Consider the following 71,598-nt stretch of genomic DNA (forward strand, 5'->3'; position numbering starts at 1 on the left):
AAAGGAAATTTAACCCACTGCCAGGATTAACCACATTTGTCCTGAGTATTTTCTTTGTAAACATTTTCTTAGAAATATTTATTTATTTGTATGAATGTGGTTTGTTTGCTTTGTTTTTGCTGTTGTTTTTGAGACAGGGTCTCTCTGGAACTCTGTAGACCACGCTGACCTTGAACTCACAATCCCAAGTGCTGGGTTTAAAGGCTTGCCCCACCACCCAGCCTGGTGAATCTGTTTTGGTGTTTGGGCCAAGGTGCATGTGTACAGGACAAAGGACAACCCACTCAGTCCTCTTCTTCAACCAGGTGAGTCCCAGGGATTGGACTCCGGTCATCAGGCTTGGCAGCAAGCACCTTTATCCACTGAGCCTTCTCAACAGCCCCCGAGTGTTTTCTTACAGACATACAATTTAGAATATCTTAGTGATTTGTGAATGACTTGCTTTTTGAAGATTTATGTATTTATTTTGGAAGTGCAAGAGTTGGAACCCAGGACCTGGCACATGCTGGGCAGACCCATTACCACTGAGCTACACCCCAGCTCCTGAACCTTCCTCTCCACACACCATCTACAATCGCTGCCCTCTCCCCAGAGACAGCCATTGTTAGGAGTGTATTTTTCTCTCATCCTTTCTTTTTTAAAATAGTATTTGTGTGTTTGAATATAATCATAAAAAACCAGTTTCGTTTGATACGTTGCAAAAATTATATTATGTTGAGGCTTTATCCTGCATTCTTTTAGTCTTATTTAATACATTTTAATTTTTACTTACATCTTTGCATACAGCTAGCTTATTGCTTCCAGCTTCCCCTAGTGACCCATAACCCACACAGACTCTATCTTACTTACACATCCCCTAAAATGCTGGCCCTCGAACTGTACCAAAGGTTTGCTTTTAGATGCAATCTAAAATGGACAAACTCCCTGAATGCACGCATTTTACTGGGTTAAAAGGAAAAATAGAATGGCAGGCGTGTTGAGAATATTTTCACTTTTATTAGGTGAAGACAAATTGGGTTAGTCTATTCCCCTGCGTTCGTCCCGCACCCACCCCACCCCGCCCGCACCCCCTAACCTCACCCATACCTGCCCAGATCTGGCTCTGACCCTTCCCTTCCTCAGATGAAAAAACTAAGATGTGGGGGTTGAGTCAAGAGTGCTTTGGGACAGAACCCAGACTATACTCAAGGTCGTGCCCCCCACCCCCACCCCAACACCACCGCCGCCACACAGGTGGAGGAGCGTGAGGAGCACAATGAGGTTGGCGTCTGCTTTCCCTGGAAAATCGAGTCCGTGGAGAAAGGAAGGGGAGGGCAGGGCTGTAATGCTTCAACATGGTGATGACAACACGAGTGGAAATTTTTTGCAAATCTTCCCAGAAAATGGCTTCGCCCCTTTCTCTGGAGCCGCTCCCAGGCCACCTGCAGCGCGCACAGCTGCACACTGGCGTTGCCCTTGGCTGGTCGCGGGCGGGGCGAGGGTAGGGGCGCGGTGGCGTCTCCGCCGCCGACTTCTGGGCGCTGCAGCTGGGTGCTGGGAGCCGGAGCACCAGGCGCAGCCCGCAGGGACCGTCCCGAATGCGGGCGCAGGCGCGAGCGCGGCTGCGGCACCCAGCACCCAGCACGAGGCACCCAGCACCCAGCACCCAGCACCCAGCACCCAGCACCCAGCACCCAGCACGAGGCACCGGCCCTGAGGTGACCCGGTCAGGCCTGCGGAGTCCCGCCGAAGCCCTGTGGCTCCCGGGCGGGGGGCTGCGCTGTCCACCCCGGGGCTGGTGACCCACCAGCTCTCCGCCCCTGCACAGCCGCAGAGGCCAGTGCCCGTCTTTGACAGAACAAAGGCGCGGCCCCGCCCAGCCGCCTTTCTCAGCTGGGAATCCTTCTTTCCGCAGGTTTTAGGTTTGACCCCCGCAGCTGCCACCTTTTGAGACCTTGCCTAGGGGCGTGGGGTGGGGCGAGCTGGGTAAGCAGTGCCTGTCACTCCCTCCGCCGAACAGTTCTAAGGCTTTAGAGGTTCACAAGGATGAGTCCTGTGCCAAGGTCACACGGAAACAGTGGTAAAACTGGGGAAATTCTCCCAGATTCCGACTTTAAAATGTTGGTTTGGTTTGGGATTTTGCAGGCAGGATCTCTTGTAGCCCAGGTTGGATTCAAATTCACAAGGTAACTGGGGCTGGCTTTGAACTCCTTGATTCTCCTGCCTCGGCTTCCAAGTGCTGGGATTGCACTTGAGATTTTAAAACTGACATTTTTTTTTTTTTTAAGATTTAAAGCCCACTTTTGCTAATTTTAAACGGATCCTTTTCAAAAAGACGACTGAGGGCAGATACTGTCCAAACAGCCACGCTGTTTCACTCTGAGTGGGAGGAGGGTGGGGCCTGGTAAGAGAGCAAACAGGTGTCTCCCAGCTGGGCATTTGTATGAAGAGCTCCTAACCTTGTCCCTTGTGTCTGATGGTGAAACGGTCATTTGTAAAAGAGACCACAACAGCTACTGAGATGTATGTAAGAGGCCAATCCCTGGGACTCGGTTCCACCTACAGGAATCTATTGTTCAGATGTGTTGTGGAATGAATGGCTATGAGTAGTGACACCGTGGCGCTGGCCCAATACTTAAAGATGGAGAAAAACCTAAAATATATCAATAAAGTTGATTAATTTAATCAGGACACATCCATCTAAAGGAATTCTATGCAATGTTCTTCAGAAAAATCAGGCAGTTTTCATAAACAGACCAACCAATAACTTATGTGAAAATATGTCTCTGATATGCTACCAGGTCCACATGAAAAAGGAGGATGTGTTTGTAGTTTTCCCACACACAAAGCCGGGTGTGGCAATACATGCCTGGGAATCACAGTACTGGTAGTCTGATGCAGGAGGATTGCAAGTCCCAGGCCAGCCTGGGCTACACAATGTGACTCTCACAAACAAAAACAGACTAAGTACATATCAATTGCCCACAGGGAGAAACTGATGCTGAGGGGCCAGCCTGAGGAAGAGGCTCTTTTTATTCCCTAATCCTTGGTTCCTTTAGAATTCTGTGCCGTGTGCATGCATTAGCAATGCAAAATTCAACTTACAAAATAGATTTACTAAAATCTCCTGTTTTGGAACCAGTACTTCTCCTTTGGGAAATGTCGATTAAGAAAATCATTGGGTATGCCATGACTGGCTGGCATCCATGGAATGCCCGCCTGTATCTAGAAAGAAATAGTGGCGGAGGAATGGATGGGGGGAGAGGGGATGGGAAGAAGGGAGGGGAACTTTGATTAGGATGTAAAAACAAGAAAATAAATAAAGAAAATCATTGGAATTAGGACATAGATTTTTTAAAAAATCACTGTGATTATGTGATAAAAAAAGTGTGGGCAACGAAAGACTGACAATGAAGAAATAGTATTTAAAAACTACAGTGTGTGCATATAATAGCCATCATAATATCATAAAAAGATTATTCGTACAAATACTTTAGTGATGTAGGAAAATGCTCACAAGGTTTAGAAAAGCTGGTTCAGAAATGATACACTCTGGTTGGGCCACTGAACCAATAACAGCCTAAGAAATAGGGCTGACAGGTGGCCCAGTGGTAAAAAGTGCTTGCCCCAGAAGGCTGGTGACCAAGTTTGATCCCTGGAACCCACAAAAGGTGGAAGGAAAAAATCTACACTACTCAGTTGTGTGTGGGTGCGCACGCGCACCCCACCCCATGCACGGGATGATAAATAAAAATAATTGGAAGAAAAACATGTCCCAAATTTTGTAAACATTCATGGCTTCTGGATAAAAAGATTGAGTAACTTTCCCCTCCCTGCATAGTTTTGATTTTTTTCCCCCAATGGACTGCTTTGTCTGGGATAATCAAAAAACAAAACCCCCCAAAAAAGCTTAAAAATAAATCCCCATGGTATTTAGGAAAATTAGATACACAGACTTGTTACCCCAGCAATTCCATATCTAGAAATAACTTACCCCCACCCGTGCCCCGCATAAGCAGCTGTATGAGCATCCAAAGCATTATTATTCCTATTAACAAAAGGCTATAAATAGCACGTGACTCTTAATGACGATGTAAACAAATCACCAAGCATCTGTAATACACTGTGGGTCTGCAGCGGCTACTGAGTAACAGGACTGTGAGAAAAATTAGTGAGGAAAGCTGGGGAACAAAGCAATGTGATGGCTTCATTTATGCTTAAAAAAGAAAAACGGAGACTCCGGGAGAGCACGAAATTGTTGAGCCAGGGGTTCAACAGAGGCCACTTTAGCTCTGGTGTTTGCATCTTTTATAAAAAGGGGTTGGTTCTTGGCTCGGGACAGAAAGGCACTTGCTGCCAAGCTTGATGGCCTGAGTTCTATCCCTGGTAATCCACATGGTAGAAAGAGAGAACCAATTCCTACAAGTTGTCCTTTGACTTCTGCACACATGACACACACACACACACACACACACACACACACACACACACACACGCACGCATATAATTTTTTTTTTTCACTGAAAAGGTGCTCTGGTGCTGGGCAGTGGTGGCACACACCTTCAGTCACAGCACTTGGGAGGCAGAGGCAGGCGGATCTCTCTAAGTTCGAGGCCAGCCTGGTCTACAGAGCAAGTGCCAGGACAGTTTCCAAAGCCAAACAGAGAAGTCCTGTCTCGAAAAACCAATAAATAAATAAATAAATAAATAAATAAATAAATAAATGTGCTCTGGTACTTGTGTAACTTATAAATAATAGTAGCATGGGGGTGGGCGTGAACACACGGAGAAAGCACTGGAAGACTGCACAAGAGAATTAGTGATGTTTTCCACCAGGATAAGAAGAGTGGGGTTTGAAGTGATGGTTCATTTTCTTGTTGCCTTTGTGTTCCTTGGTGCAGGCTTTTTTCTTACATAACATCCTCCTGGCCTCCTGTGTCTGAGCCACCTGCATGATTCAAAGCCACTGCCCGCTGCCCAGGAAGCCCAGCTCATCTGTGCTTTTCTCTGTCCTTCCTTGCTCCTCCACATCCTGTCTCTGCTGTCTTACATAAGGGCCCTGCTCACATGCACAGCACAGGAGCTCAAAGCCCCAGATAACACCAGCCAGCCTCGCATCTCCTTTCACGGAATAAGATGAAAGCTAGATGCTGGCAGCTGTGCTGAGAAAGTGGACAACGACCTAGATCCCAGGCCCCTCCCATCTTCTGTTTCCTGAGATAACCTGTTGGGGAGGTGGGGAGCTCTGGCCTGCAAGGTCCCAGGCTGAAGGATGCCAGCCAGGCAGCAAATTAATGATATCAGTGTAGCATCAAATGAGAGGACAATAAACCCTGTCACTTGCCATTTGCCCCTGGGCTCGGCTTCAGTGAGCTCCCTACCCAGACAATTGCTATTCACAGACTCTCTGGTCAGCCAGGTTTTCTAGATAGAAAGTGACAGAAAGCTGGGCCAAATTGGCCTCTGGTGGCTAACACACTGGGATTCACAACTAAGGACATGGTCTCTTTGGGGCAGTGTCTCAGAAACCCTCTCAGGGTCCCAAGCCTCAGTGCTAGAAGGTCTGTTTGTCCAAAAGCTGAACAGAAGGCAACCGGTATCCTGGGGTGGGTGTTGGCCTAGAGGCAGAAGATTGGGGTTTACCCTAACTGATTTTGTGAGTTGGCAGCTGTGGCAGTCCTGGGAGCCTGAGAGTTGGGGACAGACAGTGGCCTCTGCATCTAGGAAGAAAGGAGAGTATGTACCCCCTCCCCCACCCTGGTTTTCTTCAGATCCTAGATGTAGAAGCTGCAGTTTCTTCTTCCCTAGCAGCTGCTGCCTGTCTGTCTCCATGGCAACCAGGCCAAAAGACTAATTTGCCAGGGTCCCAGCTCTGGAGCTTACCTTGGAGCTGGGCTTTCAACTTGTCTTTCTAGAAGTCAGGCCATTGCCACTCCCTGGAGCCTCTGTCACCATCCTCCTTGCCACTGTGTGGAGACAGCAGGCTCAGTGCCAGCCAGAAAGACACTCCCTGCATCTCTTCTCAGGAAAGACAAAGAACGTGGTACCCAAGGCCTTCTAATCACTGATAGTTTGTGTTTCTTTGACCACCAGCCTCCCCGGTGATGCTCTGGGCTACCGATTAGGGATCTGTAAGCACATGTGGCTTAGGGAACAGGTCACCCGCCAGGAGGTCACACAGTGGTCCCTTCCCATTCATTCCCTCAGGCTCCTCATGCTCTTACTGCCCTAGGGTTGGACCCAGAAGTCCTGCTGTGGCCTGTCTGATCCTAGGAAGGCAAGACTGAAATAAAAACAGGTCCTGGCTACCTGCCCCATATGTCATCGAAGGCCAGGCAAGTGTCAGAGAGTTTCAGATCTCTAACTTGGAGGTGCTACAATGTGTCAGCTTCTTCAGGGGACATTTTCAATCCCACAGCTAGGTTTCCTGAGGAATGACTTTGGACTCCTTGCCTTCCTGCCTTAGCCTTCCAAGTGCTGGGATAATGATCACACGCCATCATGCCTTTCTTCTACACTTTATAATTCCCTGGACACCTCAAGGAAAATGGAACCCTCCTGTCAACAGCCAGGGAGCCTGGGTTACACAGCAAAATCCTGTCTCAAAACAGGGTTCATATCTATGTGTCATAATTATTATTTAGATCTGTTTCCCCTTCCTCTGGGTTCCTGAGGGCCTGTGGGTGTCCTTGGTCCCTGGGAGAAGAACAGTGTCTGGGACAGGGACAGGAGTCTCTCGGTGCTTTTCCAGTGAGGCAGGAAGGAATGGATGGGAGAGGAAGGAGCCGCCACAGCTCCAGCTCCCATTTTGAGAGAATATGTTCAGAATCCTGCCTTGAGGTTGTGTGGTACTTTCGGTGGTTCCAAAATGCTTCTGACATTGCAAGTTTTATTTGCTTCTCAACACACCCTAGAGGCACACAAAGAGAAGAACCCTGTACCCTGTAGTTGACAAGCCCCCAGTGTGCCAAGAGGGACAATGCTCAAAGTCGGAGAGGACCTGGGTTGCTAGAAAGTCCTGACCTCCTGACCCGGGTTCATTTGACCCCCTCCACCAGCTTAAACTATCTCCTCTAACCCTGTAAACCTCTGGCTTGGAACGCAGGAAATGGAAGACTCCTGTGGCTTTGAGAGGCGGTGAGGGGGTTGTCATTTCTTCTTAGCAAAAACCCAGTCCCGGACTCCAGGGAAGGAACCATCTAGTGCCATGGATACAAGGACCCAGCCGCAGAGCTGTGATTTCCACTTTCCTCTCACTGATCTTTTTCTTGGGGGACTAGGGGAAGAAGTGAGCGAGGGTCTTGTCATGTAGTCCAGGCTGGCCTCGAACTCACCCTCCTGCCATGACCTCCCAGGTGCCAGGGTCACACACATGTCACCACACCAGGCTGCCCATTCGATTATGTTGTTTACTGTCTCTGAGCCTCAGTTTCCTGAGCAGTGATGGGTGCCCATTTCATGGAGCTATCACCAAAATGGTGGGGACCTAAGGTCAGAAAGGAAGGGTGGCTGGCCTGTGAAGTGTCTTATGCTTGCCTAGGGATGGTAAGGTTCACACTGTGGGGAGGAAAAGGTCCAGGGTTTACCCCCGATTGCCAGCTGAGGGAGGGCAGGGCAGAGTTCACATCGGCCTAAAGCAGCAAGGAGGGTTATCCTATGCGCACGGAAAAGGCGCCTTGGGTCCAGCTCACGGATCCAGCAACTTCTGGCCAACAGCCCCTTCTCCGCATATTCTCTGGCTACTGTTCTACATAGCCTCCCTTCGTGAGGTTGGTGAGCCGTGTGATTCAAAGCATGGACCCCGGCAGTCTTAATTGTGCTAGTAGGCAGTGAAGGGTTGGCATGGCAGGGCCATGTCTCAAGTCTCCAGAAAAGCCACCTTCATCTCTTCAGTTGGTGCTGAGTCTTGTCCCTGGCTACCACGACATTTTGTACACCCCCTTGGAATCGGCCTGTCATTGCTCTGTTATTATTTCCTTTTGTGTTCCCATTATCTGAAGCCGTGGGTTCCGTCTCTAGTCTCACCCAATTCACTTCCCCAGCAAGCAGGAAGATGTATCCCAAGCTATGGATTCCACAGTCCCTTCCAGGCAGCACCACGGCCATGGACAGTGTGGGCCACGCCCCCTTCCCTGCCTTAGCCACAGCTTCCAGTGTGAGGGCCCTGTTCAGCTCTCTAGCGGCTGGCGTGGGATTGGCAGGTTGTGGACATTTACTAAGTAGTATGACTACTGTTTAGTACATCATGTGCTCTCCCAGACTAGCCTTGAACTCACTGTAGAGCTGACAATGACCTTGAACATCTGACCCTTCTGCCTCTACCCCGAGAGAGCTGGGGTTACAGGAGTGCACTGCCATGCTGTTTACACAGTGGTGAGGATGAAACCCAGGTCTTTGTGCATGCCAGGCCTCGCTCGACAACTTCTCGGAGTAGCAATGCCAGGGATTAAGCCCAGGCACTGAGCAAGAGTTCTACCACAGAGCCACACCAGAGTCCTGGAAATAGGAAATAGTAGTCTTTCCATTTTACAAAGGAGGAGACCAGCTCAGAAAGACAAAGTAACACAGCCAGGGTGGCAAGGCCACTAGACAACAGGTTCAGGGCTGGCCAAAGGCTGAGTAGCTTTGGAGGCTGCCTGCTGTTTCCTGTAACTGGCCATCTGCCTCCAGGGCTGGTACACAGCTCAGGCTGAGGCAGAGGGAGTCTGCCTGCAGTTCCATCCTGACTCTCTCGGGCTCTTACCCTTCTGGCCTTCCCAGCTCACTATGCTGCTCCCTGAGGTGCTTCAACTGCAGAGTAGGGCTTTTGTTCCTTTTCTCTAACGTCTCTCTTTGGCGCCAGTGTCTGCAGTGACAGGTTTCGGGGACCTCTGCTCACAAGTGCTAACTAAAAAGGGAAAACTCATAATGATTAAAATAATGAGGCAGTTGAAAGACAGCTCCAGCCCCAGCTGTCCTCAGGGGAGCCTGGCATCCTAATCCCTCAGTGTGTGTGTATGTGTGGAGGGGTGTCTCATTTACTTACGAAGTGATGACATCGTTGATGCTGACCCTACTGGGGGAAGAGAAGAGGTTTGTGGGAGGACATATGGCTAGGACAGGAGATTGCAGATGAAAAAGCAAGAATTGCAGACTGATACTAAAGCATGACATCATTCCTTTTCAGGAACCAAGAGTTATCTCTCTGCCCCGCCAGGGGATTGAACTCAGGGCCTTGTACTAACCAGCTAGCCCAAGAGTCTCTCTGTGTGTGCATGTATGTGGAAGCCAGAAGACATCCTTGGGCACCTTATTTGTGGGACGGTCTCTCACTGGTCTGGAACTTGCCAAGTAGGCTAAGCTGACTGGCCAGTGAGCCTTGGGGATCCATCTAGCAGCACTTCCCCAATACTAGGGTCATCAGCACACACCGCCACAGCTGGTATCAGAGCATCAAACTCAGGTACTCATGGTTGCTAGGAAACCACCTTACCCACTGAGACATTTTCCTACCCCCAAGAATCTCTCCCCATCCCATCCCGTTTTGTTTTTTGGGGGAGGGAGGGAGCAGAGTCTCACTATGTAGCCTTGTTGGCTTTGAACTCTCTTTGTAGACCAGGCTGGCTTTGAACTCACAGAGATCTACCTGCCTCTGTCTGCTGTGCCAAGATTAAAGGCGTGAGCCACCACACCCAACCTAGGAGTCTCTATTTAATATACAAGTGTGAAACTGCCTTTGGAGAACTGTCTTCACCAATTACTCATTTTCTTCTTTGAAAGAGAGGCAGCCTGAAGTCTGGGAGTGGGGATGGAATTTTCTGGTGGAATTCTGAAGGCCCCCATCCCTCACCCAGGAAGGAAAGAAGGGAGTGAGGAGAAGAGAAATGCTAGTGGCAGCCTGAAAGGCAGCTTCGCTGGCTGGCTCTGTGGGTGGGAGAATCTTCCCTTGGAAGAAAGACAGGTCATGGGGAGATGAGGAGGGGTCCTTTAGCGCCTGTTCCTTTAGGTCCAGGCATGAACTGCTAAAGCAGATGCTATCATCTAAGGATTCATGGGCTGAGCCAAGATAAAAATGGTATTTAGCAGAAGAGAGAAAAATGAATTCAATTCCCAGTCCAGTTATGAGTTAGATGTGGCCGTGGGCAGAATAGCAATGAGCTCTTTATTTTGAGCAAGCGGTAGAGAGATGAAAATAGATCAAGTGTTGAAGCAATCCAGGTTTTTTTTTTTTTTTCTTCAATCAGTGTATTTAAGACCACTCCTTCATTAGGCAGGGAGGACAGAGAAATACGGTCTTCGAATATGGGAACAACGGAATGGCTTGGAGATAAAGGGGCTTGCTACCAAGGTTGCCAGCCTGAGTTTGATCCCTGCCTCCCACAGGATGGGAAGAGAGAATTGACTCCCCAAGTTGTCCTCTGACCTACAAATGCATGCCATGGCACATGTATGCCTATACATATAAATCAAATCAATCAATCAATCAATCAATCAATCAACTTTAGAAACTTAAGACAAACCAAAAAACTAATCTCCTCTGGATAGAGAAGAGCTTTCCCAATCATTGCTAACGAAGACTTAGTTCTTTCTTTCTTTTTTCCAAGACATTGTTTCTCTGTGTAGCCCTGGCTGCCCTGGAACTCACAGAGATCCACTTGCCTCTGCCTCTCCAATGCTGGGATTAAAGATATGTACCACCACTGCCAGACAAGACTTAGTTTGCATCTTGGGGCTGGCTTCTAGAAGGGCAGGCGGGTGCACTTCAGCTTCTCTCCTGAGCTTTTGGATCAAAGCAAGACTCCCCCAAACAAGGGCATCTGAGAGGGGTTCCCATGTGAGTGTCTGGTACCAGATACATTACAAACATCATTGCATCTAGACTGTCATACTCTTTATTCTGTAACATTAATGTTCAAGGTAAGGGTATTGGCTAGTTTTTATTGTCACTCTGACACAAACTGGAGTCACCAGGGAAGAGGGAACCTCAAGAGGGAGTCACTCTTTCAGCAAGGCCTGGTACTGCACACCTGTAATCCCAACACTAGAAAGGTGGAGGTAGGAAGATTAGGAGTTCAAATCCAGTCTCAGCAACTCAGCAGGTTTCAGTCTAGCCTTGGATATATGAGATGCTGTCTCAAAAACAAAACTAGGGCTGGGGATGTAGCTGAATCAGGAGGATGATTGCCTAGTGTACATGAGTTTGAGCTCTGCTACGCATCAACTGTGTGGTGGCACATACTGGTAATCCCAGCCCCTCCCCAGGAGGTGGAGGCAGGAGGGCCAGAAGTTCAAGGTCATTCTTGGCTATATAGAGAGTTAAAGATCACTTTGGGCTAGAGACCATATCTCAAAACAATAACAACAACAACAACAACAACAGAAAAACAAAAGAAACCCTAAAACAAGGATTGTCAAGATGGGTCAGCTGGCAAAGGTGCTTTCTGCCAAGTCTGATGATCTGAGTTCAATCCCCAGGACCCACTTAGTGGAAGGAGAGAACTGACCCCTGGAAGTTATCCTCTAACTTAACAAAACAAAACAAATGAAAAGTCAGTCATGTAGTATACGAATATAATCCCAGCATTTGGGAGACAGAGGCAGGAGGATCATCACAAATTTGAGGCTAGCCTGGTCTATATAGTAAGTTCCAAGCCAGTCAAGGGTATAAAAGCAAGGCTGTGTTTTGAAATAAGACAAAACCAAACCAAACCAAACCAAAACAAAACAAATAGTACAGAGGAAGGAATTGAACAAAGGCCTGCCTAACACCCAAACCCAGGCTTTCAGTGCCACAGAGACTTTGGTTCAATTGTTGCTTCATAGCCAGGCCTCCCTGACTGGCCTACCAGGAAGTGCTTTGTCCCTGGCAATCAGTGTGCCTGCCCCTTTCGTTTCTATTGTATCATTAGGTCTGGTGTATTCTTCCTCACCTCATTGCATAGCCCAGATTGGTCTCAAACTCACACAATCCTCTGGCATCAATCTTCCAAGTTTTGGTGTGGTTTTGAGTAAGAATGACCTTTGCCAGGCAGTGGTGGCTAATGCCTTTAATCCCAGCACTCAGGAGACAGGGGCAGGAGGATCTTCGAGGTCAGCCTGGTCAACAAAGCCAGTGCCAGGATAGCCAGAGCTACACAGAGAAACCCTGTCTCAAAACAGCAACAACAAAAAATGGCTCTCATATGTTTGAATATTTAGTCATCAGACAGGGGCACTACTTAGAAGCAAGAGGAGGTGAGGCCTTGGAGGAGGAGACCTGTCACTAGGGGCAGGCCTTGAGGCTTCAGCAGCCCAAGGCAGGCTAGCGTCTCTCTCTTCCTGCTGCCTGTGGATCCGGATGTAGAGTTCTCAGCTACTTCTCCAGCACCGTGTCTGCCTGTGTGCTGCCATGTTCTCTGCCATGACGACAATGGACTAAACCTCTGAAGCTGTAAGCCAGGCCCAATGAAATGCTTTCCTTTGTAAGACTTGCAGTATTTATGGTGTCTCTTCACAGCAACAGAACTCTGACTAAGACGATTGGGATCACTGATATGTGCCACTTTGATACGAATAAGCTAGGAACCTTTAGAGACCCTACAGATTCTAGGCTCTGCAAGATAAAAGGAAGAGGACCAGGTGCAGGGCACCCGGGGAAGAAAAGGATGTCAACAGAAGGTGACATCCAGACCACAGCAGATGAGGTGGGGCAGGAGGCCAAGTTAGTCTCAGCGTGCACGGAGCTAAGTGAACAAGAAAGGAGAGCCGGTCGCTGGAGTCTGGGCCTGGCGGCGAGGGCTCAGAGTCTGGGCAGAGCCACTCCACAGTGTCACATGGCATGGGTTGCCTGCGTGTTGCGGATGCTTCCTCCTGCCCCTTCATCTAGAGAGATAAAAGGATAAAGAAGCCTTCCCCACAGCACAAACACTGACAAGAGATTTACAAGTCACTTTAGTGAGGTGTTTCTTCAGCTAAGTGAGGCCGCCTAGCCTTAATGGGGGATTAGACGGGATCACGCTTGGCTAAGCATGGCGTGGTGGGGTGGAGTGGGAGGGTGGCGCGCACTGCCCACTATCCAATAAAAACTCTGGTAAACACGCCGGGTGTTGGTGGCGCACGCCTTTAACCCCAGCACTCGGGAGGCAGAGGCAGGAGGATCTCTGTGAGTTCGAGGCCAGCCTGGTCTCCAGAGCGAGTGCCAGGACAGGCTCCAAAGCTACACAGAGAAACCCTGTCTTGAAAAACCAAAAATAAATAAATAAATAAAAGAAAAAGAAAATGTCTCCAAAACTCTGGTAAACAGTATAAATTCTCTGGGAAATACTGCCAAAGCAAGCAGTTCAGAGTGGTAAGTCTTTTGGAGACTACTGAACCAGGAGACAGACTAAAAATCTTGATGGCTAAACATTCACAAGCCTGAAGGAATGAAGTGTTTATGGAACATGAGTTAGCACACCGCAGAATCCCAGGAATACTAACAGGCAAATATAGGCTGCCTCCATTCAAGCCCTGCAGAGTGAGTGGTACCCTGACCCCCAAACCTCTGTATCTGTCCCTAGCGTTGATGGCTTGGAACTACCATGGACATATTCAGCAGAGTCTTTGCCTGATGTCTTTCACTCTTCTTTGTGTGTGTATGTATGTATGTATGTATGTATGTATGTATGTATGTACGTTTGTATGTGTGCTGATACACGTGTACATATGTGGCCAGAGATCAATTTTAGGTGTTCCTCAGATGCCATCCATCTTGTCTTTTGAGATGGGGGTCTTTGCACTAGCTTGGAGCTTGCACAGGGATCCTGTCTCCATCAAACAAACATTTGCCACTGCCAGCTTTTTTATGGGGGAGGTAGGGGTGGAACTCAGGTCCCCGAGCTTGCATAGCAAGCACTTTACTCCTCAGCCCCTAATGTCTTTTTCTCTTTCTGCTGCATTGAGCATCAAACCCATGGCCTTGGTCATTCATCTAGGCAGGTGCTCCAGCTTGTGCTACACCCCCAGTCCCTTTGGCCTGATAGCTTTAACTTAAAGCTAATGCTACTTAAGCCCCCTTATCCATATCACCAATCAATCATCCCATGGCTCCACCAGTGAAGGGCAAAGATGGAGAGGATGCTCTGACTGGGGGCACAGATTCCCTGTGGTCTCCCCACTAATAACCCATTTATTTTTTCATTGAAAATTAATAAACCAATATTCTGGTTTTGCAGGACACTCTGGGAGTGTGGCTAAACTCACTTCTCATTCATATATATATATATATATATATATATATATATATATATATGTCCAAGCCTTCTTGGGAAAAGCAGTAAATTCCAATATACTGAGATTGACTGAGAGCTCATTTCTTATTGATTTTCTTTGCAATCTCTCTTCTGGGAATTTTCTGGAAGAGAATAATTAGAAGTTGTAGCATCTATATATACATATGAAGTTACCTAGTATAGTGGGGTTTTGGGGGTAGGGGCTACAGTTCTGGAGATTTAACCTGGAGGCCTTGAACATACTACACAGGATACTTCATCTCTGAACACATCCCTAGCCATCCCGCTAAGTGGCCCAGGTTGGCCTTGAACTTGGAATCCTTCTGTCTCAGGTTTCCAAGTGGCTGAGATGGCTCAGGCATGCGCCATTAAGCCCAACTTCTGTACAGTATTTTATTTTAATATAATTTTTATTTGTGTGTGTGTGTGTGTGTGTGTGTGTGTGTGTGTGCGCGCGCGCGCGTGCGCACCTGCTTGTCTGTATATGCACCATATATGTGAAAGTGTAGGCACAGTCCAGAAGAGGGCATCAGGACTCCTGGAGCTGGAGTCACAGGCAGTTGTGAGTGGCCCATTGTGGGTGCTGGGAACAGAACCCAGGTCCCCTGTAAGAGCAGCAAATGCTCTTAACCCTTGAACCATTGATCCAAATCCAGCTTTCTTTTTTTTTCTTTGGTACCCCAGACTTGCCAGGGATTCACCACGTACCCCCTGGCCCTGCCTCCTAAGAGCTGGGATTAAAGGTGTGTGCCACCACACTGGGCTTCAGGTAGCCTTAAATTTGGCCTCTCCAGCCTCTCCAGTAGTGGACCTCAGTGGCTGTTTCTGCCTCAGCCTGTTTTATTATGTTACTGCAGCCTGAGCTGAACAGGCAGCATCTGTTTCTCACAAATGAAGAGGTGGGGTGGGAGGGTGTGAAACACAAGAGGGGAGCAAATGGGGCCAAGAGAAATTACACCCCAAACAAGTTAAAATAGGGACTTTAGGCAGAGACCCAAATTGGAGAAGGGAGGGCTCCCTGGGGTTTTTCTACAGGGACCTGGGGGGCTCTGATCTTTCTCTGGCTTAGAGAGGGGTCTTCCAAGCTCTGCAGCTCCAGGCTGTGACCTGAGTAGAGCAGGAAGGTGAAACAACTCCTGGCCTCAGCTGTTTTTCACACAGGGAGTCTGGAGCAGGGGTGGAAGCAACTAGCCAGCTCTACCCTCACCTTCCAAAATCTGCAACCCAGGGAGGAAAGGAATGTGGTGTGTGGGAGAGAGATGGGCAGAGCATTTGTTCAGGCAGTAGATGAGGGCAGAGTCAGTCTGGAATCTGCCCGGCTCAAGACTGTGCCCTATCAGATAAGAGTGTGACCTGGAAGTTGCCTCACAGTCCCAATCGAGCTGTGCCTCACAGAAGGGCAGCTCTGGAAAGCCAAGGGATGCAGGGGGCATTTTGATTCCAGAGGCATTTTGCTATCAAAGCATTGAACAGAATAGAAAATCAGGTTGTTTCTGCAAGACCTACCAAGCCCTTTCTTTCTTTCTTTCTTTCTTTCTTTCTTTCTTTCTTTCTTTCTTTCTTTTCTTTTTACGATTTTATTTATTATACATACAACATTCTGCTTCCATGTACATCTGCACACCAGAAGAGGGCACTAGATCTCATAACGGATGGTTGTGAGCCACCATGCGGTTGCTGGGAATTGAACTCAGGACCTCTGGAAGAGCAGTCAGTGCTCTTAACCTCTGAGCCATCTCTCCAGCCCCCTTGCTTGCTTTCTAATGCTCACCTCAGCCCCCCCAGCACAACTACCGTTCTGCCACCACTGATCGTGGCTCTGCTCCCACTGTCACCAAGCCTCTGCCCACCCCGCCCACCTCCTCCCACTGTAGATCATTCTTGGTTTCCAGAGCTGAGAGCTGGTGCAGGCTGAGGTTCAGAGTGGAAGTGGGGGTGTCTGCTTTGCAGGCATCATGATAGAAGTTAGAAACAACAGTGGGGGAGGGGTTGGAGAGAGGGCTTGCTGCTCTTGCAGAGGACCTGGGTTCAATTCCTAGCACCCATGTTGTACAGTTCACAACCACCTGTACCTCCAAATGCAGGAGAATCTGATACCCTTTTTCTGGCCTCTGAGGGCTCCTGCATGCACACGTACATGCACACACACAGACTCATAAGGAAAAACAACAGAAATAAAATCTTTAAAAAATGTATAACTATCTGGTCTTAAGAATAAAGTCCTCAGCCGGGCGTTGGTGGCACACGCCTTTAATCCCAGCACTCGGGAGGCAGAGGCAGGTGGATCTCTGTGAGTTTGAGACCAGCCTGGTCAGAGCCACGGTCAGAGCGAGTGCCAGGATAGGCTTCAAAGCCACAGGGAAACCCTGTCTCGAATCAGAGGTGTGCCAGTATGTCCATGACTGAATGGCTGCTGTAGTAAAAGGGCAAGGAAGGCGTTAAAGGCACTGGAAGATTTTCTATGAGAAAGAGAGATTTAGGAAAGTTCCCAGATGAAGAGGCCAGAGGTCTCAGAAGGGAAACCCCAGGAACAGAACACCTGACAATCCTTGTGAAGACAAGTGTGGTCTTTCTGGAACCCTTTCCTTTGGTAGGCACCGTGACCTTCTGCCTTCCTTTCTGGTCTGGCATACAAACACAGCACAAGGTAGATTCCCAGGCAAGTGAAGACCCAGGCCTAGTCAGGCTCAGGCCTCACCTCCTGTTCACAGGAGTCTAAGAGGAAGACACTCAGCCCAAGCAGCACCAGTTTACGTCTTGGCAGTGGAGGGGAGTCCATTAATTTGCTTCCAGGATTGTGGTTTAGAAGGATACTGGGAGCTTGGCGCTCCTGGCAACCATCTTGCCTCTACATGGAAAATCAATAACCCGAATTCTCATTTCAATAAACACCCTTGTTGCTTAGACTAGCTCAAATCCCAAAGGGAACCCCGTTGCTTCCTGACAGATCATGCCCATCTATCCACATTCACAGTCACGCCTTCCTCCCTGGAACGGGAACCCCTGCCGTTTCCCATCCTTTACAGCCGCCCTTCCACACTAACTAACCACACCTTATTTGTTGTTATGGTTTAAATGTAAAGTGTTTCCCTGCCATTCTTACATGTTTAAGCCCTTGTTTCCTAGCCAATGATTCCCACGCACTTGGTTCCAGCCTCCAGTGTTTGGAGGAGTGTGGTCGCTTCGGAATGTAGGGCCTAACTGGCAGAAGCAGATCCCTGGGGGCGGGGCCTTTGAGGGGGATACCTGTTACCAGTTCAGGCCCAAGCTCTCTCTACTTCCAGATCCACCCCAGGGGTGAACAAGCCGTCCTGGGAACCCCTGCCTCTCCAGGCACTGTGGTGATGTTTTGTTTATGATCTAACACATAAAGCTTGCCTGAAGATCAGAGTGCAAAGCTAATCACACTAGTTAGTCATGGAGGCCAGGCAGTGGTGGTGCACACCTCAAGTCCCAGCACTAGAAAGGAATGTAAGGCTGGTGGAGTGCAGGGTATTCAGTCTAGAGTCAAGCTGAGGACAGGGCGACCCCAGCCTTGGGAGAGGTGAGAACACTCTGGTGACTGGCTGCTTTGCTTTTCTGATCTTCAGCTTGGAGCCCATTATCTGTCTCTGGGTTTTTATTATTCGTGCTACAAGGCGCCATGCCCTCCTGCCATGATGGGCTCACTGTAGCCAAGGATCACCTTGGCCTCTGATCTCCGCTCAGTATTAGGTCTTAAGAAAGTTTTCTAAGAATGCACAACTAGCAAGTAGGTGCCTAGGGCTGGTCGCTTCTCTGACCCCAGCACTCTGGGAAACAGGCCTTGTTTATTGAGCACCGCGTTCCTGCCCTCCATCAGCTGTCTCATTTGTGCGGGGTGTGACTCTTTCCACAAAGTGAGCATCTCTTAACCACTGCACTTGCCCAGCACCACCCTGCTGTAGTCAGGATATCTAGGCTCTAGTCCACACCCGCTCTGCTGAACCTTCATGGCTAAGCCTCTGATTCTTCTTCTTTTCCCTCTTTTTCCATTCTTTCATGTGTACGTGGGTGGTGTGCATGTGTGCATATGCATGGTTTTGCACGTGTCGGGGTGCACATATGTGCAAACACAGTGGAAACTTGAGATTGATGTCAGGGCTTATCTTTGATAGCTCTTCATTGAGGCAGGATGTCTCAATCAAACCCAGAGCTCACCGATACAGTCGTGCAAGCCAGCTAGCTCCCGGGATCCCATATCTCTCTGCCTTTCAAGACTGGAACTGCAGCCAACTACCACACCTCCCCAGCACTTATGTGGCTCTCTGGGCCTCTAAACTCCGGTCCTCATGCTTCCACAGCAAGTGCTTTAACCTCTGAGACACTTCCCCAGGCTGGATTCCTTATTACTATTCCCTATTAATTATTTTATTTTTGTCATTTATTTATTTATTTATTTATTTATTTATTTTTGGTTTTCCGAGACAGGGTTTCTTTGTGTAACTTTGGAGCCTATCCTGGAACTCGCTCTGTAGACCGCTGACCTCAAACTCACAGAGATCCACCTGTCTCTGCCTCCCGAGTACCGGGACTGAAGGTGTGCATCACCACCACCACCGGCTTTTTTTTTTTCTCTTAAGAACAGGGTCAGGATTAGAGAGAGAACACTCTATTCCCTTTAAGTTCTACTGTCCTGATTCAGTGAAGCCAGATAGCATTCGAGGAAGGAGAGAGAACACAGGTCCCCATGTGACTACCCAGCATCAGCCCACAGAGAGCCAGAGGCGCCGCCAGATGAGGCTGGCTCTCGGCAGCATTAGTCACTGTCTGCTTCACTTCCCAGGAGACCCGAGGGGTGAGGAGGATTGTAGGATGATGAAAGGGTGAGCGGCGATGTCAGAGGACAAAGTGGGAGATCAGAACTGGTCAGCCAGGAGAAAAGATGGCAAGAAGGGCCAGGTCTCTAGTGAGTGGGGGGCCAGGTGAGAACAGGAATCCAAGGCCCAGACTGTCTGGGATCTGGCTCTAGTCCTGGCTGTCAAAGCAAAGGAACCTAAAGCAGTGTGTGTGGCCTTTGACAAGTGATTTCAATTCTCTAATCTTCAATTTCCACATCTAAAAAAATTAAGAGGTGTGCATGTATGTGTGTGTGTGGGGGGGGGCGGGAATCCAACCTGTATATACAAAGAAACATATATGGTGCCTGCAGTGGTAGCAGACACTAATAATCACAGCACGGAGGACGTGCAGGCAAGAGGATCAGGAGTTGCCAGCCTCCCTCCACAGCATAGTAGGTCTGAGGATAACCTGGGCTATGTGAGATCCTGTCTCCAAAAACACAAGGAAAAAAATAGGGAGGGACAGCCTGGGCTGGTGAATTGGCTCAATCAGTGCTGCCTTTCCAGTATCGGGACCTGAGTTTGACCCCCCAAACCAGATCATAAACAGATAAGGCCAGGTGTGGTGGCAGGCTTGTAACCCCAGTGCTGAGGAAGTGGAGACAGGCAGACCCTGGGACTCACAACCATGCACTTTAGCCTACTTGACCAATTCTAGGCCAGTGAGAGGCTCCAGCTAAAACCAGAGCCTGACTGGACACTGTCCTCTGGTTTACACACACACACACACACCCTAAATAAAACTAAATAACCAGGCATGGTGGTGGTCCTCCTTAGCCCCAGCACTTTGCTCAGAAGCAATAGCATCCACTCTGTGAGTGTGTGAGCCCCAGGCCAGCCAGACCATGCATGTCAGTTACTTTTCTGTTCCTGCCACAAAACACCACGGCCGACTTAAGGCAAAGGGGGTTCATGTTGGCCGAAGGGCCAGAGGGTATGAGTCCATCATGGCAAGCAGAGGTGTGGCAGCAAGTGGCGGGTGTAGCTCTGGGGAAGTAGGGACTGGCAGAGCCCTGGCTCATTGGCCAGTCAGACGAGCCTACTGGTCCAGCCTTGGGCTGGTGAGGAAGCCTGTTTTGAAAAGAACTTTGGGGTGGGGGAGAAGAGGGATGGAGAGGGGGAGGGTAGATGATTAGCTGGGGCCTGTGGAAACCACCTGATGCGCTCTCTCGTGCTCCGCCTCCCCCAATCCGGACCCAGGTTCTGATTGAATGGACAGGGGCGCAGGCTGGGCATTGGCAGTGAAGACACTGGCTGTGTGATGAAGGCACTGGTTGTGTGATGAAGACAATGGCTGTGTGATGAAGGCACTGGCTGTGTGATGAAGACACTGGCTGTGTGATGAAGGCACTGGTTGTGTGATGAAGACAATGGCTGTGTGATGAAGGCACTGGCTGTGTGATGAAGACACTGGCTGTGTGATGAAGGCACTGGTTGTGTGATGAAGACAATGGCTGTGTGATGAAGGCACTGGCTGTGTGATGAAGACACTGGCTGTGTGATGAAGGCACTGGTTGTGTGATGAAGACAATGGCTGTGTGATGAAGGCACTGGCTGTGTGATGAAGACACTGGCTGTGTGATGAAGGCACTGGTTGTGTGATGAAGACAATGGCTGTGTGATGAAGGCACTGGCTGTGTGATGAAGACACTGGCTGTGTGATGAAGGCACTGGTTGTGTGATGAAGACAATGGCTGTGTGATGAAGGCACTGGCTGTGTGATGAAGACACTGGCTGTGTGATGAAGGCACTGGCTGTGTGATGAAGACACTGGCTGTGTGATGAAGGCACTGGCTGTGTGATGAAGGCACTGGCTGTGTGATGAAGGCTGACTGCAATGCAGCAGACCCTCCCTGGCTCCTAGGAAGCCTCCCGAAGGCTCTTCATCTGCTGCAATGTCCTGCCTCGGGTTGCACCTTTCTGTGGACATTCTTGTGCTCTTACATGGTAATTTTCTGCATGAACTACATTTGTCTCATCTACGAGAACACTGTTCATCGCCAATACTATGATTCATCTTCAGTACTTCAATACTGTTCTTGGCGGGTCCAGGACCCAGCCAGGGAATGGCGCTGCCCGCTGTGGGAGAGTCTTCCCATCCCAATCAATGCGATAAGATAATTCCCTCCTGGTGCACCCAGAGACTAACCTAACCTAGATAATTTCCCACAGGCTTGCAGACAGGCTTATCTCCTGTGATTCCAGAGCTGGCTAGGTTGGTAGAGAGCCCTAATCACCACATTAGTCAAGGGTCGTCTTGAACTGGCCCTCCCGCCTCCCCCTCCGGTGTGCTGGGATTACAGATTCACACCAGCAGGTGCACACCAGCAGGCGTGGCTCTTCAGCTCAGGTCCCTGATGCTCCTGAAGCCTCTCACTCTCCTCTGCTAAGCAGAAACTGGTCACCTGTGCCACTTTTGAGCATAGGTCCCCTGTGACAGCACTCACCACAGCCGATCTACCTGTCGACTGCCCTCCTTGGCCTTTACATTCAGTGAGTACAGGGCCAGCCAACATGCAGGCATCAGTGTGAGCACTCATAGACATTCTAGGCTAGGCTTCTTCCTTCCACAAAGGCTCCACGGCACAGTTGCTGGAAATTATAGGTGTCATAGTGAATGGGGGGGGATGTCTGAGAACAAGACCTGAGTGTCTCTAAAATATCTGTGTAGACTGTAAGCCAGAAGATCTGGAGCTGCTTATTTTCAAACTCTTTACCAACGGAGTCATGAACTCAACCTGAGAATTTAACCTGAGTGTGCCACCTACCTGCCAAATATCATAGATTAAATTAGCTATTTTCATCCAATTTTAAAATGGCATGGTTCTGAGTTTTTAGCTAGGACTTACTCTTATTCCCTAATATAGGCCCACCTGACTCACTTCAAGGGGATTTTGACCTTGGCTGAGTGTCTGCATGACATCCCATCCGTCTGTACTCCACCTTGGGTCCTGGGGAACCAGCATCTCCAGATTTCTAAATGGATCCTAGGCATCTCCATGCACAGTCCCCAAGGAAGTCTGATGTACCTCTAGAACATACTAGCTGTGGGACCACTCATTTCCAAGAGGGCATAGGTAATGTTTCTCTCAGTCAGCGGCTGTGTGAGTTATGGAGTCACTCCTTTTTAATCAGGCGAATGGAAGGATGGATGACAGATGGATGATGAAGCCCTGTGTTTTTTATTGTTTTTCAAAGTGCATGTTTCACTGCTCAGACCTAGGGGTGTTTTCAACAGAAACGATTCTTTGTATGAGCAGACCAAGTAGTGCTTTTAGCTGGAGAAGAGAGCTGATAGAGGGCCAAGAATGCTTTTTCTTTCTTCATCTATCTATTTATGTGTGTGGGGAAAGTGTGTTTGCATGTGTGCATGTATACACATATGAGTGTGTGTGTGTGTGTGTGTGTGTGTGTGTGTGTGTAAGTCAGAGAGTTACACAGTGTCTTTTCTCTATTGATTTCCACCTTAGCTTTTGAGACAGTGATTTTCCTTGAACCCATAAGCTCACATGCTGGCTAGCCTGGTTGGCCAGTGAGCCTGGAGCACCATGACAGATATGCACCATCACAGACATGCACCATCACAGACATGCACCACCACAGACATGCACCACCAGACATGCACCACCACAGACATGCACCATCACAGACATGCACCATCACAGACATGCACCACCACAGACATGCACCATCGCAGACATGCACCATCGCAGACATGCACCACTACAGACATGCACCACCACAGACATGCACCATCGCAGACATGCACCACTACAGACATGCACCACCACAGACATGCACCACCACAGACATGCAATACCACAGACATGGACCACCACAGACATGGACCATCACAGACATGCACCGCCACAGACATGCACCACTATAGACATGCACCACCAGGCATGCACCACCACAGACATGCAATACCACAGACATGGACCACCACAGACATGGACCACCACAGACATGCACCGCCACAGACATGCACCACTATAGACATGCACCACCAGGCATTCACCACCACAGATATGCACCGCCACAGACATGAACCATCACAGACATGCTCTGCCACAGACATGCACCACCAGAATGCACCGTCACAGACATGCACCACCACAGACACGCACTACCACAGACATGCACCACCAGAATTCACCGTCACAGACATGCACTGCCACAGATATGCACCACCACAGACATGCACCACCACAGACATGCACCACCACAGATATGCACCGCCACAGACATGAACCACCACAGACATACACCATCACAGACATACACCACCACAAACATGCACTGCCACAGACATGCACCATCACAGACATACACCATCACAGACATACACCATCACAGACATGCACCATCACAGACATGCACCATCACAGACATACACCATCACAGACATACACCATCACAGACATGCACTGCCACAGATATGCACCACTACAGACATGCACCGTCACAGACATGCACCGCCACAGATATGCACCACTATAGACATGCACCAGTACAGACATGCACCACCACAGACATGCACCATCACAGACATGCACTGCCACAGACATGCACTGCCACAGACATGCACCATCACAGACATGCACTGCCACAGACATGCACTGCCACAGACATGCACCATCACAGACATGCACCAGTACAGACATGCACGACCACAGACATGCACCATCACAGACATGCACCGCCACAGATATGCACCACTACAGACATGCACCAGTACAGACATGCACCACCACAGACATGCACCATCACAGACATGCACCATCACAGACATGCACCACTACAGAATGCACCATCACAGACATGCACCGCCACAGACATGCACCACTACAGACATACACCACCACAGACATGCACCACCACAGACGTGCACCACTACAGACATGCACCATTACAGAATGCACCATCACAGACATGCACCATCGCAGACATGCACCATCGCAGACATGCACCACCACAGACATGCACCACCACAGACGTGCACCACCCCCTTTGGCTTTTATGCAGGTTCTGGGGATCCAAACTCAGGACCTCATGCTTCCACAGTGCTACTTCACTGACCCAGCCTAAGAACCTCGTTCTTTTTGTGAGATGGTGATGATTAGGAACTAAAGCACTAGCTTTGGAGCCCACATTCTAGGTTCAAAACCTGGTCCCATCACCCAGATGCTAGTGACTTGGTTGGCCCAGTAAATCTCCAAGCCTCGATTCAAACAATGGAGCCTCATCTTCTCCATCCAAGCAATGGGAATAACACGGACTGCCTTATGGTAATGAGGTTAGGATTAAGTTACGCAGTGTGCAGAAAGCACTTAGCACAGCACCTGGCACAGAAGTGAAGTGCTTACTAAGTAGTAATTCATCCCAGCAAAGGTAAACTATGGCAAACCTTATCATTAACAGCAACGTCTGTCTGCCTAGTGCTTTGTAGACATTCTATTCTACAGTTAGTTATTCAATCGCAGAAAAAACACCCTGAGGTGGGCTAAACCCGAATGAGTGACCCCACTTTACTGAAAAAGAAACAAAAGCTCAGGTGGGTCCATTGGCTCGAGTTCAAAGTGCAAAAGAAAAATGTGTCTGGATTCAGTCTTGGGCGTGATTCTATGAAGATGGGTAATTACACATGCACACTGGGCAAGCTGAGTGTCTCGGGGCCATCTGGCTTCACAGCTCGAGGGGGCTGTGTTTCTACGCGGCTTTTTTTAGATGAGAGCAAGATGGGAGAGAGAAGCTGGCAAACCGCTTTCCCTCGTTTTCAAGATTGGTGTGATTCGTGCTCAGCTCTGCCCTCCTTCTCATTCCCAAAAGCTCTGTGGCTTCCTGGCAGTCTGTGAAACTGCCCTTGGCTGGTTGGTCGCTGGCTCTGCCCTGCCTGGCCCTGCAGCTGGGATTTGGGAGAACCAAAGACAAGGAAGTCAGGGCAGCTGCTGGAGATACCAGAGAGCTGGCCAGCACCAGCTGGTCACAAGTCTCAGCAGAGAACAAGAAGCTGATGGGGGCAGAGGGCAGGGTTCCTGCTTCCCACGTCAGTCAACAAGATGCTCTTTCCCGTCCAACAGATGGGCCCTGGGATCATGTAATAAAGTATAACATCCAATACAGCACAGACCACAGCTCTCCCGGGAACAGGAGGCTGAGAGATCAAATGTTAACTGAATGCAATCAAGACATTTCATTGAGGAGGGAGGCTGGCTGGAAGTGGTAGACCAGACTGGAGCATTAGCGGTGAGGCACACAGAAAGGGGGCTGGGCCATCCATAAAGTTAGCAAAGCGCCCCGAGGGAGGGCTAGAGAATGGGAAGACTAAGAATGGGCAGGGGCTGAGGCAGAGCGGACAGGGGGAAAATAAGATTCAATTTTATGGGAAAGGGAGCATCCTGTAATGTGTCAGCAAAGACAGACAGGTCTGAAGGGGCCTCAGACGCCAGCCAACTCAACCACGCTTGCCCTACATCCCGGCTCCCAGAGAGCAAGCTTAGGTGAACAGAGAAGCACACACCCAAGGTCACACAGTGAGAGAGGGTGACTGGGGACTGGAGGGGAACCCAGGGATCCGGGGAGGGGCTCATGAGAGCCCATGCTTCCATATAAATCTAGGGAGACATTTTCTTTAGTAGTGTAGTAGGTTGTCCATTCTCTTTAACATGGCTCATCCTCGCCAGGTGTTGGTGGCACATGCCTTTAATCCCAGCACTCAGGAGGCAGAGGCAGGTGGATCTCTGTGAGTTTGAGGCCAACCTGGTCTCCAGAGCGAGTGCCAGGATAGGCTCCAAAGCTACACAGAGAAATCCTGTCTCAACCTCCCCCCAAAAAAAGGCTCATCCTCTTCTTTTTTTAAAATATTTATTATGTATGTATACAGTGTTCTGTCTGTATGTTTGCTTGCACCAGAAAAGGGCATCAGATCTCATTACAGATGGTTGTGAGCCATTACGTGGTTGCTGGGAATTGAACTCAGGACCTCTGAAGAGCAGTCAGTGCTCTTAACCTCTGAACCATCTCTGTAGCCCTGCTCATCCTCTTCTAAGGGATCCTCAGTGAAGTCACTGGGACAGGACACACACACACACACACACACACACACACACACACACACACAGAGAGAGAGAGAGAGAGAGAGAGAGAGAGAGAGAGAGAGAGAGAGAGAGAGGGAGAGAGTGACTAGTTGGGAAAAGAAAAGCGATCAAAGAGAGGGAGGGGTAGTGGTGGGCAATTGAAGAAAATGTTTTATATGTGTATGAAAATGTCCTAATGAGGAGGCTGGAGCAATGGCTCAGTGGTTAAGAATGTGGAGTGATCTTGCAGAGACCCAGGTTTAGTTCCCAGCATCCATATGGTGGCTTGCAATAATCTGTAACCCAGTTCTAGGGAATCAGATGCCCTCTTCTGACCCCTGTGGAATCTTGCATGGGTGTGGGACACATACATTCACATAGGCACACACACACATAAAAATAAGACAAAATTACAGAGAAACCCTGGTTCAAACAAACAAAACAACAAAAGGAAATATCACAATGGGACCTATTGCCATGAGTAATCAGCGCATGCTGACAAAAACCTAACCAGGGCCCCGGAGGACTTGTTTGTCCTCCCCATTAGGCAGGCCACCTTGTTAGGCTGGGATTTTGGCACAGAGACAGTGTTTCAGACAAATCCAGCAGCAGATGCAGGGGACTGAGAGACTAGGCTGGGGCCCTGTAAACAAACAAGGGTTAGCTGATGGAGTGTGGACTCAGACCACATGGAAAGGACTAGCCTAGCCGGCATGAGGCCCACCACAGCAAAGAAACCAGGGGCTTTGTAGGGACTATGGAGTAGCAGCAAAGGAGAGCAGACATAGGTGACTCAATCGTCATTTTCAAGCAGAGCCGTTCTACCAAGGACACAGAACACTTGACCCACTCACCCCAGCCTCAAAGTCTGCAGACAGAAATTAACCTGTTGGATGCCAGGTCCTCCCCTGGACCAGCCTCTGCAATCCTGTTCTTCTGTGTGACATTTGAAGGTTTATTTATTTACTTTAGGTGTGTTTGCATGAGTTTTTGTGCACCTCATGCATGCAGGGATCCTCAGCGGCCAGAAGAGAGAGGGCTTCAGATCTCCCGGAACTGAGACTATACATAGTTGTGAGTTGTCACATTAATGCTGGAACTGAACCCCTGTCTTCTGTAAAAGCAGGAGATTCTCCTAACCACAGAGCCATCTTGCCTGCCCACCATCTGATGCTTTAGGACCTTTGCCCGTGTTTAGATGACTAGGTGCGAAATTAAAACCCCCAGTGAGAATCCATCAGTGTGGACTGCTGGGTGGTCGGGGCCAGCAGGGTCGCAACCATGCTGTGAATTTTGATTTCTGATGTGAGCATCAAGGAGATCAGAGTGAAGACAGTGAGAGTCTCTTCACTTAGCTTCACTCTGGCAGAGAAAGCAACGACAGTGGCTGAGATAGGAAAGGCTTCTCGTGAGGGGACACTAGAATCTTGGACCGTTTTTTCGGCAGTGCTGTGGACAGAACGCAGGACCTTCTGCACTCTGACCGGCACTCCACCAGAATGAGAGTTTAAACCAAGGCTGCCCTGGCTATTTAGTGAAAGGAGAAATGACACCCAACTTTCCGGTTGTGAAAGGACAAATGGAAGGATGGGCAATGGTTAGTGTTTTCTGAGTCCCCAAGTGGCCACCAGGTACTCACTGTGTGAAGCTTTGTTTAATGATTTCAACAACCTTATGAGATAAACAATATTAGAATTAGGATTCTTGTTTTACAAGTGAAAAATAAAAAGTCATACACTAAATTAGTATAAAGTGATAGATAATAAATGAAAATTTAAAATACTAAAATACATCTTTTTTCCCCCTAGACAAGAGACAAGATTGACTGCAATGCCATTTATCAGACATTCCAGTGACTCTTGTTTTGCTTTTTCTTTTTTTTTTTGCTTTTGAAACAGGGTTTTTCTACAACAGTCCTGGTTGTCCTGGCTCCACTTTGTAGGAGCAGCCTGACTTTGAACTCATGGAGATCTGCCTGCTTCTGCCTCCCGACTGCTGGGATTAAAGATATCTAACACCACCACCCAGCTTCCAAGGTCATTTATCCAGCATCTTTTGATTCCTTGATGTTAACCAAAAACTGGACTAAATGGCCAAAGGCCTGTGGAGTCAGAGGAAGGACTGTAGTCACGACACTAGGGGTGACACACTTTACTGTCAGGAGGGTCCCTAAAGAAAGTCTTCCTTCAGCAACCACTTCCTTTTCTTGAAGCTTAACAAACACAGGTGATTATCCGCTGCACACCGGAAGTCAGATTCAACATGAACAAGTTGACTCATTAAGGGATCTGAAGAGTGGCAGCTTGACCACAATGGAGACAACACAAACTCTAAATGGGAGGAAAGAAATTAGAATTGGTGCTTGGAGCCACAGAGCAGGCGCTAATGGCTGTCCTCTCCTACACAGGCCTCAGTGCCTACCTCTCTGACAAGGGACATGGGAACAAGTACTTTGGTTCATTCTGGATGACACAGGGTATTAAAAGTGCCAGGCGGCAAGCTTTGGCTTATCAAATTAAGACTGGGAGTAGCATCGCTTGTACATAGTTGCCATGCTCTCTCCAGTGTCAGCATGGTGACCTGCAACCACATGCGGACAGAGGCAGTCCTACCTTTAGCACTGTGAGGATAAGCATAGCAGAGGCCTGGGATGCAGCCCAGTGGGCGAGCACTTGCATAGTGTGTGCAAAGCCTCAGCTTCTGGGAAAAGGGGAGGACTGTAGCAGGTAGAGCTCCATGAGTCAGAGGCCAGCCCAGTCTACACAGCAAGTTCCAGGCCAGCCAATACTACATAGTGAGAAGGTCTCTAAAATAAAATAAAAATGAAATGAGGACAGTCCTCTTTAATAAATGAGGGGCTGGAGAGGTGGCTCAGTGGTTAAGAACCCTGACTATTGTTCCAGAGGCCCTGGTTCAATTCCCAGCACCCACATGGCATTCCACAACTGTCTGTAACACCAAGATCTGACACTCTTACACAGAAATACATGCAGGCAAACACCAATACAAATAAAAATAAATTTTTTAAAAAAGTGAGCACTGTTAAGCAAAATGTTGGTGACTGAGTCCACCCAGGAATGCCAGATCTTGGTTTTAGAGTAGGGGGATGGCTCAGTTGGTAAAGTGCTTGCCCACAGGCACGAGGACCTGAGTTTGATCCCTAGCAGACAACTGTGGCAACCACGTTAGAACCCAAGTGCTGAGTAGGATGAGACAGGAGGACCCCTGGGGACTCGACAGGAAGCCAGTCTATCCAAACCAGTGAGCTGTAGGCTCCTCGAGAGACACCTCAGAAACGAAGGTGGAGAGCAGCAGAGGACAGCTGATGTCAGCTTGTGGCCTCCACACCACACACATACACACACACACCACACCACACATACACACACACACACACACACACACACACACACACACACCACACACATACCACACATACACACACCACACACACACCACACATGGACACCACACACACATACACACACACCACACATACACATCACACCATAACACACACACACACCACACACATACACACACACACACACACCACATACACACACACACACACACACACCACACCACACACACACACACACACACACACACACACACCACACACACACAGATCACACATACACACCACACCACACACACACACACACACACACACCACACACACACACATCCCCCCCAACACACACTCCAGAAGTGTGTGGGTTTCTATGCAGACAGCCATTTCAAAGACGCCATGGCTTCTGTGACTTACTGGATAATTCTGCTATAGGGAGGACTCCCCTGGTCTAGTACTGCTAGATTCATGGACCATTGGCAGAACAAGCTGAATAAATGGACCACTGGCAGAAGGAGCTGAAAGGAGAGGTCCTAGGTTACCTTCACAGCTTTGAACCTGTATTAGTTTTGGGTCTTATGTAAAAGACATGAGTGAAGTCACACGTGCTATGGCTCCCATAAGCGACCCCAAGGTGGCATCTTCTTAGGGTGGCCTAGGCATAGTCCTGTGGGTACTGGGGGCCTCTGGTCCCCATGTGGGAGGCTGCTGAGTCCCATTTGAGACCAATATGTGCGCGCTCTCCTGGAAAGAAATTCCAAAGACAAAAGCCAGCCAGTGACACCAGGATAGGCTTTTTAATCATTCAGTGAACAGTTACAGAGTTGACTTCAAGTGGGCCAGCAATCACATCTCAACAAATCTTGAAGGATGGAGATCATATGGATCATTATAACCAAGAAACACTTAATATACAGACAATTAGAAAGTGCGTGTGTGGGAAGACAGGCCCTCACTTTATAGACGCAGGACTTGAGGCTGGGAAGACAATATTATTTGACCCGATTTCTGTAGTGGTAGAGCCAGGGCTCCAAGCCCAGCTGGGTGGCTGCAGAGCCAGGCTCTGAGAGCCTCCTGACTCTCGCTCGGGCCTGCCTTGGTGGCCTGGCCTTAGACTGCTATGCAGAGATGCATTTTCCCTCTGAACTTGCCCTGCAGCGCTGCCCCCTTGGACTCAGGTGAAATGTCCTGTATGGTGGAGATGCAGTTCTAGGTGGGCCTTCCCAGAGAGCTTGGGACTCTTGGGAGACTTCCTTTCTCCCCAGAGATTTTGCATGTGGGCCCACATGACTAGTGAATAAAGGAAAACCAAGAGAAGCCACTTCCAGAGTGCTCCCCAACTTGCTCTCACGAAGATTAAACAGACTGGGAATTACAACATGTCATTTGCAAACACAGGCATCAGTATTCAATGAGCAGGATAGAGACAGAGTGGATCTGTTTCTTGACTTAAATTTAGGGCGATGGCCTCAAAAAATACACAAACAAAAACACCAGATGACTAAAGCATCCATATTTGGAGCAAGTTGGGGGTTCATGGCATAGAAAAGGCAAGACCATGCTGACCTCAGATCGCTCTGGGAACATTCCGGAGTCGAGCTGGCCAACCCAGTGCCAGCTGTGGCCTGTGCAAATGGTGGCTCGGCTTCAGTAATGTTGCACACCCTGTCCCACCTTCTCAGGGCATTTCCTGACAAACCCTCAAAGGCGCTTATCTTTTGAGGGACTCCTTTGTGCCTCTGTCCTTCTCTGTGTTCTGAGGACAATACTGCTGCTCACATGGGCTCCTAAGTATAACAATACGAAGTACCCATTACTGTTTCTCATACAGTGGGAAACCAGAGAGCTACCTAGTGTTTTTACCTCACCAGGTGACAGGTAGAGAATACCAGGCAGGGCTGGAGGCCCTAAGGTTCCCCCTCTGGACTTTGGCATCATGGCTTGCATTCAAGAGGCAACACTAGCCCACGATGAGGGAGTGGGCTCACCCAGTCAAGTCTTCACAATCAGGCTCCATTGGTCTCAGTCTGGGGCCTGGAGCTTAACCAATCCCACCCTTCGGCTTATTCTCTTAGCTCAGAAAGTAGCTTGCCAAGGGCTAGGGATGTGGCTCAATTAGTACAGTGGCCTGACCTTTACAGGCAAACCACTGTAAGGTCAGTCCAGAGTAGCTACCATGGATCCATGGGTTTCCCTTGACATTAGCACCTGGACACCAAAAATACTGGGTGTGGAGTGTGGGGCAGTGGGGGGTGTGGGGCAGTGGGGTGTGGGGGGTGTGGGCAGTGGGGGAGTGGGGGATGTGGGGCAGTGAGGGTGTGGGGCAGTGGGGGTGTGGGGTGGGGGAGTGGGGGGTGGGCAGTGGGGGTGTGGGGCAGTGGGGGTGTGGGTGGGGCAGTGGGGTGTGGGGCAGTGGGGTGTGGGGGCAGTTGGGGTGTGGGGCAGTGGGGGTGTGGGCAGTGGGGGTGTGGGGCAGTGGGGTGTGGGAGTGGGGGTGGGGGCAGTGGGGTGTGGGGCAGTGGGGGTGGGCGGCAGTAGGGGATGTGGGGCAGTGGGTGTGGGCAGTGGGGGTGGGGCAGTGGGGGTGTGGGGCAGGGGGGGTGTGGGCAGTGGGGGTGTGGGGCAGTGGGGTGTGGGGCAGTGGGGGTTGGGGCAGTGGGGGTGGGGCAGTGGGGTGTGGGGCAGTGGGGGGGGGTGGGTGGGGCTGTGGGGTGGGGTGTGGGGGCACAGCAATAATGGCACCTATTGCTACAGAGTCCACAGGATAACTTCATGGCTGGAACAGTAGAAATGGCCCAAGCCAAGAGAGAGTGGGCGCTCTGCCAAGCAGGTAGAGCTAACAGCACTGTCATCAGGAACAGGTCCTTAGCACCTCAGTACCTCATGGTCATTAACTCAAGTCAGGTTTGATCCCCATCACTGAAAAAGACCAGGCATAGTGACCCTCAGAAGGAGGGTCATCCTCACACAGTAAGTTCAAAGACAGTCTGGGATATGATCCTTGACTTAAAAAAAAAAATTAAATTCAGCTTCTCAATCAGCCAGTGAGATGCCTTCTGAGGTGGGTTTAAGATCAGTGATTCCAAGAGCAAAGGGCCCAGGCACCCAATCAGCACTCTGATTACATCCTCCCAATCTGTGTAAAGGGATCCTGCCACTAGGTTACAGTACCCATGGGCAATTCCTAAGTGGAAGCTCAGCTCGAGTGACCTACAAGTGACCATCTGTGCCTAAAGACTGGACAGATAGTGTGGGGCCCCTGGGATGAGCGCTGGTCCGACGCCTTCGACAAAGCTGCTCCATTGATCATAGTCCTCCTTCAGGTCTGAATGGGCACAAACAGGAGGGAGTGTTAGGCAAACCCCTGCTGAGTCTGGTCACAGTAGCTTCCATGGGGTCCCGGGGCATCCTACAGAGAGGAACACCTGGGATACCAAAAGGACTGGGTATGGCGGCCTCCCAGGCAGGTGAGGTGGGAGCTCCAGGCAGGCCCTGAGAGACCGTGGAAGTGCTGTAGCTTCCACTGAGCTAAGTGGAGACAGGCATTCAGCAAGAGACAGATCGAGGAAGAGGATCTGGAGATGCTGGGAGGAAGAGGAGGCGCTGGGTGGAAGAGGGGGAGTTGTTAGTGTTCAGGCATCCATACTGGCCTGTCCTTGGGGTTCTGACAGGAAACGCCCTCAGCTGTAGCCACTAAGAGCACCTCCTGTGGGCCCTGCCGACCTACCATCCTCCTCCGTCTTTCCCCCCTCTCTCCCTCTCTTTCCCTCTCCCCCCTCATACCCCCCTCTCCCTTACTCTCCCCTCCTCCGCCCCCTGTCTGTCTGCCCCCGCCCTGCCCTTCTTTCCTCTCTCCTGCTGCCCCTGTCTGTCCTCTGGAGCTGGTCTCAGTCTCCTCTCTCCAGTTCCCCTTTTCCTTAGGGAAAAACAAAAAACAAAAAACAAAAAAACCTCTGCCTGAACCCTGTCTTTCTCTCGAGCGCTGCTTTTCTTAAATTACAACAGGAGTGAGGCCTTCCAGGAGGGCAGGTGGGGACAGAGAGGAGAAAGAGGAGATTTCACTGGGAAGGCAGCATCACCCCTGTGCTCTGGAGGCGTTAGGCAGGAGCTGTGAGGTGATGCTGAGCCACCTCTGGCCCATTTAGTTCCCCCAGTGACAAGGCACCTAAATGCTTCCTTTCTTTGTAAAGCCAGTTGGTAAAGATACATCGTCTTCACTCAGATTCTGCTTTCTCTCTTCTCAGCTGGGTTACCACGAAAGCCCCCACTACCCCTGGGTTACCACAAGAGCCTCCATGCTACCCACACTGTTGGTTCTCAACTCTCTGACTCACCCATCCTCTACATGTAGCTAGACCGCAAGCCTGTCCAACCATGCCATTCTCCTGCCTACAACCTATAGCAGGCTCCTCACAGACTGAGGTGTCAGGTTCCCAACCCCCTTCAGTAAATCCATGGGCCGCTGCTCCTGACTTCTGCCCACTTCTCCCCTTGCCTCTTCAACAGCTCCCTGTCCTGAGCTTGGGATATATGGGAACTACCCACACTACCAGGGAAGACCCCTGTCCCTTCCCTCACTATGGCCTTTCTTCATCAGTCAAGATCTAAGCGGGAATCGCCTTCTGTAGGCAGCCCCTTCCCTGGCTGCTCTCCCTTCACTCCAGTCAGGTCTAACCCCGGGGTCCTCCTAGGCAGCCACTGTGTGACTGAAGTAAAAGACACTGTTGTGTATCGTGACACTGCGGCTCACCAATGAAGGGGCACAGGCTGTGGGGCTACAGTCAGACCGAGCACTGGCATTGTCATCAGAACCAGATAACCTTGAACAATTACAGACTACTGACCTTTTCTAAGCTTTAATATATTCATCTGGAAAAAAATGAAGCTACTAAATAAAAAAAAAAAAAACTACTGGGAAGGGCCATCTCCAGAATCAGACACGATAGATAATGACTCTAGAGCATTGAGCGTGACAAGCACTGGTGACATAAGCAGACTAAATGTCCAGCAAGCTTCCTCCAGCCGTGACTCCTGACACCTCCCCCTCTGCTGGTCTCTCCCTTTAACTGTCTGTCACACCACTGCGGGCTCCCTTGTCACCTTCAACTTTTTCTTTTGAGACAGAGTCCTAGCTGGCCTAGAACTCTCTACGTAGACCAGGCTGGCCTCAAATTCACTGAGACCTACCTGCCTCTGCCCCCCGATGCTGGGATTAAAGGTGTGCGCCACCACTCATAGCCTGCCCTGTCATCTTTAATCTTGGGCTCCTATAAGGACATGTGCCTAGGGGAAACAGGAGGTGCAGCTGAGGACCAGGGAGCAGGAACCACTCAAGTCTTGGGAGGTGGGACCACTCCTTTTCGTCAGGAGAAACGATGCGTCTCTGTGAGGCCCTGCAAGTTTCTAAACTCATAATTTGCAAGGTGAAATGAGCAAATGTAAACAGACATGCAAATCTGGCTCATAGCAGCAATGTGTTCTTAGTAGGACGGGCATATTACAAACATTAGCACAACCCGAACCAGATGGGTTGCACACATTGTGGGAAACATAAATGCACGCAGGCTATGCAGGGGAAGACCCAGGTCCCGAGCACAGAGGGGAGGGCCCTGCTGGGCCAGGTGCTGCCCAGACCACGTCTAGCGTAGTGTGTTCCAGTCAGGGCACCTCTCTTTAAAAGAGGCCCTGACAAACTGCACCCAAAGAAAGGTGATAATAGAGTGTGTGGGGGATTGAACAAGGAACCACTGCAGGTCCCACGGCCATGAACAGAGGATATCAGAGGTGACCATAGATATCTAAAGAGCTGCCGTGTGCTACCTGAGGCTTCTCTGGCCAGCGTGTGTGTGTGTGTGTGTGTGTGTGTGTGTGTGTGTGTGTGTGTGTGTGAGTGTGTGTGTGTGTGTGTGTGTGTACGTGTGTTGAGGGGTAAGATATCAGATCTTGCTGTGAGGCTGGTTCAGGCAAGCCTGGCTGCCTCCTGATGAAAGTGAGGGGTCAGCTTCCTGAGGCTCGGGGTGCTTCTCTTCCACATGGACTTCAGTGAAAGGGACATGTGATCATGAAAGCTCTAGGCTGGACAGTGACCCACAATGCATTTTGGTAGGTACAACCAAGAACCTCTCTTGGGAATCTAGTGTTAAGAAATAATCATAGTAAATACACAAGCAAATAAAATGAGGTCACTGCCCCCAAAGTTACCCGCCCCCCAATACAGCTGTGAGTACAAAAGCTGTGAACCCACAGGAGAGAGGACTGGCCACCGCTGGCACAGGCTAAACCAAGTTCTGAGGAAGCAGAGATTGAACAGACAGACACTCCAGGGTATGAAAAAAAAAAGCATAGAAAGAATGAAAGAAGCAGAGGAAGACAAGGAAACAGGAAGACACACACTGAGCCTGTGGAGCAGAGAAAAACAAAACAAAACAAACACATCCATACTGCAATGGTCCTTTGACTCTGTCACCCACTGGGTCCAGGTACACCTCATAAACAAACTTCCGGGTTTCTTTCTTTGTTTTTTGTTTTTGTTTGCTTATTTGTTTTGCAAGACAGGGTTTCTCTGTGTAATGGCCCTGACTGTCCTAGAACTAGCTGTGTCAACCAGGCTGACCTGGAACTCACAGAGATCTACTTGCTTTTGTCTCCTGAATGCTGAGATTAAAGGTGTGTGCCACCACCACCCAGCTCACTTTTTTTCCCCTTGAGGTAAACGAAAATTCTAGTCTTTGTGGTCCAAAAAAGTTTAGTTAGACCATTAACTTTCTTTTTGCAATATCTGTATTGTGTGCGTGCACACGTGTGTACACACCATGAAGAGTGTGTGTGGGGGGGTCAGAAGACAACTCTGTGGAGTTGGTTTTCTCCTTCCACCTTTGTGTGGGTTCCAGGGATTGAGCTCAGGTCTTCAGGCTGGTGCCACAAGCACCATCTACCCTCAGAGCTATCTCACCAACACTGAGACGATCACCTCAAACATCCAAATTCCCAGTGGAAAAGCACGCTTGCTTGTCCGTCAGAGAAGCTCTGGGTAGTGATAACACCAGGGACCTCAAAAGGCTTTGCCATTTAGCTGGTCTGTGACTTATGATATTGGTCATAATCCTTCCATGTTTGGTTTCTTTAAAAAAAAAAACTTACATAAAGTTTGCCCAATTATTATCATGAAGAGTCCACAATGCACAAAGGTGATGGGGTAAAGAGAGGCAAAGGTACTGTCACAGTGAGGAAACCATGGCTCAGAAAGGTTAGGTGACCAGGCCAAGCCAGGGTCTAGCTGGGCAAGCCTTCATTAAGTGACTTTCCTGTGCTGTCAGGCTTCCATATGCCATGACTCTCCTGGGTCCTCGTCATGTCAGGACAGAACACAGTGCTATAGGAGACCCAAGGGACCCCATGTGTGCTCCGTAAGCCCCAGCTGTCTCCTTACCAAGGTGCTTCTGCAGGAAGGCCAAAATGGCCCGCACCATAACCTCCTGACCTTCGTAAGGGTCCAAGGTCCCACGAGTGTTACTGGAAAAGAATTTAGCAATCAGGTTGCCGGTCACAAAGGCAAAATCAGTTTGACTCCGATGAACAGCTCCCCTAGAGAGAAAGAGAAACAGCCGGTTGGAGGGTGGAGGTCAGGTACACATGTGTGCCTACTGTGGACAAGGTGCTGCCCGTGAGGCTTGTGTAACTCTCCCAGCAACCTTGTCGGGACTTTCCCTGGTGATAGAGTCTGAGAAGGAAGAAGTGACACTGAGCAGAGCTAGGATTTGAACGGAGGTGTCACCATGCCTGTAGTGTCCTACAGGAAGGAGAGTGAACCTGTTAGGGGAGCTGGGAGAGGCAGGTGAGGTTCCCAGCACTGCCATTCCTAGTACACCACAGCTTTTACCCAGGGACCCCAAGGCCATGACACATTTAGCCTCACTGCCAGAACTGTGCCATGGAGTCAACAGGGAGAGGAAACACCTGCTTTTAGTTAAATAATCAGAGCAGGGAGAGCACAGAAAAATGGGCTCTGGATTAAGCGCTTTGGTTGTAGAAGACTCAGACCATTCGTTCATTCACTCATTCATTGGGGTAGGGGAGACTGACCCAGGGCCTTCTCACCTGCTCCACCACTACAGCACTCCCGAGCCCTGTAAACATATTTAATTCACAGCTGATGTCCTCCACGGACACCTACTGACTTAAATTACTCGTAATGCAGATGAATGTGATATGGAAAATCTAAATGCTGAAATACCTATCTAATATGTAGAAAAACATATTTTTAAAAATTAAATGTATTCATTTATTAGTGCATGTGTGAGTCTGTGTGCATCTGTGTGTCTGTCTGAGTATATATGTCTATATGTGTGTGTATCTGTGAATCTCTGTGTGTGTGTAGTCTCTCTGTAAGTGTGTGTGTGTGTGTGTGTGTGTGTGTGTGTGTGTGTGTGTGCATGGTGCGTGGTTGGAATTTTTAGGACAACTTGCAAGAATCAGTTCTCTCCTCCCTCTATGTGGATCCCAGCAACAGAACTCCACATTCAGGCTTCATGACAGGTTGTCTTTATCTGCTGGGTCATTTTACCAACCCAAAACTATTTTTTTAAATGTATTATTTAAGGCACATGAAAAAAAGTGTGTAGAATGAAAACTACAATGAATTCTTGAGTACCCAGCATTAGATTTAAAAAATAATGCCAGGCATTGGTGGCGCACGCCATTAATCCCAGCATTGGGAGGCAGAGGCAAGTGGATCTCTGTGAGTTCCAGGCCAGCCTGGTCTCCAGATCGAGTGCCAGGATAGGCTCCAAAGCTACACAGAGAAACCCTGTCTCCAAAAACCAAAAATAAATAAATAAATAAATAATATGCTAGGGTTGGAGAGATAACTCAGTGCTTAAAAACACTTGTTCTTGCAGAGGACCCAGGTTTGAATCTCAGCACCAACACAGCAGGTCACAAGTCTGTAACTCCAAGTCTAAGAGTGCAATACCTTCTTCTGGTTTCCAGGGGTACAAGATATATACATGCAGGAAATCACTCATACACATAAAATAATAAAAGTAATAAATCTAAAAATATTGGGGTGGGTTGAGACAGGGTCTCACTATATAGCTCTGGCTATCCTAGAACTCACTCTGTAGACCAGGCTGGTCTTGAACTCATAGAGATCCACCTGCCTCTGCCTCCGGAGTACTGGCATTAAAGGTATGGGCTACCACATCCAGCCATAAATTTTTTTTTTAAAGATATTATATTGCCTATCGTTAAATCCCTTTTGTGTGCCCTGTCCCTTCCCTACAGATCACAAGTGACCGAGTCTGACTGGCCTGGGGAAACATTCTTGCAGCCCTGTCCCTCAACACTAAGAAATCAAAAAGAAAGAGGAGGGACTAACTGGGCCAGGATGGGCAGGAGAGGACCCTCAGAAGCCACCACTGAGGCCACCGCTCCGGGACTTGGCATGGCATATGTTCAGTTGCCTAGGTGATTCCGCAGGTACATAACACATGGCCAGCTGTGTTTCCTGAAGTAGACACTGGAGCATGGGTGCTGCTTGGCTTGCCTGGGGCAGGAGCAGGTCAGGCAGGTCTCAGGCCTGCCTGAGTTCCACATGGCTCCCACATGGCTTAAGCTGTGAAAGCCTGTTGCTCTGGAGAAAATAGGCCCTGCAGAAAGTGCAGCCACCACTGTGCAGTGAGCAGGTGAACAGAATGTGGGTTATTTGGCCAACATATAAGTGGGCCCAGGTTGGCCTTGAACTTTCCATCCCCCTGCCTGGTCTTCCTATGTGCTGGGATTATAAGCAGGCATCAACAGGCCCAGCCCACTTGGATGACTTTTAGAAGAAGGCCTATGTTAGGCTAACCTCTATGAACTGGATATCCACAGAAATTCTACAAATCCCCCCAAATTGTCAAAGCCCACACTTGCCAAGTCTTCAAAAAACGGTAAAATTCTCATAGGAGGCTAGAGATGACTGGAATTCACCCAGACCCAACACACCCATTTTCCAGAAACTACTAAGTAAATCCTATCCTGCAGCTACATAAACTGTGGAAGAAATCTCTGTGGGTGGGGCTAAGTGAAGAAGAGAGACAATATAAAACCCTATAAGAATTATGAGATAGGGATTGTGGCAATATTCAGATGTTAAATGAATATATAGAAAGTTCTAGATAACCTAGAAGAAATGAAGGGAGTCCCAGCTGATGAAAAAGACCAACAGGATACTGGGGTCGTGCCTTTGGGGCATACTTACAGGACAGTCACAATCCTGGACTGTTCGTGCTGGGCACATATCTTTTTCATCAAGTTGATGGTCTCCACAGTCTGGAATTTCTCAGCATTGACAAAGAACACAGGGCCCCTGGCCTTGGGGTAGAAGTCATGCTCCAGAGGGAACATCCAAGCATCCAGGGCCACAGCACACCTAGGATGAGGCAGACATTTGGAGCTGTCACTAAGAAACTCAGTAAGAATACACAGGGTGGCGGGGATGGAAAGGGACCTTTCTCTCCAATGGGCTGACGACTCAGAAAGCCAGGAACCCGCACCCTCCTATGACCATCTTACAGAGGAGTCCCTCTTACCTGTCCCCAAAGAGCCTTCTAGAATTTGTACTGCCTCAGACCTTCTCTGGATCTACCCTCAGGTGACTTTGCACTCTACTTCTGCAGAATGTCACTTCACTCATTCAGTCTCTCATATCATTCAGTATTTACTGAGTGGTTACTGCGGCCTTAGCCCTCTGGATGCAGAGATCAATGAGAAAGGCCACATATCCCAGGAGCTCCCAGGACAGCAGGGGAGAGCGAGACACTTTGAAGGTATCAGAACCGCAGCTCAGAGCTCTGATGTGTGGGATGCTACATGAGACCAGAGCCTGCGTGGCAGAGAACCCTACAAACTTTCTTGGTACTGTGATACTGACACTCCATCTTCTGCATTTCAGCAGGGGACAGTCACCTTCCACTGTCATGACAGGTGCAACCGCAAAGCCTTCACTTGCCCTTTCCTTGCTCTTATTCGCCCCTAAGGCTCAACAACTCAGTTGCATCTGACTCCATCCATGCTAACCATCCTCGACCTCCATCCTCATGAAAATCCATCCTCTCTCAGTTTTTCTCTGACTCGGACTGCATCCCCCTAGCCCTTCAACCTGGTCTGTTCCATCACACAGTAGCCAGGAGGCTTTTTAAAATCTAAGATCGGCTATTTTCTGCTTAAAATCATTTAATGTTTTTTTTTTTCACTTTATTCTATTTTTAAGATAGGGTCTTGCTTAGGTTTGCCTTGAACTGTGATCCTCCTGCCTCAGCTTCTGGAATGCAGAGATATGGGCATGTACATCACATCCTTGGCTTGTTTATTTTCTTCATAGCACTTAAGAGCTTGTGGTGGTGCATGCCTTTAATCCCAGAACTTGGGAGGCAAAGGCAGGCAGATCTCTGTGAGTTCGAGACCAGCCTGGTCTACAAGAGCTAGTTCCAGGACAGCCTCCAAAGCCACAGAGAAATCTTGTCTTGAAACCACCCCCCCAAAAAAAGAGCTAAGAATTTGATAATCACTTTCCTCACCCAACAACACAATCTCTTGAACAAAATCAGACCTTGTTCAGCTCATCACTGAATCCCCAGCCCATCAAACATTGCCCAGAACATGACCCTTGTGTAACACATCCCTGCTGAATGAATGAATGGTGTGTGAAGTCCGATGACAGCAGCATCCCCAGTACTCACCGAAACTGGACCTCCTGGGCCAAAGCAAGAACGGCTGTAGCGCCTCCAAACGAGTGTCCCATCACAGCCACCCGGCTCATGTCGATGCCGTCCTGAGGAAAGTAGGGAACTTAGCTGAGGAGATAGAGAAGCAACTGCAGGAGAATCAAGTGAGGCTGTGATGCCAACGGAAACTGCACCATCTGAGCCTCTGGCTGGAGTAAGATGGCACACCGCTGTGATCTAGCGTAATCCTAAAACATAACGATGGCAAGTTCAGGCCCAGCCTGGGCTAAACAGTGAGACATTGTCACCAAAAAAACTCAAAAAACCAAGCTGGCCGTTGGTGATGGTGCACGCCTTTAATCCCAGCACTCGGGAGGCAGAGGCAGGTGGATCTCTGTGAGTTCGAGGCCAACCTGGTCTCCAGAGCCAGTGCTAGGATAGGCTCCAAAGCTACACAGAGAAACCCTGTCTGGAAAAACAAAACAAAACAAAAAACCCTCAAAAAAAAACAAAAAGGTATCTCTGGGGTGTAGCTCAGTGGCAGAGAACATGTCTGGCACAAAAAAGGCTACCAGTTTGATACCCAGCATGGCAAAGAGAAGAAAAAGAGGACTTTTCTGTCACCTGGAGAGTTGATCTTCAGTGTGAACAACCTTCACAGGACTGTGCTTTTCATCTGGACTTTGTTTTTGCTTTGTGAGACAGGGTCTCACTATGTACTCCTCACCAGTCTGAACTCACTGTGTAGACCAGGCTGGCCTCGAACTCAGAGATCCCTCTTCCTCTGCCTGCAAATGCTGGGATTAAAGGTAGGCACCACCACACTGGCTCATCTTGACTTCTGTAACCCCCTGCTAACACTGCTATCTGCTGAGAGTAGACATTCAAATGTCTGTGAGCACCAGAACAGATGGAAGTTTCTAGGCTTCCACCAGCTCATCCAAAAGCAGACTGAGAAGCAGCAGTGGTTCCCAACCTGTGGGTCATGACCACTTCGGCAAAACTCAATTTCCGAAAATATTTACATTATGATTCATAACAGTAGCAGAACTACAGTTATGAAGTTGCAATGAAATCATTTTATGGTCGGGGGTCACCACAACACAAGGAGCTGTATAAAAGGGCCTCAGAATTAGGAAGGTTGAGAACAGTTCCTGCCTCACAAGCTGGTCCTCACACAGAGGGGAGCACAGGGAACTCCTGCTGCACTCCCCACCCCTGTTTCGCTCTGGAGTAAGGGCTGCTTGTGCAGAAAAGCAAGGCAGGTTCTACTTCCTCTGTGTCTGTCCTGATTTTTATACACAGCCCAGGAAGGATTTGTGAGCTCTGACTGCTCCATAAGTATCTATTTCTGGTTGTTCCCAGAAGCCCTCGGGGCATGGTTCTATAAAAAACCACCACCGATGTCTACTAAGGGGCTGGGGAAATCTCCCAGGCTTTGTGTACCACACTCTTGTTCAGAAGCCCTGCTCTCCTCAACATCTAGCCCAGGGTGGGCATCCATTCCCCTCCTTGGCTAAGAGAGGCACCTGGGGAGGCAGCGGCAGGGGTGCGGGGGGGGGGCTCTTTAGCTTTTAAAGTGTAAGTGACTATTTATACACATCCAAGCTCAGGTTTGTAGAGAGATCTCCCCACCCACAGCTGCCTGATTTTCACCAGCTGCCTGCTTTCTGCTCCCAACGGGTGACAGTTTCTTTAGTGTCCTCAAAGAGTTCGTCACTGAACTCTTGTCTAAGTAAACAGGAGTGCACACTCATCCCTCTCCACAGGTGCTCCCACAGGTGCTCCCCCAGCCCGCGTGTCTCCCTGTAGCAGTGTTAGTACAGAGAGAGCTGCCTTGTCCTTCCCTATGGCTGCACTTGACCTCACTCTGAAATAGACAGCTGGCTGCTCACTAAATCTGTCCCCAGACACGCCGCTAGACCATTTCTTTGAAGTTCTATGCGACTGAATCCCAGCTAACAGCATGAGCAAAAGTCTAACCTCCAAAGCGAAAGTGTGGTTAAGAGATGCTCTTGCAGACGACCTGGATTTGATTCCAGCACCCAAGTCAGGCCTCTCACAACTGCCTGTGACTCCAGTTCCAGGGGAATCCACACCTCTGGCCCTTGCAGGCACCTGTACTTACTCGTACACAGCCACACGCAGATACACTAACACATAACAAAATAATAAAAATACATACATATATTAAAAAGTCTAACTTCCAAGTACATCTATAAAAGCTCTCAGGTACTTCCCTGCCCATGCCCCTCTGCTGGCCTAATGTATGTTCACATGTGAGTTCAAGAGTGAAGAGGGTAGAACTCCCGGGTGAATGGAGCCCAGGGCTGGGGTGCAGCTCAGTGGTAGAGTAGCTTTCTAGCTTGTGCCAAGCTCTAAATTCAATCCTGGATTCCCTGAACCGCCTCCTGCACCAGAGTACCCTGTGGACAATACACAAGAGAGAGGCGTTTCTATTGGATGGAGCCACTGAGAGGGGTCTAGGTGCCCTAGCAATTAGCATCCCCTGGGGCTCTCAGAGGAACATGTTAGCTCCTCCCAACTGTTTGCTCTTAGGAACAGTGCAGCTCATGCAGGAAAAAATCCACAGACTGGAAATTGCTGGATTAGAGAGAGAGAGAGAGAGAGAGAGAGAGAGGGAGGGAGAGAGAGAGGGAGAGAGAGGGAAAGAGAGAGAGAATACATTTGTACCACTGATAGCTCCCGACACACTGCCTTCCTCCAGACGGCGGAAGAGGCCATCTTCTTCACCACACTTGTCAACAGGGGAATAATGGATGCTCAGCTTTACTCAGTCTCAAAGGTGAGATTTATTTAGCTGCTTGGTTTCTTATTTCCTCTGAGATCCACCTGGACAGTGGCTGCTGTTCCCCAGTGCCTGGCTCAGATCTCAGGTGGGCTGGACTTCGGCACTAGGGGAACCTACTTCTCTACTCAGCAAACAGTCACTAAAGCCCACTAGAGCTGAGGTTCTGCCTCACACACAGGCATATGTGTCTTCCTTAAAAATGGATTTTATTTTATTTTTGGTTTTTCGAGACAGGGTTTCTCTGTGGCTTTGGAGGCTGTCTTGAAACTAGCTCTTGTAGACTAGGCTGGTCTCGAACTCACAAAGATCCTCTGCCTCCTGAGTGCTGGGATTAAAGGTGTATGCCACCACTGCCCGGCTAAAAACGAACTTTTTAAGAGATTTTGAGACATAAAACTTAGGCTCTGGGAACAAAAGTCCCAGAATAAAACTGACTCCATTTCTTCCTTTTTAATTTTAATTTTATTTTATGCGCATGGGTATTTTGCCTGCATGTCCATGTACTACGTGTGCCTGGTGCCCATGGGAGCAAGAAGAGGGTGTTGGATCCCCTGGAACTAGTTTCTGATGGTTGTGAGCCGCCATGTGGGTGGGAATCAAACCTGAGTCCTCTGGGAGGGCAGCCAATGCTCTTAACCACAAGCCATCTCTCCAGCTCCTCCACCATGTTTGTAACTAGATGCTGTCTGTAGGTACTTAGACTCTTTCATGCTTGTCTTCACTTGATGTACAGAGATAATGACTCTGGCTTCATGAGTTTATGTGGGGAGCCCTTATCTCAGTAGAATTCTGATTCACACAGTAGAATATTATTATTCTCAGAATTCTTATTCACACAGCATTAAAAATGTGCCATAACCAATGCCTGGTTGTGCAAACCTGAAATCCCAGTACTCAAGAGGTAGAGGCAAGAGGACCAAGAGTTCCAGGCCAGTCTCAGCTATGCAGTAAATTTGGGGTCACCCTGGTGTACATGAGACCCTGTCTCAAAAAAAAAAAAAAAAAAGAAGAAGAAGAAGAAGAAGAAGAAGAAAAAAAAAACATAGAAGACACTAACTAGCTAAGTGTGGTGGCTCACATCTGTAACTTCAGCACTTGGGAGATTGAGGCAGGAAACTTGCCATGAGTTCAAGGACAGTCTGGGCTACATGAAGAGCTCTGAACTAGCCTGGGCTATGAATCAAGACCCTGTTTCAAAAACAAAACAAAACGAAAAAACAAAACTAGATAGCATGAAAAATACACTGTTTTATTAAGTGTACTGTGTGTGTGGGGGGGAGCTACTATATTTTGTTTTGACATTAGAGGGAGAAGAAAGATCAGGGGAGAAAACTGGGCATCGGATGATAGAACTGTATCTCCCTAGCCACCAAGTCCATAGCGAGAACAGTGTCATGGCCTCTAGGAGGGGTCTTGGGACTGCCTTACAAGTATTGTTGGCTACTTGCCTATAGTAGACAGGTCACTGCTCCTTAACACCCTGCCCTTGGGAAGAAACTATCTCCTCTAGGCATGTGGCAGAGTGGGACCCTCAGTCCTGGTGTCCCAGCTTCTCTGGCCTGGAAGGTGGCATAGCCAAGGCAGACCAACCTGAATACCCTCTCCCCCTAGCACAGTGACTAGGCCATGCAGACTGTGCCATCCACACACAGGCACAGCCTAGAAGCGAAGAGAGTCTTTTCCTTTGGGTTCTGGAGCTGTTAAGGCACGGGCCTGGGTTTCTAGCAACTACCTTTCTTGCTTGGAATCTCGTGAGAATGAAGGCCACACACACACAGCCTGCAAAAAAGACGGAAGAGTGCAGAGCAGCCAGCCGGAGACCTGGGGCCTCACTATGCCAGTCTGAAGTCTCCCGGTGCTCTGGGTAGCACGTGTAGCTCTGGGTCATCCCAACCGCCGCCATACCTTCAAGGTTACCAGGTCCAATCCACCAGGAAAGACATTGAGGACGGGCTTCCCCTCAGAGGCGTCCTGCAGGATCCGCAGTGCCCGCACACACTCTCCAACCCGCTGGTGCACCTGCAACACAGCCAGTGTACCGGAGCACCCCACAACCACACAGGGAGCACCTCAGCCCCCCCCCACGGAACTCAACAGGAGGGGAGGTCGGCCCCTGCATCTCAGCAAACACTGCAGCCGCCCCCCCCTTGCAGGTCACACAGGCATGTCTGACAACACAGAGAGTGGGCCCACTTGCCTACCCGCAGGGCCATAGGGATGGTTACATAAACTGATGCACATGAGAACATTTTGCCAACAGAAGGAACTGTCAATGTTCTTATTCTCAAGCCCATTATCAGCACAGGCTGCCACCCCTTCTCTCCCATTAACCTTGCCTTTTAAGGACTGCCCCTGGCCCGCCCCACCCCACCCCTACCCGACCCCAACAACCAGACAATGGATTTTTTTGGTGGGAATTTTCCTTTTGCCTCTTCTCTGTAGGCTAGGAATCCTTTACCAGGAATTTTCAAACTTGAGCTTGGCTCTGGGATGGAGGACTGGGGAGGCAACACCCAGAGCCTTGTCCCCTGTTGTTGGCTATCAGCAGTTAGAGCTGGCAAGAGCTCAGAAAGTGGGACCCTCAGTCCTGGTGTCCCAGCTTCTCTGGCCTGGAAGGTGGCATAGCCAAGGCAGACCAACCTGAATACCCTCTCCCCCTAGCACAGAAAGAAAGAAAGAAAGAAAGAAAGAAAGAAAGAAAGAAAGAAAGAAAGAAAGAAAGAAAGCCAGCTTGCAGACGGGAGTCATGCAGAGACAGGGATGCAGACAGGGATGCTCTGGTCCCCTCTGAGAGCAAGTCCCAGTGGCCATGAGGTTGCCTGCCCAGAGGTCTCATTCTCCCTTCCTCCTACCCACGTGAGTCAATCGGCTCCCTTGGCCACCGAGGCAGGCTTAAGCTGGACTCTGTCACTCTCAAGAGCCCTGTGATTATTTATTCCCAGGGATGTGGTGAGCTCAGACCCACTATGCTGAGGCTTTTGAGAGAAAGTTGGTTAAAAGTCTTGTTTGTGGTCGACTGAAGGTCCATGTTAATTGGCTGGTCCCCACAGGGTGAAATTTAGAAGGTGGGGCCCAGGGGGAGGTCTTTAAGTCATTGAAGATCTGACCTGAAGAGAGGACTGTGGGATGCCACTACCCCACCCCTCCTCCCCTGCCATCTGGGACCCTCACCAGGGACCGAGGCAATAGGTCCACCTGACCTTGGGCTGCTGTCTCCAGAGCTCATAACTAAAAAAATGCTGCTCTGGTAAGGTAATTTGCCAGAGAGACAGAAAGATGACCAGAACCAGGATGTGCTGCAGAACCAGCCTGCCTCCATCTTAGGCTTAAAAGCCACCTAATAGTAAAGGCAAACTAGGTTTATTCCTGTTATGATCAAACCTGCTTCTCAAGGATTGGGCTATACCCACCTGTAACCTTCACTGCAAAAGGTTCAGTACTACATGTTCTAGGACACGGCAGTCTTGTCTTCATTTCAAAAAGTTATTTATAACCATTTTGCAACCCTACCTTTGCTTCAAAAGGTTGCATGACAACTTGTGATGGCCTTGTTACAACTGTGACACCTTGTTATGCTCATCTTGCAACCACGTCTTTGTTCCAGAAGGGACCAACTTGTTTTGCTTGTGTTCTATTCCTGTAACCCTATTTTACCTGCCAAATCCCCCATTTAGAAACCCCCTACCCATGAGCTACAAAAGCCTTGTCTTCCTCACATTCAAGGCTAACCTCCTGAACCCTGCCTTAGGGGAGGCAGCCCATGTATAGGAATAAAAAAGCTTGCTTTAATTAATGGCTTGCTTTAAATGTGGCCATGATGTTTTGGGTGGGTGGTCTTTCTCCTCCTAACTTTGGGATTAACAACGCCAGTGGGCACAAACCTGCCTCGCCATTCTGATCATGGAACTATAACTGTGCCAACTGGCACAAGCCTACCTGGGGATTCCTAACGTGGAATTCCTTCTCCCCCTCCTTGATTCGACGGAAGGGGATCCATTCCTCCTCCAGGGATTCAGTGTGCTGGCTCTCTTGTGGGGTCTGCTTGCAGAAGTAGGTGGTCGAAGCTGACTGGTCCCTGAACGACATATGCATTCAGAAAGAAAGCAAGAAGACAATGGTGATCTCATCTCTGCCCTTTACCCTCGCCTCCCTCCCAACCATGAGACATGGGCTCTCTGCTTGGTAAGGAGATGCAAAGGAAAGCAGAGAAAACATGGGCTGGGGACAGGCCTGAGTTTGAGCCCAGAGTCAGCTGTGTCATTCAGCCAGCTATTGAACATCTCTGAACCTTGATGTTCTACTCTTTTAAATGGGTATAATAACTGTTTTGCATGGTTATTAGAAATAATACAGTGGGGCGAGGGGATATAGCTCAGTGACAAAATGCTTGCCCACGTGTGTGGGCCTGGATGCCCCAGCACACAAACTACACTAAAAAAGAAATAACACATTGATAGGGGACTAGCTTGTACTCTAGCTCACCACAGGTGTCCAACTGACTGCAGGTCACCAGACTGTCCTCTTACCTGTGCTCCAGGACAGCAACCACAAAGCCACGGGAGGCCAGCTCCATGCTGAAGGCTGAGTACAATGCCCTGGAGAGTCACAGGGAGAAGAGATAAAAAACACAGCCAGCTTCACCCATGCTCTGCTAGTGGCTACCTCAGATACTGGCTAGGTAGATGTCACAGGTGGTCCTCTTCCAGATCATGAAGCCCTCATCCCAGGGCTCTGGGGTCCTCCAGCGTGTGTTGGCAAGACATTCTTCAATCTGAGATGCCTTTCCACACCACTGAATCTGCCTACCCCAGCCCCAGTTAGATTATGACTACCCTGACATATTTTTTTTGTGTGTGTGTGTGTGTGTGTGTGTGTACATGCTCCTATTTGTTAACATGTGTGTACACATATGTATGTCTGCATGTGGAGACCATGTTGCCAGGTGTCTTTTCAACCACTTTCTACCTTCTTCTCATTATTATTATTATTATTATTATTATTATTATTATTATTATTTTACATTTTCAGGCAGGGTTTCTCACTGAACCTAGAATACATCAATTCTGTGAGACTAGCTGGCGAGAGAAAGAAGCCTCCTGTCTCATCCACTCTTGAACTGGAATTATAGGTGTGTTCAGCCGTGGCCAGATTTGACACAGGTTTTGGGGATCAAACTCCAGTCAGTCTCATGCTTGTACAGCAAGTACTTGACCCACTGAGCAGGGTCTCGCTACATAGCCCAGGCTGGCCTGGAACTCACAAAGATCTGTCTGCCTCTGTGTCCTGAGTGCTGGGATTAAAAGCATGTGTCACAACGCCCAGCATAAATATTTTTTAAAACCACACAAGGTGCCTGGTGGTGATGGTGCATGCTTTAATCCCAACACTTAGGAAGCAGAGGCAGGTGGATCTCAGTGAGTTTGAGGCCAGTTGGTCTACAAAGCAAATTCTAGAACAGCACAGAGAAGCCCTGTCTCAAAAAAGCCAACAACTAAACCAAAACAAACAAACAAACAAACAAACCACACAAGGGATGGCAAGGTAAAGGCCCTTGCCTCACCAGCCTAGCAACCTGAATTTGATCCCAGGATGTGCAAAATAGGTGGAAGGAGAGAAATTACTTCACAAAGTTAATTTTACCTTTCAAAAGTACCATATATGATAATAATACATTTTAAACACACACAGAAATCTAAAGCAATTTAAAATATTCAAGTAGTCATATTTTTAAAAAGGATCATTGGGGAGGCTGGAAAGCTGGCTCAGCAGTTAAGAGCACTGGCTGCTTTTCTGGAGGACCCGGGTTTGACGCCCAGCACCCACAGAGTGGCTCACAACCAACTGTAACTCCAGTTACAGGGGATCTGGCACCCTCTTCTATATATATATAGCACACATGTGCTGTCCTAGCACTTGAGACGTGAAGGTGAGGACAGGAGTTCGAGGCTAGCCTTGTCTATGAATCAAGAACTTGTCTCAAAACAAGTAAGAAGAAAGAGAGCTGAAGAGCACTTGCTACTCCAACTGCCTATCACTCCAGTTCCAAGGGATCTTGTGCCCTCTTCTGGCCTCAGTGGACACTTGCACACAAGTGCACATACACACATGCAGACACACATAACTAGAAAAATATTTTTAATCTTTTTTTAAGTAAAATTAAAGACAGTGGTCGCACATGTCTTTAATCCCAGCACTCAGGAGGCAGAGGCAGGTGATCTCTGTGAATTCAAAGCTACCCTGGTCTACATAGTGAGCTGCAGGACAGCCAGGGCTACACAGAGAAACTGTGCCTCAAAAAACCAAAACAACAAACCAAAACAAAGTAAAAAGAAGCAAATTAACTTTACTGATATATTTTATTTAAGCTACAATAGCCTATTATACTTTTATACCTTATTTAACCTATTGCAATCTATGTTCCCCACTCCAATTTCCAAATATAATAAAAAAATTAATGAATGAAATGTCATTGTATTCTTACTCCCATGCAGTCTTTGTACTCTGGTGTATATTTTACACCTGAAGCATGTCTCAGCATTGACTAACCATCTTCTCAACCTTAAAGAGCCACATGGGGGCTGGAGAGATTGCTCAGAGGTTAAGAGCACCGACTGCTCTTTCAGAGGTTCTGAGTTCAATTCCCAGCAACCACATGGTGGCTCTCAACCATCCCTTATGAGATCTGGTGCCCTCTTCTGGTGTGCAGATATACATGGAAGCAGAATGTTGTATACATAATAAATTAAAAAAAAAAAAAAAGAGCCACATGGAGCCCACAGCTTATGGAGCAAACAGCTCTAACAAATGAGATGCAGTCAGCTGCATGACACTGAGCTACCCAGGAGGCTCTCTTTTAAAGTAGAGTGTTCCTTTATGTTGCCTGGGATGCAGACACCATAGGTCACGAGATAATGGAAGCCATACACAGCAGAACAAGCAAGGCACGGCTCTCTGCTACATTCATGGAACTGTGACATCAGCCCTGTCTGTCCATCTCTGGCTCCCCTCACCTGTTTCTTTTGTGTTTTGATAAGGTTTTTTGTTTTTTGAGACAGGGTTTCTCTGTATTGTTTTGGATCCTGTCCTGGCACTTGCTCTGAAGACCAGGCTGGCCTCAAACTCACAGAGATCCACTTGCCTCTGCCTCCCAAGCGCTGGAATGAAAGGGTGCACCACCACTGCCTGGGTTTGAAGAGGGGTTTTATGTAGTCCAGGCTGGTCTCAAACTCACTAGTCTGCAGAGATGACCTTGAACTTCCCTGACCCTCCTGCTTCTAGCTTCTAAGTGCCAGGGTTAGCAGCAGGTACCCCTGTGCTTGCCCATCTAGCCTGCTATAACTGGGAGAGAAATAAAGAAGTTTTACTTGTGGGTGGGTGTTTTCTTCTTTTGCAGCCCATGCCATGGTTACACCCAACCTGAGCCCAGGGAAGGAAGGAATTTGATAATGTGTTAGTCACTCATGTTTGATGGTGTCTGTTAAGAATACCCCTATAACTGAGGGAGACTCCGGTTCTAAGGTTGCCTTTTGTGTCTCCCAGGTTTCCAGAGAGGCAGTGAACCGGATAAATGACTTCTGATTCCTTCCCAGTGTGTACTGTGTAAGGTAGACAAGTTGTGGCTCGTTGTTCCAGGGCCAGTCATGCCTATCTGCCTACTTCAGAGGGCTGTGTGGGGACCATAGGGAACAGTGGCATTCTAGAAGCCAGTTAGGTAGCATTTACGCATGCATGCTCTTCACTAGAAGCTACCCATTAGTGAACAAGGGAAGAATTTCAAGGTGAAATTAACCAGAGAAGCTAAAAAGGCAAACTGTCCTTTGACCCCCATCTCCCTCTTCCTCTTGGAGTTTCACTCATGGTTAATGAAGGACCTTTCTACTGGTTCATTCTGGTCTACTGAAGAATGACATCCCAAGGGAGCTTTCTAGTCAGAGGACCACCTCCAGATCACGTGCTCACTGCTCTCTCCAGCACACACACACACACACACACACACACACACACACACACACACACACACACACACGCGGCTCTGAAGGCTGGGACTCTTCTACTCACAGCAGACTTGCTCTCAGTTTATTACAAAAGAAACCAGCACAGATAACCACACCCTTGCCTTCCCTAGCCTTATCATCACACCTACTCTCCACTTCCGGCCAGCTGCTAGTTATGTTTGTCTATACACCAGCTCCTCTAGTGTGAGTGGTTTTCTGAATGTGTGCATCCGGATTTTCCACCCTCCTTTTGTGCCAGGGAACTGCATCCAACAGGTGCTTAAGAAAGGTTGGTGAATGAATGGGAATCCAGCAAAACAGTCCTGCGATCCTTTGTGAATGAGTATTTGCTGGGAAACTATGACTTCCAGACACTGTCTTATGCACTGGGGGCATAGAAGCCAAGTGTGGTGTCTGTCTTCACAGAGGTTACAGTCTAGCAGGGAAGACAGACAGCACCCGATCGGGAGGCTCACAACCACTTTTAACTCCAGCTCCAGGGGATCTGATGCCCTTCAGTCTTCCTCAGGTACCTATGCTCGCACACACGCACGCACGCACACTCACGACATACACACACAAACACACACACACATAATTAAAACCAGAAGAAATCATTTAAAAAATATGCTGCAATTATGTTAAGTACTGAGAAATACAAATAGTACTTGAAAACTCAGCCTCATAGAAGAGTCAGGATGGCACCTTCAGAAAGGGACACACAAACCAGGTTTGCGGTGTGCACCTCTAATCTTAATACTTGAAAATTTAAAGACGGAATTAAGTTCAAAAAGCTTCTAAAATGTTTCATCTAGGGCCTGGAGAGATGGCTCAGTGGTTGAGATCACTGTCTGTTCTTCCAGAGGACCCATGTTTGATTCCCAGCACCCACATGGTGACTCACAACCATTTGGTTTTTGGTTTTTTTGTTAGTTTGTTTGTTTGTTTTGGTTTTTCGAGACAGGGTTTCTCTGTGTAGCTTTGGAGTCTATCCTGGAACTAGCTCTTGTAGACCAGGCTGGCCTCGAACTCACAGAGATCCGCCTGCCTCTGCCTCCCGAGTGCTGGGATTAAAGGTATGCGGGACCAAGCCCGGTGACTCACAACCATTTGTAACTCCAGTCCTAGGGAATCTGACACTCTCTTAAAAAAGAAAGAAAGGAAGGAAGGGAGAGAGGGAGGGAGGGAAAAGGAGGGAGGGAGGGAGAGAGGGAAGGAGGGAGGGAGGGAAGGAGGGAGGGAAGGAGGGAGGGAAGGAGAGAGGGAGGGGGAGGGAGGGAGGAAGAAAGGGTTTCATTTAGAAGAACATTCATGTACTCAACAAATACTTATTGAGACCTCAATCTGCCAGGCACTCTTTAAGGTACTGGACCAGCAAGGTTGGATTTGGGCTTCTTTTGCCTTGAGACAGGATGTCACCACAAGGCACACACTGATGTGTAAGTATCAAGTTAGTCTATTTTTTGGATTGGATTGGATTAGAATGTTGGAGTTTTACAGATTGGCCCCTGAGGTGGATGGAGAGATTGCTCGATGGTTAAGAGCACTGGCTGCTCTTATAGAAGACTGAGTTCGATCCCAGCACCCACATCAGGTACCTCACAGCTGTCTGTAACTTCAGATCCACCACACATGACACCTCTGGCCTCTGTGAGCACCTGCATTCTCGTGCACATACCTACACGAGACACACAATCTGCACATATATTTAAAAATAATAAAAATAAATCTTAAAAAAAGACTGATGTCTGGGTTGCTAATTTGAGTTTCACAAACACATAAAAAGTGTTAAATGGATCTTGGCTTGGGATTAAGTCAGAATTTCCAATTTCTGAAATGGCCCTAAACATACTTCTGCCATTTTGTACTATGGATTTATATAAAATGGCACTCTCAGCATCAATGACTATAAAACCAAAACCCAATCAACTGTGAAAAACCCTGAGGATACTCTAGGATATCTTATGGTATCCAATATTCAGCCTAGAGTCCATCCCTTATACAAAAATAATAAAGTTCAACCATTTCATTAGTATGCAAATTTGCCTTTGCTTTTAATGAGTGGTAAAATGATATGCATACCAAATCATTATTTTAAAATCAATTTCTTTATGATTTCTTTCCAGCAAATGTTTGACCTATATTCCTATTTTATACACTTTTAATAGTGGGCGGCCCTGTAACAAAGCCAGGCAAAAAAAACCGAGTCACAAGTAGAAAACCTTAAGAAGCCCTGGTCTAGGGAAGGAAGGCCAGTGCTATGCCAAGGGCCAGATGGGGAGTAAGAGGGCAGGTATGTGAGATAACTGTTATTGGACCCTCTGAGACTATATTAAGACACAGCAGCTCTCACAACGCAAGGACTATGGCGAGGTCCAGGGACAAAGCTCTTACCTGAAGCCTCCTAGGCCATGGGACAAGATGATCAAGGGGTATCCAGATTCCTTTGTCTTAAAGGGGCCATTCCAGCTAACAGGCAAGCGACAAGATCCTGGCAGAGACACAGGCTATAGCATCTCTGGCTGCCTGGAACTGCAATCCCAAGGGCAGCCGGAGTACAGGTAGGGATGGGCATTTGTGGTCCTCCCCTCTCCAGAACCACCAGGAAAAAAATTCCAAAGAGGCAGTACTGAAGAAATCTGGGGCAGATGAGTGAGGTGTCAAGGCCAGAGGGGATGCCAGGGGTGGGGACTTGGGACGAGGGAGGGAAAACAGCCCCAGAGGGCATGCTGCAGGAGTACAGATGCTCTCTGGGAGCCAAGAATGTCTGATACAGCTGCTGGGGTGGCGGTAAAGCCTATGGCTATGGGATGTGGTCCAGTGCTAAGCGGCAGGGCACTGGCCTAGCATCTATGAGGCTCTGGGTTTGATCCCCAGTACTGAAAGGAGGGATGATCTACAGAGTGGGCAAGAATGCACGCTCGATTTAGGAATCCCAGCCAAACCCCATCTGATGCTCCAAACACTGCACTGGAAGCTCCGCCTACACCCGGCACCACAGCTCTACAAAAGCTGGCAGGCGAGCAGGGCAAGTGACTTGCCTAAGTCCCAGTAAATTACAAAGTCTGGATTTGAATCCATGGCCCAAATTCTCACACATTCAATTCTCTCCCATTTCTCCATACCAAGGACTGGACTGTACAAGCTAAAAGTCTGTCTGGCTTTCTCCTGGGGACATAAATAGGCCACTAGGAAGGTACCTGGGTCAGGCCAGCCTTACCGATACCCAGGTTGAACAGCGACCCAACCCAGCGCTTGTTATACTGCAGGTAGTCAGCCAGGCCCAAGCAGTACTCATAGCGGGGAATCCACAGGGGCTGCTCACACTTTGTCTCTGATGCTTGGCAGGGGTAGAAGAGTCGGAAGAGGCTCCCCTGGGGAAGAGAAGAGAGTAGATGCTGGGCCAAGAAGCCTGGGAATTGTGAGTCAGTAGGAGTCTAGGTGAAAGCCAGGCTGGACACCAATATAGAGAATCAAGGCTTCCTCAAATCTAGAAACAATTTTGTTGTTAGCGTGTAGAACATACAGCTATGTTCTTCCCATTGTCAAACTGCATTTTGGATTACATCCTGAAACAGCACCGCACCAAAACATCAAGAGAGTTTGTGGACCCAGGCTTGTTGCAAACAGGGGACCTGGATTTGCCCTGAGGTTGAACAGGAAGGCAGCAGTGGGTCACCCAAGCCACTCTTCCAGGCTGCCTCTCAGGAGGCAGCACTACACTTGGTCACAAGGGAGCCAGAGAATGGTTACGAGGAAGTGGCTATCCCTCACAGGACAGAGGAGAGTCCAACCATCAGGAACAAAAAACATAAGAAACTGCTAGGCCGTGGTGGCACATGCCCGGAGTCCCAGAGATGGGAGGGTCAGGGGCTTATTTCTGGTTATCCTTGGCTACATTTCCAGTTGGAGACCAGCCTGAACCACATGAGAAACCTGTCTCAAAAAATGTTTACAAAGGAGAAGGAGGAGACAAAGAAAAAGAGAAGCCTAGAAACTGGCAAGAGGGTTCAGAACGTGGGAAACAGATGGAAGCAGGGGACAAAAACACCACCTTCCCACCCAAGACTTATTGTCAGGACAGTGTGCAGGGCCCCCTTTGCCTCCGCCCACTCGCCTACACCAGGATGAGATAGAAAACCTTCCCGAGATCCGATGCCCGACTCAAGACAGAAGGAAGGGTCTGTGAACTGCCTCTGAAGACAGTGGCACCGCCTCCTTGCTGGAGAAAGAACTGAGTTTGTTTGTCAATTGGGAAGGTTGTAATATTTTGAAAGAGGAATTTTTAAAAGGCAGAAAGACAGGCCTAAGGGCTGATAACCAAACCCACCCCAGCTGTAACCCAGCTCCCCAGGACTGCACACCTAGAGCGGTGGAGTCCCCACACATGTGCAGAAGTCACGTAGGGCAGGGGCTTGGGACACCTACCTCCAGACTCTGACCCACCATCACATCTGTGCAGCCAACGTGGTGGGGGCCCGAGATGGCTGGAAAGCACATAGACTGGCCAGTCCCCATCTCATCACCAGCTGGACCAAAGCCTGGGTGTCCTGAACTTGCTGGCTGGAAGACAGAGCATAGAATAGCCTCTTGCTGGTCTCTTTCTCACTTGCTGCGTCTCTAGGTCATGTGCTAACCCTGTCCACTTCCTGACATCCTTATCACTCCGGCCTTCTTGACAGCTACTCAATAAACCACAGGCACCATTTGCGTTTACTGTTTGCCAACATTTACAGGCTGGCTTCTTGGTTGTTGGTTTTGTGGTGGTGGGATGGAACGCAGGGCCCTGCACGTGCTAACAAATACTCCATTCCCAGCCCTTCAGACTGTATTCTTCAATTCCCTCAAAACCAATAAACACAAGGACTGGTGTGTGTGTGTGTGTGTGTGTGTGTGTGTGTGTGTGTGTGTGTGTGTGTGTGTGTGTGTGTGTGTGTTCAGTTAGTAGAGGGCTTGCCTAGCATCCAAGAAGCCCTGGATTCAATTCCCAGCACCACATAACACAGTTGTGCTGATAAACACCTACAACCACAGCACTGGGGAGGTGGTGGCTGGAGGATTAGGAGTTCAGCGGCATCCCTCAGCTACAGTTCAAAGGCAGCCTGCCTCAGGATTAACACATGCTGACACTGCACCTATTGTGTTCACCCAGCAGTAACTGCTGTGGTGATCACAGCCCAGACCTCGTCCTTTCGTGGCTAATAGTACCCGCTGAGACCTAGGGCTTCCCCTGTTAGCGCTGTACTAAGCCCTTACAGGTGATGCTTATCTAATTCTCTCAGCAACTGTCTGAGAAAGGAGGGACCAGGACCAGTTTTACAGATGGCGAACCAAGGCAGACAGAGTTACCCTGGCTATTGGGGTATCTAACCCATAACTCACCCCATTTAAAGCAACAAAATTTAGATTCCTATTCCTATTCCTTATAGCCAAAGCCAGCTGCACGGGCAGGGTCGTAGGCCCGAATGGTTTGTTTTGACATTCTGCTTCCTCCTCCGGGAGGATCAGTGTGCAAGTCAAAGCATGCCTGGCCCAGAAGAGACCTCAGAGGTGGTTGCCACCCACGCTCCCTGGCTCCCTGCAATCTCCCCTCGCCCCACCTCTGTAACCCACGTACACATTACTGAAAAAGTCAAGGTCCTGAGAGACTCAGTGAGCTGCTCAAGTCACAGCACAACTGTTAACTACACACAGGCCGCCTGACGGCCAATCATGCAGAAGAAAACCCCAGCGTCCCAAAGAGTCACTCATTAAATAATGTTGGAAGGTGGAGATTTTCTTTCTACCATTCATTTTTCCCTTTTGTTTTTCCAATGCAAACTTGAAGATACCCACTATTACAAAGAGGAGAGGAGAAAGAGCTAAGCTCAGCTGCAGGCACTGACTACTCGGCCAGAGGGAAAGAGGAGGAGGAGTCTCCGGAGGTTCCCCCTTGTAGCTGAGGGCACCGGCTGGAGATCTGAGGCTGAGGCTGCAGCTGCAGGACACATGTGGATCACATGATGGTGAAGCAGCTGCAGATCTTGTCGTAGAGGAGAGATAAAATGCCACTGGAGTTCTGGGGAGAGAGAGTGTGTGTCCCCTGAGCATGGGAGCAGAGAGCAGGGCAAGACAGGAAAGAAAAGAAAGTGTCAGGAAAGGGCCTGTGAGCCACAGGGGCAGCCAGTGCTGGTTTTGAGGGGAGAAAGGGCTGTGTGTACACATTTCCATGCATCTGTGTCGCCGTGCACACGACACGCATGTGGAGGTCAAAGGACAACCTCACGTGTTGCGTCCCCAGGGCTTCCCTTCCCAAGTTGTTGACTGAGGAAGGCTCTCTCGTCAGCTAGAACTTGACCACATAAGACCCCCCCCCCCCCGATCTACCTGGCTGCTTCTCATTTCACCATCACTGAGATTATAGCATACCATCAAGTCAGGCTTGGTTTTTTTTTTTTTTTAATTTTTAAAGTTACATTTATTTATTTAATGTGTGGGAGTGCATTGTGACGATATGGTTTTGGGTATCAGAGCACAACTTGAGGGAGTCCACTTTTCTCCTACCTCGAGGAGAGATCAAACTCAGTCATGTTTAGCAGCAAGTGTCTCTATCCACCTCTCTGGCCTCTGGCTTCTTCTTTTTTAATGGCAGGGTCTCTCTATGTAGCCCAGGCTGTCCTGAAACTTGCTATGTACACAGGCTAGCCTTGAACTCAGAGATCCATCTGCTTCTGTCTCCTGAGTGCAGGTGTTAAAGCCATGTGCCACCACACCCAGCCTTTTTTCTTTTTCTTTTTTTTTTTTTTTGTGAGCCCTAAGGATCTGAACCGGGGTCCTCATTATCTGTGAGACAAACACCTTAGCAACTAAGCAGTCCCCAAGCCGAAGACCCAGCTCCTATCTAGCTTGGGCACCTAAACCTGATCTCTCCAAGCCTCGTTCTGCATCTGCATAAGGGGATTTGTATCAGTCTTTGGTTGCTATGGAGACAAATGAAACCATGCAATTAAAACACATTGCATAGTACCTGGCATGAGCAAATATCTAGCCGTACTCATTGACTGCAAGAAAAGCAGAAACAATAGAGTTTGGCAACTGTGTGGATTTGGGAACCAGAGGAGAAAGGGAGAGGCAAAGGGTGAGGCGGGATTGAGGACTGTATGGCCAGGATTTTATGGAAGGGCATTTTTGTCTCATCTGAGATCAGTCCTTGGGTCAGACATCAGGAACGATATTTGAAGAGTCATAGAGCTGGGGGTACACAGAACCCTCATGATTTTGGCAGGCTTCTGAGAGGGCCCATCAGCTAAATTCTGCTTGGGAATAAATAAAAACCAAAGAAGACAACTGGCCAGGCTGAAGCTAACCTGCAAACAGCCTGACTTCCCAGGCTCCCAAGGACAAGATAGGGGATAAAAGTCAATCTTACTTGCAAATTACAATGAAACATCCAGCCTTACCTCCCATAAATGGCATGGGATTTTTCTAGGGGAGTCGATCAGGTGTGTTCCATTGCTCACCTTGGCTCCACAATTCATGGCAGTGCCTGCCTGGAACCTCTCCTTCAACCAGGCCCAGTGAGACCACCTAGGACAAGTACCTAAACTCCCACCTTCCTTCCTCTCAGCTCTGAGCACAGCCCCCCTCTCTCAGCCCTCTCCCCCCCCCCCAAGAGGCTATGAGGTGCAATGCCTGGGCCGGCCGTAGCAGTCTCAGTGACTTGCGTCCCATGTAGTCCATGTGAAATCTATGTCAGAGGTTTCTGAACCTACTACCCAATCTCCCTGCAAACCCTAACACTGTATTTCCTCCATTTGCAGAAAAATCAATGTGAAATTTGTTTGTTTGTTTTGTGGGGGCCTAGGGTGGGAACCCAGAGTCTTTCAAATGCCAGGCAAGCACTTTACAAGCTACACTCCCAGATCCAAGTTAATATTTTTAAGTCCTCCATGTTTGTGGTCAGCAGGATTCGAGGTCTCTGAGGGAGGGTCTTTTCATTCTGACACACATGGTCACATACATGCAACAAACCCTGAATGCACCCTATGGACTTTACCATCATCTCACTGGGCAAATCACCATGGCCACCCAGAAACACATAGGCTAATGTAGGCAAGATGGCTCAGCAGACAAAAGAGCTGATATTCTGTGTTCAGTTCTCAGAAAGCACATTGTGAAAGGAGAAGAAATCCACCCCTGGCCCTGCCATTGTCCTCTGACCTCCACACAGTCACCATGTACCACAGGTACCCAGTCACACATGAATAAACAAATGTTTTAAAAATTACTCTCAGCCTGGCGTTGGTGGCACATGCCTTTAATCCCAACACTCTAGAAACAGAGACAGGTGGATCTCTGTGAGTTCAAGACCAGCCTGGTCTACAGAGTGAGTGCCAGGACAGCCACAACTGTTACACAGAGAAACCCTGTCTCCAAAACAAAACAAAATTACTCTCTCCAATAAGTGCTATTTAATTTTTTGCACTTATGTCTTTTCTCTTCATGTGAACTCCACCAGAGTAAAGACCATACTTTAGCCAGGTGATAGCGGCGCATGCCTTTAATCTCAGCACTCAGGAGGCACAGGCAGGTGGATTCTGTGAGTTCGAGGCCAGCCTGGTCTACAGAGCTACTTCCAGGACAGTCAGAGCTACACAGAAAAATCTTGTCTTGAAAAACCAAACCAAACAAAAAGTCATGCTTTGTATCTGCAGGACAAACTATCTGTCACATGCTTTCCACAGGCAATAAGAACTCACTGTGTCTTCTTTTGGCTTTAAAATCTTTCAATTTTTCTCCTCGGTTGTTCTGAGACAGGGTCTCTCTGGGTAGCCCAAGCTGGCTCCAAATTCAAGATTTCCCTGTTCACCTCCCAAGTGTTAGCATAATAGGTGGTATCACTATATCCAATTCAGTTAGTTTTTAATCTGTCGCGTTTATAAAAAAATTTCTATGCTATAAAGGGAAAAGAAAACTTTTGGTCACTTTGAATTCCATCTCTTCTACTTACCAGCTGGCTGTAACATATAGATGTATGTTTATATTAAATATATTGTGTATATTTAAACATATATATAACATTTATTTATTTATTTATTGGAGGGGTGCCATGGTACCCCATGTGGAGGTCAGAGGACAGCCTGCAGGGGTTGGTTCTCTCCTTCCACCATGTGGGTTCCTGGGATAGATTTCAGGTAATCAGGCATGACAGTGCCTTTACCCACTGTGCAATCCAGCCAGCCACAGCTGTGAATCCTTCACCTTAAACTCTAAACCTGTTATCAGTGACTCAGTGTGTAAAGTGTCCGGCACATTGAAGACACTCTGGCTTCAAGAGGCAGCTGTAACTATTTTAGCTAACTAACTATATGAGTGCTCCAAGGCTAACTTCTTTATATATGAAACAGGGACACTTCACAAGTGAAGTTTAAAGGAGAAAATCGATAATGCCTAAGGCCTGGTACATTGTAACTACCCCTAAAACGTCAGCAATTAATCAGAAATGCTGTGGCTCTCTTTCAAAATACTCAGCTGAAGTTTTCCATTTTTCCTGGCATAGATTCCTTTGGCAAAATGAATCCTCTCCCAGGCTTTTCATGCCTGAGACACACCTACCAACGTGCACTAAAGAGGCTCAGAAGAGCCCAAAGGGAAAGGACGGGATTTTCCTTGTAGCGCTGTCCTCTGGAGTCCTGCTTCTAGCGATCAGCTGTTTCTCTGCCTGTCCTGTGGACTTTTCATCACCGGCTCTTTCAGGCCAGAGTCCAAGATAAGCACCCCTCTTGGGCTTCCTTTCAGACAAAGCTCTCTGGAGGCTATGGGCTCGGGGCCTGTCTGATCTTTGGTCTCTGGAGGAAGTGAGGAAATAACCCGGTCTTAGATGAAGACATCAAGAGCTCAAGGGACTAGATTGAGCAACGAGGCGGCAAAACTAGAAAAGCTGCCCTGAAAGGGATGTCCTAGAGCACAAACAAATGGCACAGAGAAAATCTCTGTTGCTTCTGGGGGTCTCGCAGTTTTTTGTTTTGTTTTGTTTTGTTTTGTTTTTTTCGAGACAGGGTTTCTCTGTAGCTTTGGAGCCTATCCTGGCACTCACTCTGTAGACCACGCTGGTCTCGAACTCACAGACATCCGCCTGCCTCTGCCTCCCAAGTGCTGGGACTAAAGGCGTGTGCACCAACTCCCGGCGGAGGTCTCGCAGTTTACAAAGCACTTTCATGCACTGTAGTATAGAAGAAGAAGAAAGCGAGTCCCAGAGAGCCTGTGCGGTTTGCCCAAGGTCGCGGGGAGTGAGGCGGGGCTCTTTGCTGCACTTCAAGTTCACAACACTTGAGGGAGAATTTGGCAGTCTTCTTACACCAACGGGACAAAGAGGAGCGGAGCGCAGGTGGAGGACAGAAAGCAAGCAGCCGGGGCTCAGGGACTCGGCTGGGGTGAGGCTCAGGGCGGGGATCTCGGGGCGCGGGAGTGACAGTTCCTGGTGACCCCGGGAGGGCTTAGGTGCGGGGCGGGTTCTGACGGGACTTGTCTGAATAGGAAACAGACAATGAAGAGCATAGGTTAGCGGGCAGATTCTGAGGTTGAGAGACCAGAAGGCCCCACGCTGGGACACGGAAAGGTCTTTGGATAGCTCAGTTGAGAACTGGAGCTTTCGTCAATCAAACTTACCCAGTCACGCTGATCACTCAGAAGCAACCTCAGAAAGGTTGCTCGACGGAAACCCGACACCGCTCAGGATCCTGCCCGCGGCCCTCTGGGAGTAGTAGTTCCTTTCATGTACCATGGGCGCTTAAATCTATGCGCTGCCTCTAGGTGTTAAACTACAAGTCCCGTGGCGCAACGCGAGAGACGGCGCCTCGACATCCCAGGACTGTAATTCCCAGAGTTTCGGACTACACCCTTGGATGCGTGAACCCGCCAAGGCCAGGGATGCGGTGAGACTGCTCCCCCTGGTGGTTTGAGGAGCAACAGCCCCGGTGACAAGTCTCCAGCGGAGGGGTATAGTACTGGAAAGTAACCCTCCGCCTCTCTGGTCCTCACATAGTTCCCAGGCGTGCCTAGACATATACCCGGCTTCACTTTGTTCTCAGGAAGATGTGGAGATGGGATGTTGTTTTCCGTTCCTATAGACGTTGTTTCCTGTGAAAATATGAGACTGACTGTTTAAGCTGACGTCATATCTCTTGCGGTCCTGCGCCCCTGTTGACACCTGTGATTTTCCATTGTTCTCAAGGGACTCGCTTAGCTGAGAACAGGGAGGAACCCGAGAGATCTGGGGATCCACAACTCAACCCTCCTTCCTCTTTTCACCTCCATTTGAGTGCCCTGTGCTGGGTTTTTGGAGACACATTGATGAACAAGCTATTGTCCTGAGGGTCCAGAGAATTCACTATCTAGCAGAATTCAGACGGAGGTAGGAGAACCACGGCGAGTGTGGGAGCCAGCTGGGGGAAGGGAACTGTGTCTCAAGATGCTTACAGGAAGAGGACAAAAGGAAGGACTTAGTACAGGGAGTGTGGAGATTTCAGATGAGACATAGTTGAGCTCAATCTTAGAGAGTCAGGATGTGAGGGCTGGAACAGAAAATCCAATAAATGTCATTAAAAACTGGATCATCCACGAAGCTCAAAAACCATGGGTGTATTTAGGACACAGAGGTCAGGCCTAGACCATTTAGTGAGACTGTCAAAATCCCACCACCACCACCACCACCACACACACACAACTAAAAATTCTCAACAGTTCTTTACAACCTACCAGATGAAGTCCCAATTTTCTTACCCTGGCATGTAAGTGCTCTCTGAGTCTACCAGTGTGTTGCTTATTCGTCCCGGTCCTCTAAGGATGCCTTGAGTCCTCATTGCTCCCTCCACTCTTTACCTTGATCTTGAAGTGCTCTGCCTCGCCTGGTGGACCCTCTTCTGTCCTGCTTTAAGGTTCACTCTCCAACACATTTTCATGACTCCCACGGTCCCAACAGACCTCTGCCTCTTCTCAGTCAGTGGAGCATTGGCAGGCTTTTTGCGGGGTGGGGGTGGGGGCTTTACCTTCCCCTTATGGCATCAACAAACATGAAGGTCCCTTTTGTTTGTTGGTTTGTTTTGAATTGTTTTTCAAGACTGTAGCTCTGGTTAACCTGGAACCCACTCTGTAGACCAGGCTGGCCTTGAACTCAGAGATCTGTGTAGTGCAAATTCTAATTGGTTTCAATCATAAAAACCCAGAGTCAGATCTAGGGGTTAATGCTGAAAGATCAGAGAAGCAGAATGGCCAGCCTCTAGTTCTTACCGATACTGAATCCTCAGAGCAAAGGGGCGATCCTGACTCAACAAAACCTCAGACTGAATGCAATGCGCTCCTTTTCTCCTCCCTGCTTCTTATCCTTCTCTTTGCCCAGCTATATCCCTTCCTGTCTCCACCTTCCTAGTGCCTAGGATTAAAGGTGTGTGACTCCCAAGTACTGGGATTAAAGGTGTGAGCCTTCACCATCTGTCTCTGATTCTCTTTTAGCCTGGATCAATCTCCTGTAGCCCGGGGTGGCCTTGAACTTGAGAGTTCTGGGATTAACGTTGTGTGCCACTACTGCCTGGCCTCTATAGCTAATAACTAGTGGCTTAGCTCCTCACTCTGATCTTCAGGCAAGCTTTATTTGTTAGATCACAAACAAAATATCACCACAGATCTGCCTGCCTCTGCTTCCCCGGTGCTGGGATTAAAGGCGTGTGCCAACAAACAGCTCCTGCAGGGCAATGGTCCTAGATCAGTGATACACATGTCCCAATAAGTCACCAGTGTCTTAAATCCTCCTTTGGGTTTCTTTGGATTCATTTCTTCTCCTGAAACATATCAGCACCACCATCCTCCCAGGAGCCACAGTAAGGCCACCAGAAGAGAGAGAACAATATGTTAAGCTGCAGATTCAAAGCTGTGGTTGGTAGTGGTGGACACAGAACATAAAGATTTTAGTGCAGACTGGAGAAGGATCGCTTGGCTAATTAATCCAGGCTGTGCAGCTGGCTGAGAACACTCATGACAACACAGGGTCCTCTGGTCATGAGAGGAGGGGCTGGAAAGGATGTATTTCCATCGTCTACTCTCCAGCCAGGCATGCTGACCTCCAAAAACATAGGATTTCCTTCAAGTCGGCTCCCGTGTTGACTATCTCCTTTCATCAGAGGGCTCTGAGATTACACCCAGATTGTCAGGCTTGGTGGCAATTGCCTTTACCTACTGAGCCAACTCTCTGGCTCTGACACTTCTCAGAAGCCTCCACCTCAAAGTAAAGCCCTGTTTCTTTTAGTACTCACCAAAAAGAACTAACAGAAAACGGGACTTGGTGAGGAGTCCTTTGCCAATCCCTTCTGACTGAATTGGCCCTGTGTGTCTCCGCCACCTTCTTTGCCCTTCACTGCTAGGATGATAAACGAGGCTTGCTTACTGACCAGTGTATCCCTGTGGCCTTGGACTATAATGGCCTTGACAAGTATCATTCAAGGAGCCCACAATAGCATTGTCAAAATTGTCAAGTGTGGCTTGCCCCCACCCTGCAATGATGAGAGAAGGAAAGACAGTAGTTCTCTCTCTAGTCGTCAGGAGGGGGCTAGTTTTAAGTTGCAATGGCAACCTTTTCCATGTATTGGAAATGTTCTACAGGGAGATACTTTAACAACAGCAGGGTGGGGAAGGGGCACGGGATACTCTGGAAAGATGGCTCAGCAGTGAAGAGCACTCCACTGCTCCAGGTTTGGCTGACAGATCACAAAGGCCTGTAGATCTGGTTTCAGGGGATCTGACTCCCTCTTCTGGCCTCTTTAGGTACAAAGCACACACATGGTGCGCTTGCATACCTGCACCCATGCACATAAAATAGAATCATTTACATTTAAATCTTTTTAAAAATCTAGGGAACCCCTCCCAAAAAATGGCCGGGTGGTGATTGCGCACATCTTTAGTCCCAGCACTTGGGAGGCAGAGGCAGGTGGATCTCTGTGAGTTCGAGGCCAGCCTGGTCTACAAGAGCTAGTTCCAGGACAGTCTCCAAAGCCACAGAGAAACCTTGTCTCGAAAAATCCAAAAAGAAAAAAAAAATCAGAGAAGTAGCAATAAGTTGAATAAAATCCATCTTGTGGCTGCCAGGTGCCCAGGTTCTCTGGAGGAGTGGCCAGTGCTCTTAGCCAACAAGACATCTCTCCAGCCCTACCCTTGGCCAGAGTGGTCTTCTACTGGGGATGTATTCCTTTTCTTTTCTTTCTTTCTTTCTTTCTTTCTTTCTTTCTTTCCTTTTTTTTTTTTTTTTGTGTGTGTATGTGTGTGTGTGTGTAGCTTCGTAGACCAGCAGACTGGCCTTGACAGGATACCTGCCTCTGCCTCTGGAGTGTGCCACCACCACCCGGCTCTTGTGTTCCTTTTCAGTGGAACTTGCAGCGTAGGGAGGGTCACGCATAGAGTAGTGATGGAGGAAGGCGACGCCAGCCAGATTAGATGAATCAACCCTGGAGATCAAGAGTGACTGATGCTGTGGCCACCTGGCTCTCACATTCAAGAAGGCAGTGTCCCTACTGAATCCAAACGTATCTATCAGTCAGTAATTTACCCTGCATCACCTGTGTCCTTAGGAACTTCTTACTGTGTTGTGTGCCTTACTATCTATTTCCAGAAGAGAAAACAGCCTTCCCATTTTTCAAACAAGAAAAGGCAAGCGTGGAACGGTAACAACAGATGCTGTCGGTGCCCACCTTATATCCGTCATTTCTGCCCTGAGTCCCCTTGGTGGTATGCTCATTTCCAGACTGCCAAGAGCCCCTTCGCTAGGATCTGGCTTCTGTCCAGTTGCTTCCCTGCCTGTAGCAAGTGCATAATGGAGCCAAGTGGCTCATCTAGTAGTGGAGAGAGGGCAGAGACTACAGGGAGGGGCAGGGAAGAAGGGACATCCCCTTAAGGCACACTCCCAGTAACCTACTTGCTCCAACCAGGCCCCACCTCCTAATAGCCCATTAACCTAATAGTTTCCTAATAGCCTGAAGTCATTGGTGGATTAACTCACTGGTAAAGTCAGCACCATAAAGAGCAAAAGTCACTTCTGAATAGAGCCTTCAGCTGGGGATGTGGCACAGTGGGTATAAGGATTGCCTAGCATGCCCCAAGTCCTGGGTTCGAGTCCTAGCACCAGTATAAATTGAGTGTGGTGGCATATGCCCATAATCCCAGGTACAGACAGAAGAATCGGAAGTTAAGTCATCTTTGGAGGTAGAATGAGCTTGAGGCTAGCTTGGGCTATACAAGACCCTGTCTTAAAAAACGAACAAACAAACAAACAAAAACCAGGCAAACAAAAAACAATTGTGCCATCAGCTGGGGACTACGGCTTTGTTTGACACACAGCCTGTTTTAGGTGGAGGAGACAGGCACATCACTTCCTAACTATAACATTCATCTTCATTCCATCCCTGTACCCTCACCTGTCCCTCATGGGGAAGGACCGTGTCTGGGCCCAGTGCTTGGCATTCCTCATCTCCCTCAGTTAGCATGATAGATTTAAAAGGTCAGGCATACCACCTCCAGTTTGGAGGCAGAAAGCAGGAGATGGAGGCCAGATGGTTTACCATGGTCTTCTGCTCAATGACAGGCACAGCCAGGATCGAAACTGCCGTCTACCTACTGTAACAACTTGATTCCAGGCTACAGAAAGACTGGAAATGGAGTCCCTACAGTGCCCATATTCCTCTCTCAGGTCTGACTCCAGATCACCAGAGCCCTGGTTGGGAGTAGCAGGGACCACAGAGCCCACCAGAAGAGCAGAAAGAGGGAAGCTGGGCAGGACATCCTGTATTTTGCTTTCTGACTCCTTCCAGGCCTTTGAGAGTTTACTTGGCCTCAGCAACATGCTGCTTCCCAGAACCTCTCACCAGAAATGATTGGTGAAGACAGAGCCAGTTCAGAAATGCCAGAGGCCAAGGCAGGGCCCAATTCCCACTCCCAGTCTTCTCTTTCTGGCTCCCAGCCCTGTTATCACCGACTCCATCAAAAGCCTGGCAGAGGCTTGCCTGCCTGCCAAGCATAAGGCGGCCTGGAGGTACGAAACTCTCATATGTTTAGGGATGGGGAGAGATGCCGAGCAGGTTACCAACCAAGCTGTCAGGGCTTATTAACCCTTCTGGGGCCTCTCACAGCCTTGACTCAAAGGTAGTAGCCCTTTTCAACAGCCCCGAACGCTTCCCACGTGTGGACCAATGTCCTCCTGCCAGCCGGATTTGTTCCTCTTCCCCATGCAGAGTGACCGCCAGTGTCTGGTGGGCACACACCTGGCCACCTCTCTGTTTCCTTACAATTTTGTGCTGCTCTCGTCGGTTCGGCACCCTCCCTCAAGTCCAGGACAGATGTCTCTCCTGGCCTTCCCCCCTGCTGCCCCCACCCCCTTGGTGTTTCTGTAATAGGACTAACCCCCATGATGGTGCCTCAACAGTCAAGTGACCTCTTCCACACGTGAGTCAAAACGAAGCCTGCTTTCCTTAAGTATCTGTAGTCTACTATTTTGTCACAGGGATGAGAAGTGTAACCCAAGATAGTCTTCCCAGGAGCCCAGGCTAGCCTTGAACTCATAGCAATCCTCCTGCCTCAGCAATTTGCCTGTGGCTCATAGGCCTATGTCGTCATACCCAGCTTGTATGGATTTTATTCTAAGTCTGATGGAAGCTACTGGGCTTGGCTTTAAAATATTGCCTACAGGGGCTGCTGGGGAGATGAAGTGCTTGCTGCACAAGTATGTAATTACTGGCTGGGTGTGGCAGCCCACTTGCAATCCCAGAAACAGAGGAAACCCACAACAAGTTGGATAGCTAGACTCGCCACACAGGTGAGCTCTGGGTTTGATTGAGAGGCTTTGACTCTCAATAAAGTGATGAAAGTAACTGAGGAAGATTCCCAATGTCAGCCTTGGCTCTCCCCATGCGTGTAGACACAGGAGTGCCCACATGGGGATATGCTCATACTCACATACACATGAAAAATATAAATATTGGCTGCACTGTTGTTTAAACTTGACTCGGGCCACAGATCAAGACATCTTCCATTAAAAGACTTTTTTTTATTTTTTATTTTTTTGGTTTTTCAAGACAGGGTTTTTCTGTGTAGCTTTAGAGCCTATCCTGACACTCGCTCTGGAGACCAGGCTGGCCTCGAACTCACAGAGATCCACCTGCCTCTGCCTCCCGAGTGCTGGGATTAAAGGCGTGCGCCACCAACGCCCGACTAAAAGACCTTTTTCTTATAGATCTCAAGAGGAGGGTGTACATCATGTCCTGGGGAGGAAGGACACACAGAGAACTGTCTCAACAGTTATGAGGCAGGATTCTCTAGTGTGGTCTCCTTGGGAACAGGAGGGAGGTGTGGCAGGGGGGTAAGGCCTGGCCTATTTGCACCATCTTAGAAGGCACAGGGGTCTAGGGGCTGTCCCTAGATAGTTGGTACCTGGTTCTGATGGTTAAAGTAGACCAGTGGCCCTGTGAGGGGAAGGGTGAGGGTGGTCTGTGAGCCGAATGGTAAGCCTTTGAAAAGTCTATGCCACTCCAGGGCCAGCTGCTTACCCTCCCTTGACAAAGAGAGGCTTGGTAAGGATCCAGGCAAAGCTGGGGTTGGGACTGCTGAGGAGAGAAGGAAGGAAAACAGAAGCCAATGCCATGATCTTGCTGCCAAATGGCGGCCACTGAACTAGAGTAGGGGTGGAGAGATGGGAGCTACACTTCAGAGTTTGTTCACAACGCTGTTGTGAACTGGAGGAACTGTTGTGTATTGGAGGAACTTGATGAGCAGTCAGAGAGGGTGCCATGTGCTTGACAAGAGGCCCGTCCTGTTCTTAGTCTGGAATTCACTCGCGTGCTTCTCCCCCAACCCAGCCTCTGCTTTGTGCTGCTCTGCCTCACAATCACACTTCTGATGTTGGCAACTTGGTAAACAGCTGTTGAGGAAAGGATACCTCTAGGATTCAAGAACACATCCAGAAAGTGTTCAACACAATGCCTGGCCCATAGTAGGGTCTCTGTAAACAGCTGCTGCTGCAGCCACAGAGAAAGTAGAAAGCTTGGCAGACCTGATGCTCTGGGTACCAGCTCTCTTCCCCACTAGCTAGGCAGCCCTGAAGAGCAGTCTTAACTTCTCCTCAACTCCCTCCTCTCATCTGGAAGCCCAGATAGAAGAAGGGCTGGTTCCTGTGGTAGTTACAAGAATTAAATGAGCCTGTGTCTGTATGGAGCCAGCCCTGTGCACGCTCCATCAGTTACAACAGCAAAGACCTCTGATATAATGCTGCCAGGCTGCCAAGACTCAGAGAGAAACGGGACCGAGGACCCTCTCTTGCCTCAGAGCTCACTGCTGGACCTGCTTCTTCCCCCATCCCACACCCCAGCCCTCTGTGGCTTTCTCCTCAAGGAGCCCACAGAAAGCTGGCAGAGTTCACGATGCCAGGCAGCCATCCCTGGGGAGGGAGAGGAGAAGAAGTAGATCCTCTAGCATCAGCTTTGGAAGGCAGCCTGTAAGTCACATGGGTTTGACGCACCCTGCTTGCTGGGTAGCAGCATGGTTCTGCTGATTAATCCCTGGGTGCCCAGGGCTGACATGGCGGCATCTGGGTGTGGGCTACTCTGAGAAGGTCCACAAACTCCCTTGAGGGAGCCCAGCTTCCGAAATCTTCAGAGAGTCTATTACAGAGGAACATGCTGGAGAATAAAATAACTTCAGGATCAAGCTTTGAAACTTACTTACTTGTTCCTCCCATTTCAAAGAACTCTGTCCCATGGGAATGGCCAGGCCTCAAAACTCAGCCTGCAGCCTGAGGCATGGATGCTGGCTTGTGTAGGACGCCTGGCCTTTGGCTTTAAACTTTTTAATTAATAAATTTAGACACAGGGTCGATGAATGCCAGGCTGGCTTAGGACTCTGTGTATATAGCTCAGGCTAGCTTTGGACTCATGGCTGTATTCCTGTCTCCTTACTCCTGGGTGCTGGGATTCAACTGTGCTCCAGCTCTCCCTGAATAATAGAAGTTCCTCCTGCAGGAAGCAGAGACCTATACAGGGCTGAGGAGAAGCCAAGGCCTTGGGCAGTGTCTAGGTATGGCCACTTAGAAGTTAGACTTGAGTGGAATAAAATTAGTAGTAGTAGTTTTGCTGTTTTGAGACAGGGTGTCATGTAGCCCAAGCTGGTCCAAAACCATTATGAACTGAGAATGACCTTGAATTTACCATCCTACTGTTTCTGCCTCCCAAGTACTGGGATTCCAGGTGTTCACCACCATGCCTGATTTATGCACTGCTGGGGAGGAACCCAGGACTTTGGGCACACAAGACAAGCATTCCATCAACTGAGCAACATCCATCCCTAATTGACCTCAAACTGCCAATCCTCCTGCCTCCACCTCAGAGATGGAGTGTGACCTGAGCATTGTAAGAAGAAATCAACCCCTTTCCTCCCCAAGTTGCTTTGGGTCATGGTCCATCACAGCAACAGAAAGGAATCTCAGGCAACTGGGAAATTCCCAAGTGCAGGTCCTGGTCTGCTCCTATGGCTGGCTGGTGTTCTTGGGTGAGTTCATCAATGTGAGCTGATGTCTTAGTC

At 48.9% G+C, this 71,598-nt stretch overlaps 1 protein-coding gene across 3 annotated transcripts; it reads right to left on the reverse strand.

The window, feature by feature from the left end:
• Positions 1–32,202: 32,202 nt before the first annotated feature.
• Pafah2 (platelet activating factor acetylhydrolase 2) lies at positions 32,203–58,067 on the reverse strand. 3 transcript variants are annotated; one of them, XM_027399637.2, is made up of 11 exons: positions 57,847–58,052; positions 56,440–56,574; positions 55,232–55,385; positions 54,406–54,502; positions 48,544–48,612; positions 47,954–48,092; positions 45,923–46,036; positions 41,221–41,312; positions 39,741–39,911; positions 36,930–37,084; positions 32,203–32,825 (listed from the first exon to the last, which is right to left on the reverse strand). In XM_027399637.2, exons 2-11 carry the CDS (start codon positions 56,527–56,529, stop codon positions 32,731–32,733), a joined length of 1,176 nt encoding a protein of 391 aa, XP_027255438.1. In that variant the 5' UTR covers positions 56,530–56,574; positions 57,847–58,052; the 3' UTR covers positions 32,203–32,730. The 3 variants fall into 3 exon arrangements, with proteins under 3 accessions (XP_027255438.1, XP_027255440.1, XP_027255437.1); XM_027399639.2 differs by lacking the exon at positions 32,203–32,825 and adding an exon at positions 32,863–32,909 and having other exon boundaries at positions 57,847–58,061; XM_027399636.2 differs by lacking the exon at positions 32,203–32,825 and adding an exon at positions 33,335–36,620 and having other exon boundaries at positions 57,847–58,067.
• Positions 58,068–71,598: the final 13,531 nt, after the last annotated feature.

This window comes from Cricetulus griseus, chromosome 2 (assembly GCF_003668045.3).
Source record: "Cricetulus griseus strain 17A/GY chromosome 2, alternate assembly CriGri-PICRH-1.0, whole genome shotgun sequence".
Lineage (NCBI taxonomy): Eukaryota > Metazoa > Chordata > Mammalia > Rodentia > Cricetidae > Cricetulus > Cricetulus griseus.

Coding starts and splice junctions, on each gene's coding strand:
- Pafah2 (XM_027399636.2), bottom strand. CDS start 56,529: ATGGGGACTGGCCAGTCTATGTGCTTTCCAGCCATCTCGGGCCCCCAC. Junction 55,386..56,439: donor TGGTGGGTCAGAGTCTGGAG/GTAGGTGTCCCA, acceptor TCTCTTCCCCAG/GGGAGCCTCTTCCGACTCTT. Junction 54,503..55,231: donor GCTGTTCAACCTGGGTATCG/GTAAGGCTGGCC, acceptor TGTCTCTGCCAG/GATCTTGTCGCTTGCCTGTT.